The sequence below is a fragment of the Barbus barbus genome, assembly GCF_936440315.1.
Source record: "Barbus barbus genome assembly, chromosome: 29".
Classification (NCBI taxonomy): Eukaryota; Metazoa; Chordata; class Actinopteri; order Cypriniformes; family Cyprinidae; genus Barbus; species Barbus barbus.
In genome coordinates this window covers 23,426,709-23,498,797 of record NC_136757.1, presented here as the reverse complement: position 1 = coordinate 23,498,797, position 72,089 = coordinate 23,426,709, and the positions used below count along the sequence as shown (strand labels likewise).

Below are 72,089 nucleotides of genomic sequence, written 5' to 3'. Positions count from 1 at the left end.
ATGAAAAGAGCAGGGAAATTAGCAGGGAGAAGAGGAAGAAACAGAGTTTGATAATTAGGCTGAAATCTAGAATGCAAAATGTGTCACATTATGAATGTTCTTCCATTAAATGATGTGCCCACATGCAAACATTCCAGTTCGGTCCAGTCAGACATGCAAACTTATTCAGCCACAGGAAGTAAAATAAAAAAGAAAGGGTCGAAAAGAACAACAATTGAGACATTGTCCTAAAACTCCATAAGCATATGAATATGGTTATTACAATACTACCTCAAAGTCAAGAAACTGTGCTGCAGAATTTTTTAGATGGTGATCTGATGCATACAGACAAAATGTAATGGACAGCAATGAAATGCAGTTAGACATTATGAAGTAATAAGCATACTGTTAAAAATAATTTTTAAATAAATGTTAGTTTGAGATTAAGATTTTTGTTGATTTTAATTTTGTAGAAAAATGTTTTTAATATACATAAATTTATATTTGCATTTGTATATACATATAAATACATATATATATATATATATACACACATATAAATATATCTATCTATCTATATATACATATACACACACACACAATAAAAAATAATTACATATTTCAATTCTGAAATTATGAATTTATTATTTGAATTTATATTGTCAAAAAACCCCTGAAAGTCAAGCTTATGTCAAACTCTGAGCTTATGTTAATCACAGACTTCAATTTAATTGTAAATCATAAACTATAATTTGCTATTTTAAAAACCCATTATATTTTTCTGCAGCTGGCCTACAGATTGAGGTCATGACTAAACAGCTTTATTGTAGCAAGAACAGTGCAAAATATGCAGAAGCACACCCCAAACACCACCTTTGTCAACAGTGTGACGGCATACATTGAAACTCGTAGCAGAAAACATTCATTATATCGTGTCAGACTGGAGACGGTGTAACGTGGAAACAGATGAACTGATAAAGACACAGAATGGGTGGACACACGGTTTGTGCTCCATGGTAATGACAGATGTGCTAGCAGTGATGCATTAGCATTAACCTAATTTCAGTGCCTCAATTCAGAAAGCTAACACCAGAAACTCTCTAGATACACATAGCTGGGCTTTCATTTATAGGAAAGCTCAAACAAAACCCGGAAAGGAAAGGGGAGATGGCAAGGAGAGTTAACTGTAGAACGAGGAATTTTGTTAGATCTTACAACAATTTCTTGAGAAAAATGCTTGTCAATGATACTCACATGCAGAATATAAACATAACGTGATGGCTTTTCATGTCTTATTCAAAAATACTGTAAATGTCTTCTCCAAAGTTATCCAAGCAACCTAAACCAACCCCAACCAGCCATTTGCTTCAAACTCTCCCCCTCCCATCGAAAAAAGAAAAGCAAGTGTGAAAAACTCAAGTGTGCAAGCTTTATGGAAAACAAAAGGTGGACACTTTGTACTCCTTCACATGTGCTTGTACTGTTCCAGAGATGAACTCTCAATTTTGGGAGGGCCAAAATTGGTCTGTTTGTTTCTGTACCCAGACCTCCATAGTTCCCTGCACTCCAGATGCAACTGTTACCTTCTCCACAACACAGGCCGATTTGCTGAGTTTATGAAGCATTTCATGTGCAGATATTTATAGAATTTTATGATTGTATGCATTAAGGGAATGTTTATGTGGTCTCGTAAAAGTGAAGGCCAAATACATTATAAATGAATTGTTGTGCTCAGCAAAGCTTTCACTTTAACTGCGTGCCAAACAGAGGCAGGACTGGCGATTCACATCAGAGAACCTATAACATGGCCAGAAAATGTTACTGCACTTAAAGGATTAGTTCATCTAAAAATTTAAATTCTCTTCATCATTTAATCAGTCTCATGTCGTTCCAAACCTGCATGACTTTCTTTCTTCTGTGGAACACAAAAAAATTTGTATAATGCACTGGTCACTCTTTTTCATGTGAACATGATGCATAAGCTACTACTGTATTCATTCATTCATATGATTTCAATGATGAATTAATGAATTAATTTAGATTTTGAACTGAGATACAATAAACATAATACAAGTATTTGGTAACACTATTTTAGTGTCACTTAACTAGTTGCTTATTAGCATGCATATTACTAGAATATTAGCCATTTATTAGTAGCCACTTATTCTACATCCCTAATCTTACCCAATACCTAAACTTTACAACTACCTTACTAAATATTAATAAGCAGGAAATTAGGAATTTATTGAGGGAAAAGTCGTAGTTAATAGTGAATAAGTGTTCACTATTCTAAAGTGTTACCAAGTATTTTGATTCATTATTGTAGATTTTAAAAAATGTAATATTAATAATTAATTTAGATAAAATGAAGATTTTAACTTGAATTGAAATACATGAATCAGTCCTGAGTTTTGTTTATGAAGATAATAATATTATACAGTATTATTATTGAATAATCAATTATTTTTTTAATGTAAATAATTTATATTAACTTGAACTGAGGTACAAAAATAATTTATTTGAGGATTTTTGTCCAGTTAATTTTGTTTGTCAACATAAATGTAGCTAGTGTGATATTTAATGATTTATATTAATTTGAACTTCCATCAACTCAATTCAATCTAATTAAAATGAACAATTCACAAATTAAACACCAGTATTATTTCTCATAAACTTTCACGTTCTTAAAAACAAACTGTTAAATTAAAGATGTCTTATGCATTTGGAACAACACGATGTTGAGTAAATGACAGAATAGATTTTTTCTTCCTTTGGTGATTTATCCCTTTAAAAGTGAACCAACCAAGGGAAAGGAAACGAGTACTAAATGCTAAAGTTTGTGTCTAAACTTATGCAGTCTAATAACATTCACATTTGGTATTTCTCTGAAAGTATCTCCATAAGAATGATTTGCAATAGATTTGTGTTTGCAAGAAAACACTGCAGACCAGCAGATTGTACATGGTGGTACGACTAAAAGAATCTAAAAGACTAAAAGTGCAGTGCGAGGTTCTGTGGAAATCTGGTACAGGCTAGATGAATGAATTTCTGACACTGTGGCATCTGATAAATTTGAAGCTGAGAAGATGTGAAGAAACTTTCCCTCCAAGTACCATTACAGGTTGGTAAACCATGTAAATGTGATTCATCCAAACACCATTAATGGATATCAATGCTAAATAAAAATGGTGCCCAGCTTCAAATGTTTTCAATGTTCATCATGTTGGTTGATATTGCTGAATAAGACTTATAAAAATGAAAAAGGGTTCCAATGGTAAGGAAAAAGAGAAGACATGACTTACTTCTGAGCTCTGCAGTGATTTAAGGCAAAACAAATGGAACACAAAATACATTTTTTTAAAAACCTCAAGTTGCACACCACACCAAAAGACTTTTATGACTGACTTGGAAAAAAAAAAAAACCTTGTAATTCGATTTGCATCGCCAGGCCATTTAGCAACATTATGTCACTTCAATTGTTCATAATATTGAACACTATATATGAAAAACATCTCTCTCATGCATCCAGGGATGTCACAATAACAAAGACATTTCATTATGCTCCATAAAAGTTTCAAAGCATAAACTAATATGCTATGAAGCAAACACTTATTTAAAAAGTGAAATATTAATATAAATATAAACAAATTAAATGAAAGCAGTAGCCTTCGAGTATATCTCAATTAAGTAAACAAATAGACAGTCAGCAATAAAGAACAAAGAAATAATTAACAGCAGTGAGTGGTTCTCTCTTCTTCTCTGCCAATATTACCGTTGGATCATTATTAACATGATAATAGGCAGTGGCATGCTTCATTTACACTTTAAGTTCCAATGCACTGGACTGATATTGTGAGATTTTTATTTTTTTAACATTTACTTAAGACGGTTCTACTGAGTTTACATTAACATCTCGTCAAGACAGTCATTTTTAACCAAAAAGTGCATTTGGTCATTTATGCACACAATTATGTCTGATATACTATTTGTGTACTATCCCTAACTTCTTTTATTTTCAGCAACATCAGCATCAAGATTTCATCCCATGATCTGACAGGTAAAACTCCCAAGATCTTAAAATGCTGTGGCAGTAAATTAGGAAGGAAATATGAGGTTGAGTCTATTCAGTCTAAAAGGATCAATTCCGTTTCCAAAACTCCATATAAAAAAAACTTTATGCGAGTGGATTCCCTAAATTGGAAAGCGAGAACTTGAACTAAATCCAGTTTTAAGCACCCTAAAATGTAGATTTATATCTCATCTCATATAAAATACAAATGCAAACAGCACACATAGCAAAAGGAAGATTACAAAGATTAAATGTTGCAAAAATACATACTGGTGAATGGCCTGCAGAAACTTGCGCTGATGTTTCCGGACCTTGGCATGGTCAATCTTCTTCACAAGCTTTGTGTGTTTGTAAATTAGCCATGTTTCCCTGAGTACATTAGCAGCCGTGTTTTTGACCTGTGAGCAGATGAAGTCCAGATAAGAAACTAATATTAAATATTTTAAAGGAATAGTTCACCCAAAAATGAAAATTCTGTCATTAATTACATAAATTTTTGGGTGATCTATTACTCCACCCCAAAATGAATTTTTTTTACCCCCATGTTGTCCAAACCCGTAAAAGCTTTGTTCGTCTTCGGAAAATATCTTAAATTGTGTTCCGAAGACAAACAGAGCTTTTAAGGGTTTGGAACGACATGAAAATACATTACTCTTGAAATACAGCATTAAGTGCTACTAGTTGTAGACTCTGGAAGGTTCTGGTTAATATGGGTGAGATATGCTTGCCAGGTTTTGTCTAGAAAATGATCTCATCAAGGGAATGTTGGCTAGTTTCCACAGCTTATGCAGCATCAACATTTAGCCCAAAGTGCTCTTTGCAACGAGTTTGACTGCTTTGTTTAACATTTATTTTATACTTGGTTTTCACTTAGCTACAATTCTGTATATTAAAAAAGCTCACTCTTTTGCAGAGTTGAGTGTCCATCATAAAGTTATGGACATGCTTTTCAGCCTTGGTGAGCTCTAGCTTCCTGGCTACGACAGCCACCACTAGAGCAGTGCAACCGGCCCCCTGAAAGCACAAACAAACACACGACACAAATCATAGCAAAATCACTTTTTAAATGCAGTTCCTCTATAAAATGGCTTCACAGCTTGATGGCGTTATGGCTGAGTAGGTACTAATTACAGTAAAAATTATGCGGATAAACTCACAAGGGTGTAAATGTCTCAAAAATAGAATTTTTATATACAGTTTCTCTACAAAACGGCTTTATGGCCTGCTGATGTTATGGCTGAGTGGACACTAATAACTTTAAAAGTATATGCAGATAAACTCGCAAGAACATGAATGTCTTAAATGTAAGATTTGTGCATCATTTGTACATAATTAGTGGGGTAAAAGAGAGACGCACCATGATTCCTGTAAGGAGACACACTCCCTTCCCACAGTATGTGTTAGGCACCATGTCTCCATAACCAATAGACAGGAAGGTTATGGAGATCAGCCACATGGCTCCCAAGAAGTTACTGGTGACTTCCACTTTATCATGGTATCTGATGAGATAAAATGACAAGAAAACGCTGGGATTAATTTGATAGAGTGACTAATCAATACCTTATAGGATAAAAAAATAAATAAAAATACAAGTCTAAAAAAAAAAAAAAAAAATTTACTTAATTTAATAAATATAAATTATGAGAAAAAGATTTTAGATTCAGGTTAAATTTAGATTTAAATAATTTAAATCAGTTAAGAAATATAATAGTAGCAACAAACAAAATGAATTAAAGAAAAATACTTGAATTGATTCTTGTATCTTAGTTGAGGTTAAAAACTAAATTAATGTATCATTTTGATTATTTAAATAAATGATTATAAATGAATATCTATAATACTGGCTACATTTATTTTGAGGAACAAAATAAACCTGAAGAAGATACTTAAAAGTGATTATTTTACCTCAGTTCAGGTTAAAATGCAAATTAATTAATGATTTAGATTATATAATTTCAACAATTTTAAATAAATTAATAAATATAGCAAAATAAAACTTACATTTACATTAACAAGCAAACTGAAAAAAAAAAAACAATTTTTTTTTATCTTGTATATCAGTTTAGGTTAAAATCTAAATTAATTCATTAGATTTTTTAATCATTTAAACACATTTAAATAAATTAATAAACACAACAGTAGCTTTTCTTTACAAACAAAATTAACCTAGGAAAAAAATACTTAAGAGTTACTCTCGTACCTGAGTCCAGGTTTTCTAACCCCTACTTAATACATTGTGCTGCTGCAATCATATTTTCATAGATTTGTCTCATACTAAATGATATACAAACAGTTCCTTTGAAATTTGTGCAGCACTGCACATCGACACTGTTGCACGGCTCAAATATACAGGTACACTTTGCATTAGGGGTTTTTGAGAAGCCCAATTACATTTGAAGGGTAATCTTAAAGGTGACCTAAAGTGCAATATCAATAAGTATTGAATGCAGCAGCATATATCAATATTCAGGCCTGACCTCACTGGATAAAAAGGCGGACAGCCCAAAATATAAATCAAGGTGCCTTTGTGTATGTAATTTCAAAGGAGTGCTGTCCATATTCTGCTCGTATGAACGAGAGGGCAGCCAGGGCCCATTAGACGGCTTGCTCTTGTTCCCCAGTGTTCTAGCTCGGTCTGGTGTGGAGAATGTGTCTGTGCAAAACTATATTGGAAGTCACAGTCCATTACACGAGTATAAAAAGGGTATATAGAAAAACATGCTGGCAGTGTAACCAAATCCAAAGCTGCCCTGAACTCAGATAATGCACTGCTCTGACAGTATGGGGCACATAAGAGCGTTCAGGCAGTCGATTTCAACCAAGGCACTTTAGTATTATCTCAAATCAGAGAACTTCAGAGAGCTTCACTTGTACATATCACAGAATCTTAAACATAGATTCGACCCATACAGAAATTTACCACGGTAACTGCCAGTTACTACAGTAACTGCTACTAGAATAAATCCGTGGTTACTTGGTATTTGCTGGTAAAAAAATTTTTTAAATAAAATGGCAAAAACTTTCTGAAAGCTTCACACAGTAGCAACAATAATCGCAGTAACTATATTTTTGGTGACACTTTTGGAGGTTACCATGGCAAATTTCTGTAAAGGGAACAGCATACCATCTATGTCGATTCTTCCAGCGTTCCTAACAAAACAGTCCACTCAGTTCCAGAAACATTCACCACAAACACCAAATGTAAAGAATAAAACAACTAAAAAATGATGAAGATGTCAAGTTTCAGAACAAGGTCTTCTCTTGGCCTCAAATCCATGTTCCATCAGCATGAACAATATATCCATGTGCTGACTACGGAGTAACTCTACATTTATGTTCGAATTAATCAATCAGTGAGTGTCCAGCTTCTATGCCCATGAATTTAACTGAGGACTCATTAGCTTGAGTGCTATTAAACGAGGCCTGTCGACTAGCCTGCCGACAAATGATTTAAAGTGAAGAAGTAGCTGTGGCCATTTAGGGGTGAAGCGAAGGGAAATACAGAGTCTCTAAAGGTGCTGATAAAGCACCTCTCCCTTCCTCCGACAGATTCATCCACTGTAACTCTTACACAAGACATGAGAATACAGAAAAATAACAAGCTAGCATGACACCCGACTAGCACATTAGCTTAGTTGGTGTCCTCAGCACTTTTTCTCAACCACACTGCAAAAAAATCAATTTTCTAAATCTGTCTTTCCAAGTAACAGTTTCCGGGCATGCTTAAAACAAGATAAATTTCTGAAAAACATCTATATAGTTTTAAGTATATATAAACATACACACACATATATATATATATATAAACCATTTATTCTCAAAACAAGAAAAACGGGGGAGGGAAAAATAAACTTCATTGTAGATTTGGGTGTTTCAACAACTGCGGCCACTTATTTTTTGTAAAAAAAAAAAAACAAACAAAAAAAAATGTATCACACAAATGTCTTAATTGTTTTATCCATGTTCAAGATCCAGATTTCAGTGATGGAATATAAAACAAAACATCACAAAAACTTAAATTTTTATAGTTTTATTTAATTTATGTAAAAATATGCCAGTCTGCAGTTGAGCCATTATTTGCATCTTATACTACGGCTGTTGAATGCTTGAATCTGATTGGCTGACGAACGTTCTAAGGTGTGGAATTATTTTCAGGGAAACGCACAGCGAACGTAGTTCCAGGCACCGCATTACATGTCCATATCACTTCGCCAAATGATTTGTGTTATTTCAAAGGTCCTTACAGCCTAAAACAGCAAAAGAACCAAAACAACGACACTGGCCAAACAAATAAATATAGTAAACATAAGGATACAAACGACAGATTATATTCATGTTTTTGCCACAAAATTACGTTTTATTATGTACAGAAAGCACATACTCTATCTCTCCCGCTCTCTCTCCCTCACAGACAGTTTGCACACGTGTTAACACATACGCTAATGTTGTTAGCACTACTCTGACGATTTTATCAGTAACAATGTTTAACAACTTAAAAACTACATGACTTCTCACAAGCGAGGTAACAACAACGGCACTATTCGTGAAGAAAATGAACTTTAAGTTTAACTATAACTAACGTTAGAGATATTGCTGCCGAACACTTTTGAGAGACGCACAGACTCACAGAGGTAATCTCTCTCTCCTCTCATAACTTAGTTATTAACTGTATTAACTGCAGTAGTCTACTATCAACGGCTCAAGCCTCCGTTACGGTTTAAAATTACGTTTTGGAATTAGCAAGGGAGGCGTTGGATGAGATGCGGAAGAAATAATCCACAAAAGCGATTTAAGTAGAAAAACCTACGAGTGCCTTGAAATATATCATCTGATCAATGTTTTGAGATGTGGCAACCGTAGTATAAGCGGAATAATTGACTTTGGTTCGTTGAATTATTAGAAAAATAAATGCACACCCGAGGTGTAACGGCCATCGGGTGTGCATTATTTTTCTAATAATTTTAACGGCCCATCGTCAATTATTCCTTACATGACCAACTGAAAGTTTTACCTTAATGAAGCTATTACCATGTAAAACAAAAACAAAAAATTCTCCTGTGATGCATTTAAGTCAGCTGTTAAACTTTCTTAGTAAACAAATTAAATAAACTTATAGGGATGTGAAAAGTATGTCTATATTCTATAAGTCAGGGTTAAATGTGGCCATAGTTGAAGAAAACCCACATATACACTATGAACAATTGTTGTGGTGCAGTGCAGTGAAGAAATAGCGGGTGGATGACGTAGCACATATAGTCTAATGGGTAAGAACGGGGTGCATGAACCTGGCTAAAGGGCTCAGGATGACCTGATTAGCATAGCTGTGCTGCTCTCTCTATGTTTATGGGTCATGATAACACACTGGATCTTTACTCTCCCCCAAGGTCTAGGACAAGATGGTGTCTTGATAAGAATAGCACTTCAGAGCACCAGAAAAGTTCAAATATTTGACAGCGCTTTAGGAAAAGAACAGGCTGCCATGAACATGATGACCACCATGTTGACACATGGTGTCAGCTGCGTGAAAATCCCAAAATCCAAAGAATGACTCAAAAATTTAATTACCCAACGCTAAGAACACTCTTTATCAGAGGCTATAAGATGACAGACCATTTACAGGACAAAACACATGGATCTGAATTTGGAAATAAACAGAATTTGGGATTTCCAGGATGCCAGCAATTTGCCGTTTTGCCAGTATAGCTCATCAAGAGAGATGAGCAGAAGCTAAGAGCCAAGTGACAGGTTTTCCTTGCAGATCACAGACTCACTTTGGACCCCTATCCAGCAGCAGCCATGTGGGAGAAACATAGAACAAAACCGTGAACAATGAAACACGCACACATCCGCTTGCCAATGATATCACATTTAAAAGCAACAATATTGGGTCTTGACCACCTGCGTTGGAAAGAAAGAACTACATAAAGGAATTATTCACTCAAAAATGAAAAATCTGTCATTATTAACTCAATTTTTTTTTATTTTGAACCCATTAGACTTTCTCTTTTCTGTGGAAGCATATCCTGAGTTCTCGTTATAATATCATAAAAGTGAATGGGGACTTGGTCTGTCAAGGTTTAAAATGACTAAAAAGGCAACATAGAAGTATCGAACAGTCCATATAGGTGCCATATTCAAATACTTCTGAAGCCATATAATAGCTTTGAGTGAGGAACAGACTGAAATTTAAGACATAGTTCCTCTACTTCTAATACACTTTGAAATGGACTAGAAAAGCCGTACAGACAACAAAAACAGCCTGTCAGCTTTTTGGCTCTAGGTTATAATTTTGATCAGTTCATCACACAAATTATTGAATGACTTCACAAGACACAAAAATAGTGCACGAGTGAAGTGTGGCACTTTTATGGTGCTTGTTTTGTCATTTTGGAGCTTGACGACCTCATTCACTTACATTATATGAAAAAGAGCTATTTTCAAAGATTTTTAATTTAGATTTTAAAGTTCATATTCTATGTTCCACATACTGATTTTTTTTTTACTTAGTTATTTATTTTATTTTGTTACAAATGAATTGTGAAATTTACTAGCAATTTCTAAGAAATCCCAAGTAACAAATTAAACATGAAAGACTGATAATTTCTTGTAATAGCTACTCCAACAATCTTTGCGACTTTAAAAAAAAAATGCTCGCACTTTATAAGTAAAGTATACTTATATAGTTTATAAAGTATACTTAACTATATTTAATGCTTTAACTAACATAACAATGAGCAAAATATTGTTACAGTATATATTTATCTTTGTTAACGTTAGTTAATAAAATTACAACTGTTTGGTGTTAGCTCAGGTCTATTAAATATTAATAGATATAACTTTTGATTTCAATAATGTATTAGCAAATGTTGGAATCAACATTAACTAAGATTAATAAATGCTTTAAAAGTATTTTTCATTGTTATATAATGCTAAATAATGTAGTTAACTACTGTTTACAAATGGAAGCTTATTGAGAAGTGTTTCCAAAAATCTTTTTTACAGTGTAGAATGAGGAAAGTTAGAGCAACATGAGGGGTGAGTTCATTTTTAGGTGGAATATTCCTTTACTACTGCAGGTACAAACAGTGTTTCTTCAGAAATCAAAGGTTTATCTCACCTCTCACAGACATGAACAGTCCAGGCAGCAATGATCCATGATGATATGCTGAAAACCAGCAGGACTGTGCCTGGGCAGATAGTCATCAAAGTCTTCATGACAAAGCGTGTGTTAAAGTTGATCTTATTGAGGGCTCCGATACTGCGTGACGAGGCGTCCGTAAAGAGCTTACTGTGCAGGAGCATGACCCGGCCAATCAGATACAGCCGCAGGAACATGGGGATGGAGAGGATGATGTCCACATCTGCATCCGCCACAGACGGGGTGTAGGTGAAGGCCAGGCGGGCGGTCCAAGTGAAGACGTACTGACCTGGAATGGGGTGGATGGCACACACCAGCAGCTCCAAAACGATAAACAGGATACGCTCGTATGTCATGGCTATCCGCCAGTCATCTGCTCCATTGTCAACCATAAAGAGCTAAACGTTAGGCAGAAACAACAAATTTGAAGGCATTGAACGGTCCTACAGGATAACTATGATCTTCATTGCAAAAAATACAATTTGTCATTAAAAATGCAAACATCTTTAATTTACCTGAAAGAATTGTATGAGAATAGATATGAGATATATTACATACAATATATTATATAAAATTCTATAACTAGAATATAAATGATACATCAAAATAATTTCTTAACATAAAAAAACAAGATTAAATGTACCTGATTGAACTATATATGTACATATATGTACACAATCACATATATTACACACACACACACACACACACTATACAGTTCTATCAGGTACATTTACCTTGTTTTAAACATGTTTAGATGTTATTTAATAGACTAAAATTGTTATATAATAAGTACTAGAATGTTTCATAATATAATAATTACAAAAAAACGCAAATTTTAAATGACACAAATATATATGTCTATGTATATGCACGCACACACATACATATGATATATAAACGGACATAAATTTTAAACAATATAAATAATATATAATATGAAAGCATTCTCTGTGGTTTTAGTTTTATGACTATAATATGGATTTCTTCTCTTTTGTTTCAATGATTGTAATGTATACAACCTGCAATCAGGAATAAAGGTTTTTTAATTGTTCATCCATTCAGTAATTTGACCATCATCTGATGTTCCAAGTCATTAAATAATGCTCACAAAGCAACTGATTGACAGGCCTGTATTAAATTACATCTCCTATTAGCCATAAGCCCCACTTGTAATACCATCATTAATCAAAATCAGTGTCTTCTCTATAAAGACCTCTTAATGGATAGGTAAAAAAAACACAGACGCTGAATGCAGATATCAGGAATTACAAAAGCCAGGGCAAGTTTTCATTCTGCTGCTACTGTAAGTCATTAGGAATTGGCATAAGTGCTTCCTCTGTAATCTTTTAGGCTCCTGTCTCAATCTATGCTCTTGTTTCTGGCTTCCAAAGCAGAGTCGGCTACTTACCTGAATCTCTCGTGCGTGGTACATAATGATCAGACAGAGCAGAATTACAGTGGAGAGGCTAATAAGGCATTTCAGTGCAAATGAATATGAGGATTCCTGCAGAGACAATGAAAAAACAACAACAACATTAGTTTACATTTATGTTCTTGCAACTTGTTTTTGTGAATTTGCTTCCCAGAGAACATACTGCATTGTATGTCGCTTTGGATAAAAGTGTCGACAACAAGAGTAAACAGATTTATAAGTCACAGACAAACACCATTTCTTGACGGCTACTGTATGTAAGAGTCTTGCACACGTGCTAGATGAAGCATACAGCAGTTTGAGGAGTTTGAACTATGCAGGATTCGTTTTTTGTTTTTTGATGCAAGAAAGCTACCTATATAGAGTATCTCAGTTTTTAGCAATTAGCATTAGCATTTTCAAGTTATGGAGTCTTTAAAGAATGGAAGTTTTGGAATACAAGTACTTGATTTAAGAGTGAAAAAAGGCTTGTGGTTAATATTACTAGTTGTTCTATAAGTAAAACCCCACAGTCCCACTTTCAAACTGGATTTAAGCATTTTTTAAATGTTGCTAAGTTGATGCTAAGAAGTAGCCACAAGACTGCAACAGTTTAACTGATCCCTAACAAAAATTAACCATGGTTTTATTATAGTAAATGTGTAGTAACCATGTTTTTGGCGTATTAATTAACCATAGTTTTACTACGCTCTAAAAAATGCTGGGTTCAGCTTGTTGGGTCATTTTAAATTTTACCCATGTGCTGGGTAGTTTTTCTGTAACTAAGCTGCTGGGTCATTTTTGAAAGCATGTTATTTTGTTTATAAAGTCTTTACTGTACTGTTAATTAAAGTAAATTATTTTACGCAACGCAACATACAAGGATGAGATGTCAGTCAGCTAAATGCATCAGCAGCGGTTGTTTCACATAATGGAAACGCCTTTTGCCTGGGATAACAAACTGATTTTATTCGATATAATACTGAATATTATTTAATTTACATTTAGTTATTTAGCAGACACTTTTATCCAAAGTGACTTACAAATGAGGAAAATATGAGCAATCAAATCCAAGTGACAAGTCTCGGTTAGCCTAACGCAGTACACGTAGCAAGAATTTTTTTTCTGTTTTTTTTAAGAACACAAGTAGATAGAATTAAAAAAAATAATAATAATAGTGTTAGAGGGTCAGATAGATACAAAGAAGATTAATAAATACAAAGACGGCAGATAGCTAAAACAGAATTAGAATAGAGAGTGCTAGAGTTAGAGGGTCAAATAAAGATGGAAGAGATGTGTTTTTAGCCATTTCTTGAAGATGTCAAAGGACTCAGCTGGTCGGATTGAGTTGGGCAGGTCATTCCACCAGGAGGGAACAGCTAATGAAAAAGTCTGTGAAAGTGATTTTGTGCCTCTTTGGGATGGTAATAATTTAATATTAAAATGTGTTCTCTAATCTCTCAGTACTGTTTTTTTTTTTTTTCTAGAATACTTGTTAAATGAGTTTAAATGCATGTAATATTGTAAATTATGCTGTATTCACCCAAATAAATTCAGTGTGTCTTATATTTTTGTCCACAGGTGTTCTTGATTATTAATAAATGTTCCTCTTTTGATTATTGCTGTTGCCTCAAGTAATTCTGTATGTGATTTTTAATTTCATTTTAAGCCAGTAATATAGTAATTTTTAAACCATAGTTGACTTCAATAAAACAACCCAGCATGCTGGGTAAAAACATTTAACCCAACCAGCTGGGTCAAAATAACCCAGCATGTGTTCTGTGCAAAATTTACCCAGCGGTGGGTTGCCAAATAACCCAAGTTGGGTTGTTTTTAACCCAGCATTTTTTAGTGTGCAAATACCATAGTTAAACTAGTGTAGCAAAACCATTGTTAAAATGTGGTTACCATGGGTTAACTGTATTAACTATGTTTTTTGGTTTTATATGTAGTAAAACCATGGTTAATTTCCGTAACAGATTAGCCAAGCATGTAAACTCACAGTCTTGTGGAAGCTGTAGTTTTTATGTTACAACTTAGGCTTTTAAAGTACTTTTACTCATATAATATAAAAATAAAAAATAAGACAAAAATAAATACCAGCCTCAAACAGCAGGTTTAGTTGGCCTGGAGCTCCAGCTGCAAAGTGCCCAAAATCCCTCTATAACCAGACAACAGACCAGGCCAGGTTTAGATCTTAACCTGGTCTGTTTGGTTATAGATGGATTTTGGCACTTTTCAGTGGGTCAATCTAGGAGCTCTAAGCCAATTAGACCAAGGGTACACAATCCTGTTCCTGGAGATCTACATTCCTGAAAAGTTCAGTTCCAACCCTGATCAAACACAACTGAACCAGCCAATTAAGATCTTCAGCAGCACTTCATATTTACAGACCGTTGTTTTTGAGCAGGGCTGAAACTGAACTCTGCAGGTAATTAGATCTCCAGGAACGGGATTGAGCATCCCTGAGCCAGACTTTAACCAGCTGGTTGAAGCTGTGATTTTTTTCAGATGGGAAACATAGCTTGTGCTCTTAACTAATTCCAACAGATGTAGCGAATAATGATTTAACACAAAGTATACCCATAAGTCCAGTCCAGTTCCTTCAATCTTAGCTGTGGTTCTTTCTCTCTGGATGACAATCCTCATTATGAGATCAGTGCAATTGGAGCTCATTAAACCTGTCTGACTCTGCTGATACACTGGAACACGATGTGCTGGCTAAGGCATCGAACTATGCTTTTAGGGGAAGTTAAAAAAAGAAAGCTCTACTCCAGGGATCGTCTAACTTCAGGGCCAGCGATTCACTTAGGCCAAAAGAATCAACAAACTGTAGAATCATATGAGAATGACAACTTGTAGGCAATGATTTTAAAGGTCAAACCAGCAACTGTAAGACCAGCAAATCTGGCTGGTTTAAGCATTTTTTTTTTCAGAACCATATTTTGCACTGACAGATGGCCTACTGATGCCAATATGTCGTTAGTGATAATATACTATCACCATCTTTACTTTAAGGCAAAAATGGCCATTTTTGAAGGTCTGGTAAGTACAACTCTAAGTGGAGATCACTTGCTCTTTCCACAGCTGAGCCATTTGAGGTCCCTAAAATAATTAAGGAAACAAATAAGGGTAAGGCCTATTAGCTTGTTCACGTCCTTTCTGTATAGAAGCTATACCTTCGGATAAAAGATTGCAAATACTTATATAAAAAATTACACATGTAATTATCAAGAGCATGCTATGAAAATTTAATTGATTGATGCTATCTGATGCCTCTATCCATTAAGCAAGTGCGCACAAAGTAGCCTATGTCAATGATGAATTTACCCTTTAGTGTCTTTAAACGGTCATAAATAGATCACTCTTGGACTTCAATATGCTGCAGCATTTAATTACATGGTATGAATCAAAGTAATAAGGATGAAGTAAGATGTATAAAGCTAATCTAGCAGAGGTTAACATGTGAATTCTTGTGACACATCATTGCCCTGTTGAAAAAGACCATCTTACACAAGCATGAATTTTAATAGTGGTTCAGGTGCTGGTCTAACGTGTGGATAGCATAGCCATCTTTTTACAATACAATGGGTTTTCTTGGTGAAGCAGGTTGAACTTCTTAACTACAAGTCTGAGTTTTCAACCAGCACCCAACAAATACTAATACACATACACACACAGCTTCAAAAAGTATTGGACACTTGGACCAAACTTAAAAAAAAAAAATCTAGGAATGTCTTAATCCTAATTATATAACCAAACAATGTTATTTTACAACCAATGTTATTTACAAAAAAATTAATAAATAAATAAAAAATACAAAAGAGAATACAGAATGACACTTTAAGCTAACACTTCAAGCAAAAATATAAGCTTCAAAGAGTGATGTTTTAGTATTATTTACATATGATTATAGTATTAATACTTTGAGTTCACTTTCATATTTATATTTTTAGTTTGCATCTTTTAGTTTAAGCAGTTTGTTCTGTGCTTTTGCAGTTTCTATTATTTCATGCTGAAAAGTGTAACCCACTGATTTTTAAGTTAATACGTTTTTCAATTGATTTTATATGGTTAGATATTTTCATATATACTTCAATTAAATTAAGACATTTTTGTGTGATAGTCCACCAAAAAATGTAGAATTCGGTCATAATTTACTCACCCACGTCGTTCCAAACCTACAGTATATGACTTAATTTCTTATGTGGAACACAATAAAATATTTTGAAAAATTTTGGTAACTAAACAGTTTCGTTCCTAAGTTCCCACTGATTCCCACTGTATGGACAAAAATACAATGGAAGTCAAAGGGAACCAAAACGGTTTTCAAAATATCAACTAAATATCATCATCTTCAGCAGGAGGAAATGAATGCAGGTTTGGAATAACATGAGGGTGAGTAAAAGATGACCCAATGTTTGTTTTTGGGTGGATCCCTACGTATCCCTTAAAGTGTCCAGAAAACTCTTTGAGGCTATTCAAAACTTCAAAACGTTTACCTTTGTATAAACTCCCCAGGAGAGTTCGGTCTCCGTCACCATGACAACAATCCCAAACATTCCAAAAATCAGGGCGTAGTCGCTAAGGCGCTTGCGTTTCTCGAACAGCGCCCTCCGGTGCCCGAGCTTATAGCCAATGTCCTTGTTCTTCTTATGCGGAGCGCTGCATGGTCTTTGCCTCACAAGGTTCTCACTGGACTGCTTACTAGGGTCTTCCCCATTCCCTTTGGAGACCACCACCTCCAGGCCGGAAGTGTGCAGGGTCTGCAAAGGCTGTGTCTCAGAGTCCAGCTCTGCTAGGTTCCTCCGGGACGCCCCCAGACTGCCGAGTGGTCTGACTATGCCCCCATTGTACTTGCAGCTGTTCATGGCTATCTGAGGATACTGTGGGCCGCCGTGGGACAGGGAAGGCCGCGATCCAGCATGGCTCAGCCTGTTGGCATCCGCATTCACCTGCCAGAAATGAGAAGATATTTTATAGATTTTTATCATTTTCTTTTGTGTCCAGGTGCTTGTGTGCTGGCTGAGGGGCAGAGCACTGCCGACTCGCAACAATGCTGATTTTATGGACATTTCTTTCGAAAATTACATTATAAATGCCAGCATCTACAGCAGGGGTGCCCTACCCTGTTCCTGGCGATCAACTGTCCTGCAAAGTTCAGCTCCAACTCTAATCAAACACACCTGAAGCAACTAATTAAGGTCTTCAGGATCACGTGAAAATTAAAGGCAGGTGTGTTTGATTAGAGTTGGAGCTAAACTTTGCAGGACAGTATATCGCCAGGAACAGGGTTGGGCACCCCTGATCTACAAGGTTCAAAATGCATGTGGGAGGAGCATCGTCTACTGACTGTAACTACTGAAAAAGCTTTCGGTCAATGTGAAACCAACTATTTACAGTTTGATTTATATAAAAAGCATCACAGGGCTATAATAAAGAAAAACTGAAATAAACCAATGATTTAAAAAAAATTGAAATAAATTAAGTAAACACTGAAATTTTCAATAAAAAAAACAGCTGATGGCCAAAATATACTCTCATTCAAAAGATTTTTTTTGAAAGAAACTAATACTGTCATTCAGCAAGGATTGCGTTAAACTAATCAAAAGTTATAATGTTACAAAAGATTTCTATTTCAAATAAATGCTTTTCTTTTGAGCTTTCTTATACTTTCTATGAGCAACTGCTCCCTGGGCGCCGCAGCAAAAAATGGCTGCACACTGCTCCGGGAGTGTGTTTGTTCACTACTCACTGCTGTGTGTGTGTGTATTTGGATGGGTGAAATGCAGAGTACAAATTCCAAGTATAGGACACCATACTTGGCTACACGTCACATCACTCACTCACTTTAAAAATATAAAGTGACAGCTAGTTAAAAGTGTAATATTTCACAATATTACTGTTTTTACTGTATTTTTGATCAACTAAATGCAGCCTTGGTGAGCATTAAAAAAAAAACTCAACAACCCCAACTTTCTTAAATGAAAATGTATTTTGAATAACATTGTCAAAATGATTTCTGACAACAGAAACTGTTTACTTTAACTAAACAAAGCTGCAAACAGGAATATAATCCAATAGCCTATCACAATCCCTATAGCCTAGTTTGTCACTAGTATCACTTTTCAAAACTAGTCAACTGTTCAGATGGAAGAAACATTAATCAATTGACCCCCAGATACACATAGTGAAATGATTTGAAAGAATTTGTATAAATATAAAAAACTGTAACCGTGAAAGCATGGGAACATGCAAAGTTTCTTTACAGTGTTCGGAAATTAGTGAATATTTTACCTAATTGTATTACAGATCAGTAAATGCGATAATGCTTGTGAAGATGATACAAAAAGCTTGCTCACAATAATCTCACATTATTCAATTATTTCTGAATTGAATTTTTATTCTGAATTTATACTGTTCTAATTAATTTTGGCAATAAGGATCAGTTTCTGTTATCTAGCTGCTGGCCTGACACAATGCCAACTCATTTGCAGAGACCTACTTCTGTAATGTCATTTTCTGATAGGCAGCGCAAAACGTAGACCCACATTCTAACCGAGACACCAATGGATTAGAAATGAGAGTAAAGACAGCTGTTTGAAAATACATATGCAAACATATCCAACATACACTGCTGATAGGCATAGTTAACCAAAGCTAGTTGTGGAACCACCTGGAAACTGTTCCTTTCACATACCTGGTTTAGCTGAACCTCGGTAGAGATCATGTTAAATCCAAAATCACTGCTTGAACCTCCAGCCTCCTCAGCATAACTGACAGTTTCACTGTTTTTACTTGAAAAATTATGTTTATCCATGTTACTGCACTGGGCTGTACTGACTATATCTATGCAGAAACTGCTACTAGATACTGACGCTTAAACTGAGGTTACAGATAATACCATTCAGGACTAGAAAAACAAGTACTCAGGTCCCCCGAAAGTAAATTTCTATCAAGGTCCCTCGTGTGAGACTTTCACATGGCTTTCTGCTGACATGGCAACAGATAATTTATATTCTGTACAGCTTTTTGTTTGTCCCACTTTTTATGTTTGTTTTCCACAAACAGACTGTGGGAACTTGTCCAAAAGTAGAGTCTTTTACACTCTGAATATAATTTAATATACTATAATAAATACTACAAAAAAATATTTCTAATAGGGCTAAGAATTTGTTTAAAGAATGTCTAATCTATAAAATATGTTTTATATCATCTATATTTTGTTACAATGTATATATTGTGGCCCATTCACACCAAAAACGATAATTATATTAGCGTCCACACCAAAGCATGATAACATTCTGCTAATAATAGGCATGTGCTGCAGTTATGACGTCTGCCAATTTAAAAGCTCAAGCTCTTTAAAGCAGGATGGATTCTGATGTTTTTATCATTCATCAGCAAGAAATATTGTTCTGATAATGAATCCAACGATATTGTTCCTTTGTGCCGTTATTGTTATAGTTGTGGTGTGGACTCTCAGGCCTTTACTGTAGGAAAACACACACTTTGGAGTATATTTGGAGACCTTCTACTTCAACATATGTCTCTGAAATACTGTAGGCTATTTCAGCTAGAGAGAAAAATATATCTATTGTCCTTGTATCACTTATGTGTACCTATATTTACTTTAAAATACAATGGAGTAATAGACATAATAAAACAGACCCAGAGGTTCAGAACTGATTTCCAACAAGCAGCGACTGTCTCTCTGATGAAAGAGCTCCAGGGATCAATTGCAATACATAGCAAAGCTCCTGTCAAAACTTCCACTCTTTCCAAGGCCAGCATGGTCTGCCAGTTGCCAAATGAGCTCTTTTTTCTATCAATGTCCGGAGAGAGCCAGTAGTCAATTGTGTTATTAGTCTTTCTTCCTGGAAATGTTAAAAGGTACAATATACTAACATCTGTTCCCCCCCAAAAACCCAATATTGACATTACCCTGAGGTTTAATCTACTTTAATATGCAATATATTCATTTGAAGCTAAAGCAGAATTTCAATAGTATTTATTCAATACTATTATTATAATAGTACATATTATAATTCTAATATGCTGACTTGCTGCTCAATAATATATATAGAAATATAATATATTAAATATGATTTTTTTTTAACAATGTAAAAGTCTGTCACTTTTGATCAGTTTCAAAAAGTAGAAAAAATAATGTTAATATAACTGACCCCTATCTAGATGATAGCTAGATAGATGTTCTAGTCACATTAAAAAATATATATACAAATACTGTACATGGGGAAGTCCCAGACTTTTGATTGCAGACTTCCGTATCTTGCCAAATCTCAGCACAGATAGTGACACTGATCTATTCTGAAACTCCAGAGGAGGCACATTGATTACTGCATTTAAGCAAAAGTCTCCATTTGCTCTCTATTTAATCACATTGCTGTCAAGAGAAAGAATTGGGATATTACAGAGATCTCATTTGTGATTTTTCTTTCCAATGGGATGCACCACAGTGTAACTTCCAACATAAATGACAGCACAGCTGCTGTAACAACAAAGACGCACAAAGTCAGAAATTCTTTGCATGACCTTGAAGAGTCAGTTAAAAACACACAGCTGCATGCTCCGAGTGCAATTTTATGCTGTTTTGGGACACGTCTACAAAACTGATCATATATCAGTCACAAAAACAACATCTGCTCATCTCCATTTTGATGCAACAGGCTAGGATTGCACCATGTTGGAATAGCGTCTTCATTGTCTCAGCCTCACAATTTCACATTTCGCTAATTTTCCGTATTAACCAATATTCTCTTCTGTGCATGTCAAAGCTGAAGGGCCCTTAGACTTCACCCTCCCCTGCTCCTTCATTCCCCTCTCTGCAAGCTTTGGTCCGTACAAATCCAATTTAGCAAATCTATTTTGACATTGAATTTGCACTCATTCAGATGTGGCATCTGACTCTCTGTTCCTCAGGTCTCTTTCTGTAATGAAATGTCTGCAGCAGACCTGAGAACTGATTACAGATCCCGCTATTCAAGAATATCTTTTCTAACTGCTCTTCACTATCAAAACGTGATCTTCCCTCGTCTTGTGTTGCATAAATTTGCACCTCAGGGCCCGTACCATGTAAGAGCCAAAATAAGAAAAACATTTGTGTGTGATTTGTTTCAGCCGTTGTGATTTTTATGTAGATTGAACCATGATAACTGGAGAAAACGGTCTTTTAGCATCTCAATGCCAGTTGCCTGGATGATGCAGGACCATGAGGGCTTTGCGATAAGAAATTTACAATCTTTGCTAATGAGAACCACAGAACTTTTTCAGCCAATCAAAGGAACTGTAAATGTCACGTGACTAATCATTCTGAACTCAAAAAAATATTTAAGCATAAATATGTACCAGTTTTTGAATTGCATATAAAATATCAGATTGAAACAAATTGGATTAATTGATGATAAATATATAAACCTGTATTTAAAAACATTTTGTTTATTAGTACTTTATTAGTACTAATATTAATACTGGAAATTCTATATGCCGTTCAAATAAATATTAAATTTAGGCCTAAATTTTTTAACAACGAATGTAGAGCTGCAATGGCATCACACAAACACCCAGTCCCAAGCCCTTCACTAACAACTTCCCTGAGATATAATAAGAATAAAGTACATTTCACTATTATTATTATTGCTCCCATCCCAAAACTGGTGTGCAACTCATCCTGCAACAGTAATACAGACAAAAATTATAAATCAAATCATACCTAATGGACATGTTTTTTGCATGGCGGATGATAGAAAAAGAACGTGTCTTCTGTGAAAAGATTATTTTCTCATCTTTATCTGTGGAAAAAAATAAAACATTTAGCATCTAGGCACTAGTAAGCAATAGCCTAGGAACAACTTAGTGACCAATTAGCGATAACCTAACAAATGCCGTTGAGACTGGGAATACTGGCAAAATTGTCCGTACAACTCCAGCATCATGAAAAGTAGCTTGATTTTTACAATGTTTCACATCCAGAACAGTTCCCCGCATTATAGGTTAAAAAGACTGCATTCACATCCTCAAGCAATTGACTTCATAACATCATTTGTATCATTTCCCCAGTGAAACTTTGTGCGCTATCTCATAAATAACTGCAGGGGCTCTCATGGGCTAAAAGACAACAAGAACAAAAGCAGTGGAGTCAAGATAATTGTTTCTGAATCAAAGTTTTTGGTAACACTATTTTATAGAGTGTCCTTGTTGTTAGGTACTTAATGTAGTCACAACGGTAAATTCTGTATAATTACATGCAACTAACTATAAACTAACCGTATTCCTAACACTAACCCTTTGTTAATTAATATTACTCGGTACCTAAATATATAATTGCACTGCAACAAGGGCACTTAAAATAAAGTGTAACCAAGTTTTTTGTTGTTGTTGTTTTCATCACACTATAGACAACAAGAGAATGATCAGGTATTTAAAAATAGATGGATGAATTATACCTGAAATAGCAAAAGGTGTTTTAACTGGTAGCATCAATAATTCAAAATAATGTTAGTATGTTAGTTTCAGAGCATATTCTTTTATCAAAGGAAGTTCACCCAAAAATGAAAAATTGCTGAACATTTACTCACTCAAAGATTATGTCGAGTTTGCTTTTTAGCATCACATGTGAGCTGTCAGAATGAGAGTCCAAACAGCTGATTAAAAACCATAATAATAATGCAACTCCAGTCCATCAGTTAACATCTTGCAAAGTGAAAAGCTGTGCGTTTATAATAAATGAATCCATCATTATGCCATTTTAACTTTAAACCATTGTTTCTGGCCAAAATGCATGTCCATAATAACTCTTTCTCTGGTGGAAAAAGTCCATTCCCTGTCGTCCTCTCATCAAAATCCACCGACATATTTGTTTAGAACTGTTTCCGTTTGTAAACTCTGCTTGATCTATGCATATTTCTCTCTTGATTCAAAAAAGAAAACTTTTTCACTGAAGGAAGCTTTATTTGGATTATAGACTTGTATTTTAGACTTTGAAGTTAAAAACATCTTGTTAGATTTGTTTATTAGAATTAACACAGCTTTTCGCTTCACAAGACATTAATTGATCGACTATAGTCCTGTGGATTATTGTGGTTTTATCAGCTGTTTGAACTCATTCTGACTGCACCCATTCACTGCAGAGAATCCATGGGTGAGCAAATGATGTAAAGCTTAATATCTCCAAATCTGTTTACCGATGAAAAAACAAACTCGGCTACATCTTGTGTGGCCTGAGGGTGAGGACATTTTCAGCCTTTGATACTTTGATTTATACTATAGCAATAGGGTTTAACGTAGTCTGACATAGTTCCAGAAGTCACAAACACACACACCGTAGGCATTGCAGAGCTCTCGGACAGTTTCAGTTCGAATACAGAGAGACGAGAGAGCTCAGCCAATTATACTCTCCACAAATTACCCTTGATTAAGCAGCAGAACGCCAGCTGCAGAGCAACAACACCCGAAGATTCTCCCCTCTGCCTGCTCGCTCATACTGAACCAGTCATTCCCTCAACATCCACGGCACATCCCAGTGCTTTCACTCCCTCTCATGCACAATCAAGAAGAAGCCAAACTGTAAACTCTGCGTAAATATTTACATAATTACAACCCCCTCCCTTGGAGAGAATTCTGCATAAATGTGGTTTTCCTAAAAGAAGCGATTTGTACAAACAGCTAAATGTGTTTGAGCTCCCAGGGTAATATTACTTCCTACCAATGCTGTGCATCAAACACTGAATTAAATTACAAATTAATCCAAGGACCACAGGTAGAACAATCACTTTTTCTTTTAGAACAAGCACAATGCAGACAAACACAAGAACCAGTCAAGACGCAAACAACGGGAAAGACTTATGGGAGACTTCATGGGAAGAGATGGCTGATGGGTTTTACCTCCATCTGCTGTGCATTGTGAACTAAACTGATACTAATGTCTCTCCATTCTGGCAGTGATGTCTAACCCGTCATGAATAATACAGGCCTGAAGTACATGTTAGTGACACTCAGGGGGGCTTTCCCTTGGCTTGCACAGGCAGAAAATGGAACAGCGAGGCAGAAACAGGGTCGACTCTCCCACAAGGAATGAATGACACTGATTTGCCTTTCTGCCTTGCTTTTCTGGCCCCTGCTCCTTTCAGGCGACGAATGCGCTGGCATACAGTTAGATAGATAGATAGATAGATAGATAGATAGATAGATAGATAGATAGACTAATTTTAAACTGTGACTCACATAATGAGGCAGGCTAGAAATATTCAGGGTTAGACTACATATGAATGATGCAGGTGTAGGAATGAATGAATGCTTCATAATGCTTACTATTAAACGCCATCATGGGAATCATGGACAGCCTGTTGCAAGCAACCCCGCTTGTTCTTTCTTTCCATGCTTTCGAGGTTAACACGAATACCAACACCTAGCAACTACAAATCAGCTCTCTGCATCCACGCGGCCGTAATTTGGTGTTAAAAATGGCAAGCGATTTCAAACACGACCTCCCAGTATTGCGCTGCCTGCGTAATCGGGCGCATTGCTAAAACTGGCCACCTGTTAAGCATAAACTTCACAGAGTGCATGTATAAACGATGCGTATTTCAACGAGTCGGTGTATGCAGGCTTACCTTACAGCCTTCGTGTCTGTGTTTATTCTCCTCGAACCACAGGCGACTGTCAGAAGACAGCGGGCTGCTTTTACTCCGCGGCGAAACGGAGTTCCTGGCTCCCTGGCATCTATCAGGCGTCCACGCTAGATTCCGCTGCTCGCCTGATCTCAGGCTGTCTTTGTCACGGTGCTGCTGCAGCAAAGACGGCTGCTGGCTTCTCAGCTCCGCGGATCCTCTCACGCAGCAGTTGGGCAGGCTGCTCCTCAGCAGCCGCTGCTGCTGAACCTGTAGCTGGAGGGAAGGTGGAGGGTTGCGATGCTGCTGCTGCAACAGCTGTTGATGCTCTTGCAATCCGCAGCTGCACGAACAGTGATCTTGTTGGCAATTCGCAGTTTTGGCAGCCCCTCCAACACTCTGCTGCCGACTTAGGGAGGGTTTGGAACAGTCTGCGAGACTTGGGTTGCTCCCTTGGCTTTTGAGTGGTGCTTCATGACTGAAAGGGCTGGGCAGGTTCTCTTGGCTCTGTTTTGGCAAGGGGTGTGCGGTCTGTCTAGGGCCACCCCTGTGCTCCGCGTGGTGGTGGTGGTGCTGATGAACGGCTCCCGAGTAGCGATGCTGCATCCCCGCCTCACCTGCGGCGGAGTGCCGCTTTGCGTTGAAATGATCCGGCACCCTTTCGCTGCGCGCAGCCCCGGTGGAGTCAAGAAGGCCCGTTTCATTGGTAGGTTTGACCAAGACAAGCCGCATCACGTCACTATGGAGTTACAGGGAGCCCCGCCTTCATGTGACAGTCCAAGTGTTTATATGAATGAGTATATTAAGAAAAGTGCTCAGTACGCGGTTGCGATTTGAGGTGGGTGTGGGGAACGCAGACGCGCCGAATTAAAGCTTGAACCCCCCTAAAGGAAATCGAAACAAAAGGTTGGGGCGTCTTAGTTCAAATACATCGCCATGTAACTGCAGGTTTAACGAACAAACGCTAAGAAATAAAAGTTGTGTTCTCCTGAGAGAGTAACCATAGCAACAGCAAGCAGCTCGAGCGATTCCATTGCGGTCAGATTTGACGTGTGCGTAAAGGGTGAGAAGAGGCCTATTTATCACTTTAAGATTTAGATATCACTGAAAACAGTGTTTGTTAATTTTTTTTTTTAGATCATTGACATTTAGTTAAATATAGGTAGATTACAGGTTGGGCTGCGCAAGAGGAACCTCGGACGATTACGTCGAGATCTATTTCTTAATTAACTCAAAATAGTCGTCCATGGTGCCCGTTTAAAAACTCATTCTGCTTGGGTGGTGGTAATGACTTAATGCTGAAGGATCTAGGTTGCTAACACAAACCCAGCCAGTAATGGGGACTATGGAAATGGAGAAATACTGAAATCACAGTCCTGATCTGGCAACATTTTACGCATGGCTTTTATATGAAGTTGGTCAAGGTTAATTGTCAGTGCATTAAGTGTTTTGCATGAGATGTGTCTGCAACTAAAGTTTGGCCATTTTAATAACATAAAATTAAAACACTGTGTAGAAATGACAAATCAGTTAAAAAGATTGAAATAAAAATGATGATATTTTTACAAGAATGAAAAAAGGCTTTTAAAAAAACAAAAACAAATTTGTTACAACTTTCTGAGAGTTGATCACATATCTAATATTAATAGGTCAATTTGATGGTCAGGCTGTCATGCGTGTCCAAGTGGCCTGCAAAAAGATCAGAGAATAAAGCACATCAGTTGAAATTAAATCAGTCTTCGTGTTCTCAAACTATAAACTTGTATTGCATTTTATTCGTTCTGTCAGCACATGCAACTAAACCAATATTTAAAAAGCCTTGAAACTCAAGAGTAAAGTTGTTTAGATTTCAGGATAGTAGTGTCGGTTTTCACAGGATTGAGTGCTGATGTCAGTGAGGGTGATGCCAAAATTTGGAGCTGAACTTCGGAGTGGATCTGGGGCACAGATGAAGAAAGCTGGTAATTTGATCTTTTTCATTAAGTAATTAGTCCTGGAGACCTGTATGGGTTCCTGGGCAGAATGAAGTATCATTTGCTTGCTGATTTTGGAGGCAATGTTGCTTACAACCACATGAATTATTAATTTCCCTTTCCCACTCCATGTTCAGAGACATAAGTGTGTGGGATTGCTTTTGGAAACAACATTTAAATTAAGCTAAAAAAAAAATCATCTCGTTTCAATTAGGATTTTGTGAGATTACAGGCTGAATATTTCTGAATGAACACCAGAAAGGTATTTGTTAATGTTTGACCATTAATCAAATTCTACATCTACTCATATTCAAGTGATAAATAAATAACACTTAAGGTTTAATTTGTTAGTAGGTATCATAAACTGTGAATAAAAAAATACTGTTAACACTTTACAATAAGGTCCCATTTATTAATATTAGTTAACATTTACGAACAATGAGCAATATTTTTTACAGCATTGATTAATCTTTAAGTAAAAGTTAAGTTAGTTCACAGTGCATTAACTAGATACACCTTTGAAAATGTATTTAAATGCAATTAACATGAACTAATATTAACAAATGCTGTAAAAGCTGTTTTTCACTAATTAATGTTTATATTTGCACATACAAATACATTTGCACCCCTTCAAGTTATACATGTTAACATTAGTCAATGCAAACAGTATATTATAGTTTATTATTAAATCAACATTAATACATGCTGTTAAAAATGTGGTTTGTTGTTAGTGCATGATACTTAATGCATTATCTAATGTCAACACACTGAACCTGACTGTAAGGTGAGAACTGTCCACAATCATTTCTGTTAAATTAAATGAAACAATCTCAACACATTTCTGTAGTCTGACATCAGAATCAAACCTCCCCGGAGGGACCAGATTGTAATTTGTAAAACCACTCCGGACCTGGAAACAGCACACCATACAAACTGAGCAATTTTATGGGCTATCAGGTATTTAATATCCTGTTATCACTTTTACAACAGAAGGGCCATCTGTTTTCTATTTTAACCTGTACAAGAGGGTGAACATAAGTAATTCTTTTAGCAATCAAGCTGACAGCTCTTATATAAAAGCCTCTCGGTGTGCATTATTTATATATCTCCTCCTGCCGTTCCACCTGTTCATTAAACTGCATTCGAACTTCTCGCCCAAAGCTACAAGGTTACAGACACTCTAAATATAGATTTTTACCTTTAATTGCCTTTCTGCTGATGGATCATTTTCTTAGAAAATAAATAAATAATAAAAATCCAGGCCTGAAGAAAAGCAACACTGCTTTAAGATCAGTGGCACCAATCAATAGTTGTAAATACACTAGCTGTTTGTGTTAATACAGATTCATTTGCATAAAGCATAAATATCTGTAAATGAAAATTTACTGTTATATTCGATATCAGGAACAGAAAAAAAAATCAGTTTACAGTTTGATATAGAGTCAGTTTGAACACTTAAACATGTTAATCTCAAGTCAGCCTATCAAACTGATTAATACACTTCTGAGAACGGCTCAGGAAAGTACATTTTCCGTTTGCGCTAGGCTAACTGTGTTGCTATTGCAGATGCTCTTTTGTATGAAGAAACGCATGTTCCTGTCTAACAGCGAGAGAGAGATGGAGAGGCCCTGTCACAAGCAGATGAGTGTTCATTACTTTACCCTTGACGGGGGGTTTGGGGAAAGAGATTTCACGCTAATTTGTGGGATGACACCTTAGCCATTTACAATATATATCAAACAAACAGACCATTACATCCTTGATAACATTTTGGCCCTTTTTAAAAACAATTTTGTGATTTAATATCTTCCTGTATGCCATAAAACAGATCAAAATTGATATATCTTTAAAGAAAATAAAAGATTGAATGGCTTGCGTGTCATAAAAAAGGATATTTTTCCCTCACATCATGTATAATAAAACACAGCTGTTAGTTAATACAGTTATTGTGACCTGCTTTGAGCAAACAGTTAGTTGAAATACTGAAATAAGAGTAAAATCTACCATCTAAAGACGAGCTCTAAAATACATGACTCAGAAATGTAATGCAATTGAATTTTTTTCTAGCATTTCCTCAGGAATGACACCTGTTGATTAGAACTGTAATTGCTGAATGAACTTTCCAAAAAGCTCAATCTGTGCAAACAAGATTTTAAAAAGCATAAGTAATTGAAAACAGAGGCATCCTTACCTTAAAGCGGCGTCCTCGTACATACGTGAGCTTTGAGTGATGGGCGCTTTTTCGAGAAAACGGGATTTAGTCATCAGACATGCAGCTTTTTCCTCAGACGCTTGTCAGATGTAGGGGGCCGGCCGGTCTCTCTTCGAGACGCATAATTAAGATGCAGGCTGAAGAAAGGACAGCCCAGCTTGATAAGGGTCGGCATGCAAATGGATAAGGAGACAAAGAAACAAGCAGCACAGAGAGAGAGAGAGGGAGAGCAAAACACTATATGTTGCACAGACCACAACACTTTCTGCTTTAAGTGTCGGGTATCATTATTACGTCCACTGCTCGGGTTGGCTGAGGTAGTCGAATACATTGAGGTCCGCAGATGAGGAAATAGAGGGGAGAGAAATCTGCGATTGATGCTCAGCAGTTCAAAGGCCTTCCCAAACCCTCTTATCTTTCCCGCCACAGAGGCAGCTCAGATAAAAGAGCAACACACATCGCACCAAGTGTTGGACGGAAACATGGATCCATGAGATGTACATGTACACAACCAGCAGGGTTCAGTGTGTTGAAAAGTGTGTACGGTCCTCCATTCATGCTTAAATTTAAGACTGCAGTGAAGAGGGTTATTTTTGGTTAATGTGTGTCATTTAAGAATTTAGCAATGCTAGGAGGACACAGTACAAAATGTGGGGAACATACAGTGGGGCTCAAAAGTCTACTATAAAAGGGTGACTAATTAAAATGCTTATGTTTTGCATAATGTTTGTCACTAAATAATTATATTTAAAAAATCTAAATAATATCCGTTTCACATTTTTCAAATATATTTTAATATTTTTCACCACTAAATAACTTAGCAATGCCAATAGAACATGGTACAAAATTTGGAAAAAATACAGTGGGGCCCAAAAGTCTATTAAAAAAAGGGTGACTAATTAAAATGCTTATGTTTTGCACTTTTCATTTTTTTTCTTCTAAATTTTAAATGTAAAAAATAATTTGTAATTTTTGGTTAATGTTTGTCACTAAATAATGATAGACAAAAAATACAAATAATATCCGTTTCGCATTTTATCTACTATATTTTATTATATCTCATTTTTAAATGTAAAACAGTAGTTGATATTTCTGGTTAATTTTTGCCACTAAATAACTTAGCAATGCCAATAGGACATATAGGAAAAAATAAAGTGGGGCCCAAAAAAAAGCAATTTATTTTTATACATAAATACATAAAATAATAAAATTGTATTTGTTTAATAAAAATAATGTTTAGCATTTTTCCTAAAAAAGTTTTTTTATTTTAAGTGTAAAAAGTATTTATTAGTTTTGGTGCATGTTTATCATTAAATAATTTTGCAATGTTAAAGGGTTATGACAATAAATGTGGAGACCAAATGTGTAAAAAAAAAAGCCACGAATGTTGTTTTTTTTGCATTTGAAAAAACAAATAAACAATATCTGCATAGCTTTGCATTTTAATGTATTTTTTTCCTAAAAAAAAAAAAAATACAAATGATTCAAAACTATTTAAGTTAAATTGAAAAATGTAAATGAATTTCCTAGTTTTTGTGTCACTTGAACTTGATAATGTTCTCCAGCATTTTGTGCTGCGAAGGTAGCAAAATCATCTGAGGTAACATTTTCAATGCCACAGATTTGATCAATGACAAAAACTGTGCAAAAATCGCTTCTGATTGTTACTACCTCAGTCTAGAAAGAATAATGGCAGACTTTGCATTTTGTGGTAGGCAGATGCGGACCGTCATCAATCAGTGATGCTCTGAGACTCTGCAGATAAGGGAACTCCGTGCTATTTTAGGCCTGATGCTCTCTAAGACAGCAGGGTCTCTCCCTCTTAGATTCATCATGCTGAGCTGAGTATCAGCTATTTTATCCAGTTTGATCTTACGCGAAGACCACTCATTCAAAGAATTTTGCACTTAAGAAGTTCATTCTCTAAAACGATCTTGATAAAACGATCACGATGAACCAGTGCTGCTAATAAAGATTAGCCAAATATAGTCACTGCAGGAAGGGGATGTTTTTTAATTAACACTCTCAGTGGGTCACAACTAATAATGTGCAAATAGGTTTAAAAATAAAACGCCATTCTTACGTGAGTAATATCTTCGCTTTGAAACCCCCTCGCTCTGAGATATTTAGGTTGATTAAACTGCTGTTGTTTCACAATTGTATTTGAAGTCTTCAGAAATTGCCATTAGTATTGTTTTACAGGCAGTTATGAAAAGGACACATTCATTAAAACATTCTGCGTGGGAGAGATGTTTTAATGGAAGGTAAGTAAACGGGAGAGGTTATCGTGTAGCACAATCTCCAGATGACCTACAGTTCTTTTACTCTGACGCTGCTTGATGACACATTATGGCCATAAATTACCTTAAGTGCTAAAGAGTGTTCCTGCCGAGGATAAAGGTGGCCACTGGGAATTATCCAGCCTGCAGGCTAATTTCCTTTCCTTCAGGAACGTCCCCCAGGGGTCAGTGACCGTTTATGTCTGTCGTTTGTGTACCTGCAGAGACGTTATTAAACGCAAATCTACCTTCATTGTGTCTGAAATATCACGTAAGCTAAGCTGCAAGGACCTTTTTAATATGGTTGAACAAGGGAAAATAGGTCTTCATGGGTTATGAACATGGTACAAAATCAGACCTGCAACCCTAAAAGTCATGAGATATTTCCTTTTTAATCCATTTTCTATGCGTGTTGCCATTTTTGCAATCATGTTAACAAAATTGTTATTTTATGTACAGATTTATAATTTAAGAAAGTCAATAAAAAGTAATTTATTTAGTAAAATCAAATATTCTAATTAACTATATATATTAGAAAATTAAATATGTTTATTTAAATTAAATATATTTTATACAATGAAATAATATTCATATAATATCCGATTTCTAAAAATATATAATATAGGTAAATGTATTATGTAAAATGCTTAAATATATCAAGGGTTGCGAGTAAGCAGTGTAAAGTGTTGGTTTATGGTTTAATAGGAAAAATATTTGTTTCATCGTTGTTTTTTGTTTCTTACCATAACTTGGGTATAACAGGGTTGAGTTCAGCTTGACAAATGCAGTCAACACTACAATATTTGTAAAAGAGGACCGAACTTGGGTTAAAATACACACCAGCTTTTAAAAAAATAAATGAAATAAGAGACCAAAAACAAAGTAAACTTCAGCTACAACTGCTTTCCATCCTATGAGGCCATTTCTTTTTAAGGAAAACATCAGCAGAAGTAATGATAGCTTTTTCTTCCTTCCTTTTTATTAGATTTTTTTTTCCAAGAGCCACTGAGAGTGTTTGTTCTCCTCCACAGATGCAAAGCACAGTCCAGTGTGTGTTCGCACTGCTGGACACGTGTGTATGGGAATCCAACATTAGTCCACTCGCCTTTGGGATGTGGAGACATTGTTCCATACGAGGTCCAAAGTGCATTTTCAAAACAAAGAGCCATTACCTAAGATCAATTAAGCAAATGAATGTCTATTCATATCATCCTAATTTAGAGCAATTATCAGATCTCAATCCAGAAGCTGAACCCTAATGATCATCAAACAGACACTAAATAAAAAAATAAAAACTTGCCTCAGGTTAACCACACTCCTGCTCGTGTTCCACATATTAGATGGAGACATTAATAAATTAACTCAACACAGCAGTAAAACATGTTATGTGGAGGAAGCATGTGCAAGTCGAGAATCCATCTGCGTTCACTCAAAACCAAACCTAGAAACTTCCCAGCAGCTCTTGATGGGCCATTGTCTAGCAGATAAGCGAATTAGACATTTATTGAATAATTAGTTAAATAACCCAAGTTTGTCTGTGAGTTCACATGAGGTGAGGGGTGTGAATAGATCAGCAGTTCATGTGTAAATTATGTGTGTCCAAATGTAATCGTGGTGCCTTTTTGTATTTGATAGGATCTACGTCGAAGGTCAGTCTTTAAGTGCCATTGTGTTGGTTTACTTAGAGTTGTAAGTGGCCACACGTTGGTTGAGGGGGTTTTCTGGACACTTTGTCCACTCCTTCTTGAGCTGTTGTTTTAGCTGGGAAAGTCGCATATTGGGGTTCTCCATTTTAAGGCGCGCCATGTTTGCTTCTTCAAATGCGGCGTAGGCGGCTTTCATACGGCGCTCAGGGTGTCGATCCAGGTCTTCCTTAGTGCTGAAAAACAAAGGCATGAACCAAATGTAAAATGACATCCAGCAAAGAAAGGCAATAAACAGATCATTGTGCCAATATTAGTAAAATCTATATACTGAATGTGTTAAATGACGCTCTTAACCTTTCCATAAATAAATGCTAGTTTGTGTAATCAATAACCAGAAAAAAAAAGCACAACGTGGGACTTTTAATCATAAACCCAAAATACAATGGGACCCTTATTTTGAAATGTCTATTCTCTATACTTCCAGCTGTTCAATCAAAAAGTTGAGGGAGAAAAAGTATGCAGTCTTGCCTACAACACATCTACAACATATTACAACATAAAAACATTGCCATAATTCATACATGTGCAGCACTTACATTTATTAATTAAATCACAGCCTTTTGAAGTTTTATAAATCACATTAGGCAAACTGTGATTCCTATTTTCCACCTAAAAATCCAAGGCATCTAAAATGATAATTAAGCTTTTTGTTGTACCATTTAACATATTTAAGGCTTTGTCACCTTCGAAAAATTGATTTGAAGACATTTAAGACTTTTTAAGAACAACACTTAAGAGCATGACCATCTGAGAATTGTGTTTATTAGAAATGTAGACTTTTTTATGTTTATGTCTGTAAAACAACAGTCTCCTAATCACTCAGGATACAGAATGGGATACCTGAGCACTGCGATGGCATCCTCAATGGTTCGGGCCTCCACCGTGCCTTCTTCTGGAACTATCCGGTTGACATTCTCCTCAAGCGGCATATCCAAGTGGCTTTTCTCTGTGAATTCAAAAGGATACACAAGACTAATTTAGGAAACTGAAAAGGCCAACAAAAAACAATAAAGACACTTAATGCTTAGTGTGAAAATAAGTGCATCTTGTTTTATTCATGCACACTGCATACAAGAAAATGTGCATTTCAATCAGTGTGCACTGTATTAGTATGAATTTTGACCAAGCAATACAATACAATTTATATTGTGTGACTCCTGATGTAAGTTGAGTTTAATGCCAGCATGAAATGAAAATGCACTTATTAATAAAATCACAGCATTTATTTTCTAACTGTAAATGTTACTATGTGAACAATTCTCCAATGCATGCATTTCATTTTTTTATTTCTTTTTTTGACTGTCGTTTTAAATCCAAATATCGTAGCTTCTTTGATGTTCTGAAGAAAAATGACAGATTTCTCTCTGGATTTAACGCATGCAGTCACATCCACCTCCATCCAATGAACAACCAATGGATTTTACCAAGTCCCTGCTCATCATTTTTTTCTTTTTTCGATAATCTGTTTTATTTAAAGCTGCAATCCGTACCTTTTTTTGTTTAAAAATTATCCGAAATCAATATTTGAGCAAGTACATAACCAGCCAGTGTTCAAAACTATCGCCTTACTTTAGCCCGATTCACAACAGTAAACTAAACAGTAAACTTAAGTTTTACGCTTAAGTGTTAGGGCTTTAGTTTATCAACATGCAAATGTATATTTATATAAAGGGCTTTTCGTGTGACACACAGGGTCACTGCCTAAAGCATTCAAATTAGTCACTTATGAGGTTTTGTGATTGTTAGCATGTTGTGTAGGCAGCGCTCCATGTCTGAGTCACTGGATTGGATTTGGCCTTACCTTTTTCCTTGATTTCCTTAACATTTTGCCCACTTTGTATGTTCTCCTCAATCTGGGCTCGAGTCACTTTACTGGGGGCTTCTTTTGTCTGTTTACCCTTTATCTTGGCTTCTTCTTCCTCAAAGAGCCTTTGCTTTTCTCTCTTCCTCTCCAGAGCCTCCAAACGCTTTCTCTCCTTATCATCCTGTACACACACACTCTTTTAAATTACAACTGGACTAATGTTATCGAGGCAGCCTGACGGCAAATGTAAGTGTAAACTGCAGAGCAGAGTAAAGAAATTAGAGATGCCTCCTGCGCGCTCAGAGTCACCCTGTGTCAGCGCAGTGGGTAAGTAATGGTTACTAGGATCAGACGTGGTCTTAACTGTCCACATCCTAACCACCCAGCCACCTTCCTGTTGATAACATTCGCAGAAATGGTGACACAACAGTAAGGAGATACGCATAATGAGATGACATCTTCAGATGTCGAGCAGAGGCTGAAATGTCATTCGCGTGACAGATAAGCCGCACGGCAGGCCGCGCTCAAGAGCAAACCAAGATACGCTCATCTCTCTTGACATTCTCACATATCTACTGGTGATAAATTATATTCGCCGAGCCCAATCTTCACCGAATCCCAGGCGGTGGCTGCTCTTTAGGAGATGTAAAGGATAAATCAGTGTGTTTCCAGTGTAGGTGAGCTTGCTTGAACACACACAGCAGCCCCAGTGACATGAGGTATAATTAGCAGAATGGCTGTAGAAGGATAACAGCAGCGTGGGTCTGATATGCCGGCGGGGATCAGATGGCAGCGATGGGAGGAAACAGGAGGAAAGGAACAGGGTGTGAGGAGCTCTTTACCAGAGCGCCTTACCGAGTAGGCTGGCACATCATGCCAGCGTTGCGGACACTCACTACATATGCCAACACCGGCTCAATAATGTATGAAACCGAGGCAGGAGAGGGCCAGGGAGGGAGACAAAAGGCACCGGTGGCCACCAGAGACCTTTCAAATATTTAGACTACCAAAATATACTCTAATAATTAAAATGTCAAAATAAATAAGTTTTGATACAGGAAATATATTTATATGGCACTTTAAGCTTTTTCTCAATTAATATCTAAAGAAAATTGTCTTCATTTACTCACCCTCATGTTGTTTACAACCTGTATTAATTTCTTTCTTCTGTAGAACACAAAAGACAACATTTTAAGAATTCTGGTAACCAAATAGTTTTGGTTTCCACCGACTTCCATTGTATTTTTTCACCCATATAATGGAAGTCAATGGAAACCGAAACTATGGTGACAAACATTCTTCAAAATATATTTTTACATTCCAAGGAAGATAGAATGTTAAACAGGTTTAGAATAACATGAAGATGAATAAATGACGACGATTTGCATTTTTGGGGAGACTGTTATTTTAACAAACATTAATGCGAGAACTGAGTCAGTATGATGCAGTGCAGCTTGCAAATATTTATTTCATTCAGTTATTTTTATCCAGACAATAAATCAACAGGGTCCAACACAACATCAAACCCAGCTGACTACTGCATGGACAAAAAATTTGTCAGAATATCTTCCTTTGTGTTCCACAGAAGAAAACGTCATACAGGTTTGGAATGAGATGAAGGTAAGAAAATGATGCCCAAATGTTCTTATTTGTGGGTGAACTATTCCTGCAAGCTGAATTGCATCGTACTGATTCAGTTCTCAAATTTGTTAAATATTATTCTAATTAAGATTATGCATGTATTACAACAGGGCAGTCAATATATTAAACAACATTTTATTTCACTTGAAACCATGTAGACCAGTTGCAATCTGGTCTGTTGACATTGAACATGGCATAAAATAGCTTAGTAGACATAATAAACAGCCAATCACTGCATATCAGTCAATACATTCTCCCACGGACCTCATCCAGGCCTAATTTCAAAATCAAGCTCCATTACGGACAACGAACACTCATCGATATGCGGCATAATTGATAGAGGATATCAGAACTTGTGTGACGGTGTTACTTTAACCCAGTCGGCTTCGGCTTTCGTTTTGTTTGTGGGGACCTCATTTCCTGAGCAACCCTAAACCTGACTTGCAATGTATCAATCTATTGTGTGCTACTCAGACTCACATGTCTGCAGCTTTAGCGAGGAAGACAGCTGTGTCATTTAGATACAAGATTAGCAGCCAACGGCGGGAATGTTAGACAACATATCATGGAAAACATGGGCGTGGAGGGAATCAATTTTCTGTTTGTTTACTACAGAACTCAAAAACATTTCCATATTATATCATGCCAATTACAACATGGGTAGTAGCATCTTTACACGTTGATGGTTTGCATTTATAATGCTACAAAAGTTTTCTATTTTAAATGAATGCTGTACTTTTGAGCTTTCTGTTCATCAAAGAATCCTAAACAAGAAAGTATTAAAGTTTTCACAAAAATAATAAGCAGCATAGCTGTTTTTAACATTGATAATAAGAAATGTTTCTTGAGCACAAAATCAACATATTAGAATGATTTCTAGAATGGTTGCAGAAAATTCAGCTTTGTCATCACAGGAATAATTTTTATTTAAAAATATATTAAAATAGACAACAGTTATGTTGTATAATTATTTCACATATATTATTGATATTATTAATATTTCACAATATTACTGTATTTTTGATCAAATAAATGCAGTCCCTGTGTGCACAGAAGCCTTAGAAAACATTTTAAAATGTTACCAAGCCTAATTGCTTTTAGACTTTAGTGTATAAATGTAAAATTTTGAAGAACTCAGTTACTTTGAGTTGTTTTCATTTTCCTGTGGCTTCAAGCGGTTAGCAATCTGTCACCAGGTACCACTGACGACTTCAATTAAGGCAATTTCACTGTCAAACTTTTTTTTTTAAATGGAATGGAGGAGTAGTCTGTAGAGAGAAAGATCTTTACTGCCACCTTGTGTTTACTACACTCCATACACAAGGCACTGTTGTACTGTTTTTCACTTCTGATTTAATAGAAGGTACTGCCAATTAGCTGTGGACACTAGAGACAAAAATCTAATCACAGTAACAATACATTTCATGACATATTGAAGGCCTGCTGGAACTCTTTTATCATTTGACCCTGACAACATATCAGTTTCAATGCTCTTAAGGACATAAGTTTTTAAACCAAGAATTTAGGCCTACCCTCCTCTGCTCTTTCTTCACGACATGTTTGTCGTTATCTTGCCAGAGAGCGTCCTCCAGCTCCTTCTGTTTTTGTGCATCAGCGACTGCTTTGGCCTCGGCCTTCCGGGCCTTCGCCGTGGCCGCTTTGGAATTCTCTCCCTGGAATTTCTTCGGCATTCCTGGGACTTCCCTGCAGAGGTAAGGTTGAGTTGATGACCATAATGAAAGTATCAGAATACGTGCTGAGATCACATAGGATATTAATGTGTAGTGTATAAACAGATTCTAATGAGAGAAAGACGAAAACTAAACACGTGGTAATGATGACCTGAGACTGAATCATAATATTTATTTAGGACTAGATATTATTGGGGTTTGAGCATCTTCTGATATACACGGTGTTCAAGAAATTGATGTTCATGAGTAATACATTTCACAGTAAAACACAAACCTCAAACAACAGAAATATTTAAGGGATTTAGAAGCCCCTTGTTCTCACAGAATTAACATAATCTGGTATTACTGGAGAGAATTAAACCACAAATATTTATTTTACAGTACTTCAAAAAAAGAAGGAAATTCTGGAAAACAGTTGCTGCTTTTCTTCCAGCCACAAGCAAAGAGAAAGAAACGTGTGATACCAATTAAAAACTGTCTATATGTTTATCTACCTATCCACACACACACACTATATATATCTTAGATAGATAAGATATAGATAGGTACAATTTTAATAATTATGACTATGCGTGTATGTATTTATATACAAATATAATACATAAATTCACACCTGATGTTTTTTTTAGTTCTGACAGCACGCTTATCATTTAACTCGTGGCAAGATGATTTAATCATCTAAATTTCCTAATATAAAGTGTTAAAAAGGGAAAATTCTGGAACTGTAGCAACATTTTAATTGTACTTTTTCTTTTAAGGAACATTCTCGTTAGCATTTTTGCTAATCACTCTGGTTTCAGAGAGTGACGGTTTTTACGTTCAAGCTTGTATCGGATACTCTCATTTGAACAATAAAAGCAGATATAGAAGAGCACATCTTAAACATCTCATTTTATTATTCGAAATCATTTTCAAACACCGAATCTGATATATAATGTAATAGCACCAACCTTCTCCTGTGCCAGCCTGCTGGGGTGTTGTTCGCGCTTCTTCTCAAGCCGCTGCGATACAGATGCAGTGGTTCATTTAGCGCCACCTGGAGGCTCGACGGTCACCGCGCTCTCATTCATTTCTTGGGGAAGTTCATGCAAGTTCATGCTTTTTTTTTTATCAATATCGTGCAATTTGTTCATATAAGCGCAAATACTGAACTCATGAGACATCATGACATTATTGCAAAAAACCAAACCAAACACACATTTTTATCAATATCGCACACCCCTAGTACTGACACAAAATTATTTGCAACAGTCTCTTTGTCACGTCCAGTGAAGAGAGCCTCAAGCTGTTGATTTATTTCCCTTTTGTTTTTTTTTGGCTAGTAGAAGTTATGAATGGCCAGTAACTTAAAAAATTAGAAGCCAAATTGGCTGGTGAGTGAAAAAGTTAATTTCAATCCCTGAATATAAAATATATATAGCTCAACCAAAGTGACCATCAGTGTCTTGATCACCTCTCTAACCAAGACCCTTCTCCTTCGATTGCTCAGTTTGGCCAGGGGGATAGATCTAGGAAGAGTCCTGATTGTTTCAAACTTCATCCATTAAGGACTATGGAGGCCAAATGCTCCTGTGAACCTTCAACACAGCAGGATTTTTTTTTTGTAGTCTTCCCCAGATCTGTCTCAACACAATCCTGTCTCTCAGCTCTGCAGGCCATTCCTTTGACCTCAAGGCTTAGTTTTTGCTCTGACATCCATTTGAGCTATTCAACTTTATATAGACAGGTGTGTGTGTGCCTTTCCAAATCATGTCCAATCCACTGAATTTGCCACAGGTTAACTCCAGTCAGAGTATGCAAACATCTCAAAGACAATCCAGTGAAACTCGAATGCTCCTGATCTAAATTTCAAGTGTCAAAGCAAAGGGTATGAAGACATGTGCAATGTCATTTTTTCAGTGTTTCCTTTTTAATAAGTTATGATAAATCCAGTTTTTGCTTTGTCATTACGGTGAGTGGGGTGTAGATTTATATGGGGGGGGGGGGGGGGGGGGGGGTAATTTAAAGCAGTTTTTATAGACAGGTATATAACAAAATGTGAAAAATGAAGGGGTATGAAAACTTTCTATAGGCACTGTAAAGCTGTATAATCTTTGTGGTGTTGAATGACTCCGCCTCTGCTATGTCAAACACAACATACCCCTCCTTTCATATAATGTATTACAATAATTCCCCTCCCCTCAGACTGCCTTCGATTATCCAAATTATGAGCTCAGAAAAATAAATCCAGCTCTACTTGAAAGAATGCTCACTCACTTTCCACCCTGATTAGTGATTGTGACCATAAACCATTACTGTTTTCTGTCCTGTATGAGTTGATTATGTGTTGGCCTATGGGATTTGGTCTTTTCAAACATCATAAACTCATTTGGCAGATTTTGTTTTGTTTTGTCAAAGGTAAGTTTTTTTTAACATTGAAATATTGTGTAAAGAGATATAAATTGATATATTTTATTTATTTCTGTTTCTATTTTGTCAGTTCATCTGCTCTTACCTTAAATGACACTGTGCACTGCATGAGCCCCAATATTTGATAGTCAAGAGAACATAACAGTTGGCTGATTGAGAATGCATTGTGATTTCTGGGTTTGTTGTTACAGCTGAAAGCCTCTTGAAGAGAAGGACTCCACTCATTTAAGCTCTGACTGAATCCAAACAGACAGCACTATGGCTTCAGACTCTGAGAGACTGGGCTTCTGTTTGGTGGACTATGTGGTATTTGCTGCTATGCTGGGGGTGTCGGTGGCCATCGGGCTATTCCAGTCTCTGAGGAAGACCTCGGGTCGCTATAACGTGGACAGCTTCTTCACAGGGGGAAGGGGTTTCTCTGCTGTGCCGGTTGGACTGTCGCTCTGTGCCAGCTTTATGTCAGCTGTCCAAGTGCTCGGTGTGCCATCAGAGGCATATTTATATGGCTTTAAGTTCCTCTATATGTGCCTGGGACAAGCGCTCAACTCCCTCATTACTGCAGTTCTGTTTGTTCCCGTGTTTTATCGGCTCAAAATCACCACCTCAAGTCAGGTTTGGATTTTGTCCATTTTGTTCTTCTAGTAGTTTAGCTGAATAATTTTATATAAATCCTTGCACACACACACACACACACACACACACACACACACACATGTTGGGTTTCCATGTTTTATGGGGACATCCCATAGGCGTAATGGTTTTTATACTGTACAATCTGTATGTGCTATTGCCCTACACCAACCCTACACCTAAACTTAGCCCTCACAGGAAACATGCTGCATTTTTAGATTTTCAAAAAACTTTATGCTGTATGATTTATAAGCTTGTTTCCTCATGGGGACCAAAAAATGTCCCCACAAGATTAAGATTTACTGGTATTACTATCCTTGTGGGGACATTTGGCCCCCAGGACGTGATGAATACCAGGTGCACACACACACACACATATATATACATACATACATACATTCATACACAATGTTGTTTATATAATACATTTATATATAAATATATTTCATTGTATTATACTTCAAAATGTGTCTATACAGTATTTTAGTTTTATTTGTTTTAGTTAGTTTAAGGGAAATGTTGCTTTGGCAGCAACTTTCAGGTAACTGATATTTTTATGATTTTAGTTTTATTTTACTATGTATAATAACTCTGATACAGTGGGGTCCAAAAGCAGAGATCACCAGTGAATACCATTCTATTTTCAATTTATTTATTATTTTCTGTATTTAGTATGTATAGCATGTGCTTTTGCATGTATGATGGACCCCACTCTGTGTATGTGTGTGTGTGTGTGTGTGTGTGTGTGTGAACACCAGGTTCAAATAAATGTACTTGTGTGTCAGTATTTAGGAATGAGGTTTGGCAGAGGGATGCAGCTCTTGGGAAGTTTACAATTCATTGTAGCCACAGTAAGAGAAACTCATCATCAAAATTTAAATGGAAATAAATATAATATTTTTAAAAAATATTAAATCAATACCATAAAATGTATATGTAGAATACTGATCAACAAAGCCATTAATACCACTTGTATACATTCAATTCCAATATTTAGTTTGCATAAAATATGCACCTATTAATTTTTTATTTTATTAGAAAGTTTTTAAGTTTGTGTAACACTAAGATTGTTTGGTTCTTTCTGTAGCTCCTCTACACTGGAATAGTGATCTTTGCTCCTGCAGTCATCATGAACCAGGGTTAGTGAAATAGTCTGATTTGCTCTTTTTTTAAAACTGTTTCATGGCTTCACGTGTCTATTGCATCTCAATTCATCAGTGAACAAGTTGGAACCCATATGAGTGGTTGCAAGTTGTGGTTTTGCACTTTTGTACTGTTCTCAACTAACTTTTCTTCTTTTCTGAAACAAGCCACAGGCCTAAATATGTGGGCATCTCTCTTCTCAACTGGACTCATCTGCACATTTTACACGACAGTGGTAGGCCAGTGTGTAATCTTTCCAGATCTGAATCTATATAGAAAAATCTTTGCCACTTTTGTTCAGTAATTTGAATTTATGATTATGATATGACCAATATATACGCAAATATTTTTAACATAATATTGCGCTTGTGTTTTCCTGCAGGGTGGTATGAAGGCTGTAATCTGGACAGATGTGTTTCAGATTGTAGTCATGCTCTCTGGGTTCATTGCAGTCTTCATTCAGGGCACTATTTTGGCAGGAGGGCCTGCCAGAGTTTTGGAGATCGCCAACAATGGATCCCGCATCAATTTTAATGAGTAAGAACAATATCAAATGTTTAGAAATCTGTTACTCAATATATGTAAAAACTCAAGTTAACTAAATGTTTATTTATTATTCTATTGCTCATTCTTTTTCTGTGTGTTAGTTTTGTTATAGACCCTCAGAGGCGCTACTCGTTCTGGAGTTTCACAGTGGGCGGCACTATGGTCTGGTTATCCATGTACGGAGCCAATCAAGCTCAAGTGCAGCGTTACATATCATGCCGGACTGAGAAACAAGCCCAACTGTGAGAGAATAAATCAGTAAAATCTTTTTTACCATCTAAAAATAACTTCATCTCTTTAAAATTTTTAATCTTCTTTAAATTGAGTTGTTTTTTTTTACCATTACATTTCTCCTAATAATGATAAGATATCATAGTCATGGTTTGGAAGAACTCTGACATATTTTCTGTTGTCACTCACTGAGATACAGATCCACTGAGTGTCACTCTTGTGCTGCAGGGCGCTGCTGGTTAATCAGGTGGGTCTGTGTCTGATTGTGAGCAGTGCAGCCACATGTGGCATTGTGATGTTTGCTTTATACTCCAGCTGTGACCCACTGAAGACCGGCAAAATATCTGCTCCTGACCAGGTAAATCAAAATCTACATAAACAGAATTACCTGCACCTACTACTACAAATAACTATTACATTTGTATCCTTTTTTTAATATTGATATTATAATTCTTACTGGTTTATTTGTGGCTGGAACAAACCTTTTCAGTTTTAAATGCTTTTGTTGAAACTAAAACTGAACTATTGAAATTTAAGAAAAAAAAGAAAATTTGCTGAATATTTAGTCACCCCCTCAGACCATCCAAGATGTACGTAAATGAGTTTTTTCAACAGATTTGGAGAAATGTAGCATTACCTCATTTGCTCACCAATGGATCCTCTGCAGTGAATGGGTGCCGTCAGAATGGCTGTCCATACGACTTCAGTTAACATCTTGTGAAGCGAAACAAATCTATAATTAGGTTTTTAACTGTAACCCATCAATTCTGGACAAAATACCAGTCATTGATCCATAATAACATTTGGTCCATCCCCTATTGTCCCCTCACATAAAAATCCATCAACATATTCGTTTACAACTGTTTTCCTTGTAGATTATGCTTGATCTATGCATATTTCTCTCCTGATTCAGATGAGAAAAATTTTTCACTAGAGAAATAAAGTTGAAATTGCCTTAATGTTGGATTTATTTACTGCAAACAGCAGCTTTTTACTTCACAAGAAATGAATTAATGGATTGGAGTTGTGTGGATCGTTTGTGGATTATTGTGATGTTTTTATCAGCTGTTTGGACTCTCATTCTGACGGCACCCATTCATTGCAGAGGATCCGCTGCTGAGCAAATGATGTAATGCTAAATTTGTCCAAATCTTTTCCGAATTAAGAAACAAACTCATCTATATCTTGGATGGCCTGAGGGTGAGTACAAATTCAACAAATGCCCATTTTTGGGTGAAATTATTGTTTTAAGCAACCCAGTTTATTTTCACAGTACATGCCGTACCTGGTTTTGGACATTTTCCGTAATCATCCAGGCTTCCCGGGTCTTTTTCTAGCCTGTGCCTACAGTGGAACTTTAAGGTACTTGAAACTATCATAACCTCCAGTGAGTTGTTGATTACTGGTACAAATGGAATAAACCACCTGCTTCTGTTTCCACAGTACTGTTTCCACCAGCATTAACGCCATGGCAGCTGTTACTATGGAGGATGTAATGAAGCCGTGGCTAATCACTGTTTCACAGAGAAAACAGCTCTTGCTCTCCAAGTTATTATGTACGGTCAAAAGCAACAACTTCTTTCCTGTGGTGCAAGTAAACATTAGTATCTTATATAGATAACAAGCCCCCAAAGTTCGAGCAATAGCTTATTGGATGTATTCAGATCAAATCTTGCATTTCACTTAATTATAGATAAAAATCCGAGATATATTTATTTGAAAGTAAGGTAAAAATAAGATATTTCATATTATTCACAGACACACACACACACACACACACACACACACAGTATTTAATAATATTTTGAATTTGGATTTATTTTTATAATTTCAGTTTACATTTTAGCTTAAGTTTGATTAGATTTTTTATGTGCTTTTGTCATTTTTATTTGTTTTTTAATATTAAGATTTAGCTTTGATTAATTTATTTTGCAATTTATATCATTCTAATTTAATTATGTAATATATTATATAATTATATTTTATATTAATATATAATTATGTAATGTCAGTATTTGCTGTGCTGCCTTCATTAGAAAAGGTCTCATTAAAAAGGTATCATTTCCTAATGCAAAATAATTCTATTTTGATTTAAATTCATCTTGAACTTGTAATGCATCAAAACTATTGGGGAGACTCTTGTTTTCCATACAAAGCTGTAGCTACTTATTAAAGTATAAGATGATTATGTTTTTCTGCTAGTATCTGCTGATATCGATTTGATAATGTTTATAAATATGACTACAATGACAACTAATTTCACCATTATTTGTTTGCATGTGTAAAACAGCACTGTTGTATGGGCTTGGCTGCATTACAATGGCTGCACTCTCCTCCTTGCTGGACTGGGGAGTCCTTCAGGTACTATATGAACTACTGGAATAACTGTGGCATTTTAGGCAGGGTGCATTTCAGTCTATGTGTCTGTGCTCTAACCAGCTTTTTCTCTAATAACCTCAGGGTTCGTTCACAGTCATGGGTGTAGTGAACGGTCCACTCCTGGGAGCATTTGTGCTGGGCATGTTTATTCCAGCCACAAATAAACCAGTAAGATTCCATAACCATAACAGTCCATATTGCTCTACACGATGAATAGCAGTGTAATATTTCTCACATCTCATAGGGGGTGTTCTCAGGTGTGGCTGTGGGATTCTGTCTGTCTCTATGGCTTGCTGTTGGAAGCACAATTTATCCTCCTACACCACAAATTATGGGTGTTTTACCCACTAGCGCTGGTCACTGTCTGGCAAGTAATGCAACGCTTAACAGCACCATAACAGTCACTGAATCTTCTATCTTGGCATCATCAGTCCCTCGGGATTATGGGTGAGAGTCAGAGTTGTATCACATTTTATAATGATCAAAATTTTGTGTGACTTTAATTACTTGCAGAATGTTTCTCATGTAAAATATAGCAGTTTTCTTTTTTTCAACTAAATTCATACAGCCTTCAAAATATCTATTCAATATCCTACCTGTACTTTGGAGCCCTGTCAACTAGTGCAGTCGTGCTGGTAGGTGTGGTGGTTAGTTACATTACAGGTGAGACAAACTCACTTACACTATTGCTAACACAATAATTAAAAGGAATGAAAATGTCAACAGATGTTACTACATTACCTTCAAATGACTATGTGCCGTGTTACTACAGGACCCACCAAGAAGGATTCTATCGGTCCTGGTTTGTTACGATGGAACTTGGAACAAAAGACATGCAATGCATCCTGTCATAACTTGGTAAGTTTCATAGTAGTAACAATTAATATACTTTTACTTACATCCCAATTCTTAATACCTGAAATCAAGTGTTATTTCAGCATTATTTAAATATAATTATAGTATTTATTTATTCATATTTTAAATAAGTTAATAATTTTTTTTTGTCATTTTTATTAGTTTTTAGATTTTTATATATATACATACATACACACACACACTATATATATGTGTGTGTGTGTGTGTGTGTGTGTGTGTATGTATATTTGTTTTTCTGTTAGTTGCCAAAGCAATATTTCTAATCTAAAGCTATTCTAAGTTTAATATATATATATATATATATATATATATATACATATAGCCAAGCCTGAATGTATATATATATAATTTTTATTTTCAGCTTTATTTCAGTCAACAAAACAATTTTTTTAGTTAACAATAATGACACTGCTGAAATCATATTCTTGTCTCTACAGAATGAAACTACGACAAACATCCCCACAGAAATCCTTCTCAGTCCGAGAGAACTTTTTGCCACTGCTGATAAACACAATGTTTTACTGAACAAAGGTGATGTTTAGACAGGTGCAGGATTGGCTTTGTAAAGTAAAACAAGTTACAAGTTAGGTTTCTATTTCCAAACTAAATTTTTTTAAGAAATACTGCATTAAATGATGAAATGTTGAATAACATGCAGACTACATTCTATACAGACTCTCTCATATGAAAAATATCAAAGCCATACTGATTTGGTTATCTCTGTTTTGATTGGCATTACTGAATACCTGACCATCATCACCTGATTTGAAAGATGATTCATTGACCTGTTAAACAATAGTGCTTTCTTTCGTAGTACAAAATCATGCACAGTAGGTTTCTGTTCATCATACACCTGCGTCGCACCTGTATGTCAGTTCACTTTCATTCCTACAGAAGAGAAGAAAGCATAAGCATGCACACTAAAGTGATCTGAAAGTTATTTAATTAACTGAATGCTTTTAATAGAGATATATCATTATGATTATTTTCTAAATTATTAACTGTGAAAGTATGTCTGATTATTAGTCTGAATTAATTAAGAGACTACGTAGCCTGAAATGATTTAACACACTACAAAGATCCATTTTATTGACTATGTTACAACAGATTTGAACTATACCACAATAATAAATAATGCATTTCATTTGTTTGTGGCAGACAGGGATATTATTTCTGTCTAAAGCTATAAAACAAGGCTTATTATTGGGATATTAATTCCTCAGCATTTCTAAGCTCTGAGTTATGACCTAGAAAAGTCACCGGAATGTGCCGGAAAGCCCTAAAAAAACAACAACTAAAAGTCATCGGAATCAAGATGAATTTTTGTCAGTGTTTATGTTTTGAACCAGCACAATTCATGCATATTTTGAATATTTTTTTAATCATTTTTACCTGTATCGCACAGATAAGCTGTTGAATGATGAATGCCCCTGTCACATTCACAATAAACTGAAATGTCAACACTAATATCAGGTGCACATAATACTTTCTGATGAAAATTATTTAAATTAAAGTTTCATATAGCACTTGGTTGTATCAGGCCAAACGGAAGAAAACCTACTCAGTTTTTCTATGCAGGCGGAAATAACAAACCCGCCGCTCACTAGCAGAGAAAGAGGAAACCACAGTTTCACTCTTCCCCCGTAAAGAACCCAGCAGCTCCAGCAAACACCCTCCCTCTTTTGCTCTCACACACTTATAAATACACTACGCTTGCACTTCATGATATGCAGAGGTGGGCCTGTGTTCAGTTTATGACCTGGTCACAGGTCTAGAAACCGAGATGGCAGATGAGGCCGACTGGTAAAGAAACATCAAGTGGTGTTGATCTTGCTTAAGCAGTCTGGAAATGAGATGCCTCTGTGGTTTGTCTCTTGCCGGAAACTCAGTTGATCCCACCCACCAGAGGTTCACAACAGCCAAGCCTGAGTGAAATTTACACAGCTCTTCGCATCAACATGGACAAATTATTAAAGTTTCTTCTTAAATAACTTCAGGTAACACCTCTCAGTTGTCTTTATTAGAATCGAAATATGAAAAATACCTCGTAACAGCCATTTCAGAGCATATGCCAGTGGAAGTCATGTGATTACGTATGTACATTTTGTGAGTGTGGCGTTGTATATTTCGTGTTTGTCTGTACTCATATTATTGTATTATTGGTATAGAAACAGATGTATTTCTGTGATGGGATGTTCCACTACAATATTTCACAGCCAGTGACATTATCGAAACTTCTGTAACCTAAGTTTAACTTCAAATTCTTAATGTTTATTACATTCTTTACTCTTAATGGCTTGATATTAGAAATCTCTGGGAAAGCACCCTTGATTTAGTTTGTTACGGAAAGTACAGATCGCCAACATGAGAAGGATGAGCTCACTTTGATCAACCATATGACCACCACGGTTCCAAGAACTGGTGTTAACAAGAATCCACTGCTTTATAGTACAATGCTACCACCTTCTGCTTTTTGCATTGCTAACAGTAGCCATCAAGTTCTGTTGAGATCAACGTCGTTGTATTTATGTTTGGGGTCCCCGGGACCCTAATGACTTATGTCCAAAAATAATAATAATAATAATTGCAAATAAACCTTTCAAATTCACTTTTGACTTAATTAAAGCTCATTTGACAATATTAAAATTGAACCCTCTGTTGAATCTCAAAGTGCATACACTTTTTCTAAATTGTGCTGATATCTGTTATCCAAAATAGAAACATTGCTTTTGTTTGGGGTCAGTTTTCTAGCTGGGGCCTTTGAAAACCACAGCAGAAGAAATTTACCTTTTTTTTTTAAAGTGGAAATTGTATTCATAATCAGTCATAAGCAAAAGTCAACCAAATACCTTAAAAATGTAAACGTTTTTGTAAAAAAAACAAAAAAATTAAGACTTGCTTCTATATGAAAATAATCAGTTTTTTATCAGAAATAACCATTTGTCTAATTTTAATTACATTCTATTTTGAGTAACATGCAGTATTTTGGAAAGAAAGAACGGTCAGTGAACACCTACATCTTTTGAGAAGAAATTATCTAGTTCTTTCTGTCCAATCAAGATTGCTTTGGTGATCATGAGTGAAGAGGAAGAGGTGCCCTTGATGAAGAGCGAAAGGGCTGGCAGTCAGAAGTCCAGCTGTGACTCTGCCCTGCAGGTGCACCTGTACTACAGCCCCAGTTTAAATTCAGAGACCACCTTCACCATCTCCACCGGACACATCACAGCGGAGAGCGTGGGTGTGCTTGCTGCTAAAGCCAGCGGTGAGACCCTGACACACTGTCACACACAACATAATTTAAACATTAATGGTGTCTGTTGCTCAAGGGTCAAATGCTTCATTTAAAAAAAAATATATACTCAAGTATATACTTTTTCACTTATAAGATATATAAGGCTTTTTTAATAAGATGCAGCAAGCATTGCAACGCATTGCTGATAACTTTTATAAGGTCAGAGTCTATCTTTTAGATGATTCAGTATGTCTAAAGCATAGAAATGACAGTTTAAACAATAATGCTCATATTTTTCTAATATTATAATTAAATACATTTAAAAGACCTGTGCACCAACCTTGCAACAACCTGAATGGAATATTTCTATTTTTAGGAATTCTTCCTGTGTTCCACAACCTGTTTGCTTTGGCATCAGAAGACCTTTCATACTGGTATCCACCAACTCATGTGTTTAAGAGTGAGGAGAATGTCAAAGTTCACTACAGAGTGAGGTAAAACAGCTGTAATAATCATATATTTTATTTACAAATAGCTTAATACTGAATATTTGGAATTCTTTAACTACTCATGCCATAAATATAATTTGCAAATGCCTGATATGTAAAGATTTTATTGTTTTCAACCTTTCCCCTGACCCAGACTTCAGTCTTAAAGTAAATTTATCTTAATATGTTTTACAAACAATGATGATTTAAAAGTGAAATAGTCTCTCAATTTTAAACTAAAGTGACTTAACACTAATCTGCAATTTCAATATTTATGGTTTGAAAATTATTTATATCAGTGTTTATTTTGGTGTAATTTCCATCACAAATATAAATGTTGGCCCTTATAATATTGTTTTCAAAAATGAGTATACTTTCTTACCAAGAAGACAACAGTCTCAGTGAAGATCATGTAAATACGATAAATATGATACATAACGTGATAAGACAAAAAACAAATCTTACAGTTCATGTGTAAAATATGACACACAATAACAGGATATTTTCATTGGACATTTTTTTTCCAATCATTTCATCAAATGATGCAAAAAAAGTTATTTTTTAATTGTTTGTATTTACACAAAATACTATATTTAATTAGACTTAGTAAGACAAAGGAGGCCGATGTCATTTCCTTTACTGTCATTTGAACTACAGAATGTCATCTTTATACGTAAAAATGACAGAATTCTTCTGTGATGCACTGATGTGCATTGTTGGCCATTGCATTGTTATTGATAATCAAAAATAACATTTTAAAGAGCCCCTATTATGGGTTATGAAAGGTTCATATTTCATATATGCTCAACGACTCCCAAACGATTCGCTCAACGATTAATTTTTCCAAACCCCTCCTTTGCGTGACTCTTTCTTTTGAAAGACAATAACTTTATACACGGTGCACTTTCAGATTTAAAACTTGACATGATGTTTTCATTCACTTAGAGCTGTGTTACACACTGCGTGAAAGGTACTTTTCAAAAATCCATAACAGGGGCACTTTAAAATTCAGTTTTAGTAACTGAAATAAAGCTGAAATAAGATCATTTCAAAAATTAAAATGAACACTGAAAATATAAGAATCAAGGCTAATTCAAAATATTAATAAACAATAATAGTATACAAATAATACTACAATAATTGCTAGTGGACAGATTAAATACTGATAAAGTAAAACGTTTTTTAAGATGTAAATAGATGTAAATAGAACATTTTCTATAACTGTAAAACTTTTTTCTGTTTGTTTAAGGTTTTTCTTCTCAAGCTGGTTTGGTCAAGGGTCCAAAGCATCATACCGCTTTAGCCTCAGCAGAGGACGAATCTGTGCTGTGCTGGACTACTGCGTCATTGACTATCTTTTTGCTCAGGTATATACAGTAGACAATAATCTGTTATTGCAGTTGCCTCTATCCTGCTAATGTATAGTAAACTATTGATATGATTCTAATAATTAAGGTGCTATATATATGCTGACTCTAGAATCATTTACCTTCCCATCTGACTGTACAGTCTACTCTTTCAGTCCCGCAGTGATTTTGTGTCTGGATGTGGCGGGATTTCTCCTGATTTGAGTTTGCAGCAGGAATGTTTGGGGATGGCAGTGCTGGATCTGTGGCGTATGGCCAAAGAGAGAAACCAGAGCCTTGGTGAGATCTGCAATACAACAAGGTATGAGAAATACAACATGAGAAACTGAGAGAGTCTCATATAAATGGTTGGATAGAGCTAAACAGAGATTTTCTGTAAATTCAACATACATTTTAGACATTCAAACTTCATTAACCATCTCAAAAATCCCATTCCAGCTACAAGTCCTGCCTCCCAGAGACCCACAAACAAGATATACAGCGTATGAGTCGCCTAGCGCGGTATCAGATCCGAAAAACGCTGAAGCGTTTCTTAAAGAAGCTGGGCAGATGCTCGGCGGGTGAACACAGCCTGAAGCTCAAGTACCTGATGGAGCTGAGTGTGCTGGAGCCTAATTATGGCTCAGAAAGCTTCACATTGCATCACTCTGGATGGTTAGAGCAGAGCGAGCAGCAGAGGGTCAAAGCCGTGCGAGTGTCTGGAGAGGGAGGGATTCAGATACAGACCAAAGAGAGCCAGGTAGAAATTTATATAAAAGTTCAGTAAGCAAGAAGTTAATTTTGCGTCACTTACATTTTTCAGTTAAAGTTGCCTTTGTTTATTTTTGCTCTGCCAAAAAAAAAAAAGAAAAAAAAAAGTTCCAAACAGAGCACCAGTAGGCCTTTGCTGAATGATTCAGGGGTTTTGAACGAATCGGTTGAATGAAATTAATTCACTGATTCACTCATAAAGAATGAATCAGTCAAAATATTTACTGAAGAATCATGTAACACTAAAGACTAGAGTAATGATGCCGAAAATTTAGTTTTGCCATCACAGAAATAAATTACACTTTTAAATATATTAAAACAGAAAACAGTCATTTTCAATTTTAGTAATATTTTACAATTTTACCGTTTTTACTGATTTTTATTTTTGATTAAATAAATGTAGCCTTGTTTATCATAAGAGACTTTCAAAAATGTTAAAAGCTCTTACAGATCCCAAGCTTTTAAACAGTACTGTATGTACAGTAGATTTGCTCTCTGTTATTTACTGGGCTCCCTCTGGTACGTTCACAGGAATGGCAGACGTTTTGTGATTTCCCCCAGATCACAGACATTAGTATTAAGCGTCTTTCTCAAGAGCCGATGCCCCTGGAAGGAAGGGTGGTCACTCTCACACGCCAGGACGACCAGTGCATGGTAGTGGCATTGCATAAATTTAATATTTTTTGGAGTATTAATACATGAACACATTAGAAAAGGAAGTAAACTTCCTCAACGATAGCATTAGTGGTAGTCACTCATTAGACAGTTTGATTAACCAAGGTTTGATATTATGAAAGTATGATAAATTCAAGCTTGTCCTTTTTGTTGAATTCTACATAATATAGCAGTTCATTTTTTATTCTCTTTCCACCAATAGGAGGCTGAGTTTCACACCCTAACTGAGGCTCTTTCGTTTGTCTCTCTGGTTGATGGATATTTTAGACTGACTACAGATTCGACTCACTATTTCTGCACAGAAGTGGCCCTGCCAAGCTTGCTGGAGGACATACAGAACTACTGCCACGGCCCGATTACGTACTACACAGTATTTCATATTTTACCATATGGTACAATTAGAAAGGAAATTTCTAAATAATGAGCACAGTTTTGTGTGTTTTCTAAAGGTCAGAATTTGCAGTGCACAAACTTAAGAAAGCCGGAGCCAAAAATGGGATGTTCCTGTTACGTCACAGTCCCAAGGACTTTGACAAGTACTTCCTCACTGTTTGCATACAGGTACCAGTCTTGCTGGACACCAGACACCAGCCTTTGGGTTTCAACTAACAGGAAATAACTAAAAAAAAAGCACATGACTCATAACAAGCTTTTAATCTGATTCATGAAGAGCTACTTCCTATATATTACTGCTTAGTATTATTACAATGTAAATTTGAAATAAACTCCAGCGTGATCTTTTTTAGTTTCAGTTTGGCTGAATTTTTAATGACTAGACTCCGTTGTTATATTTCTTAACTTCTGGATGTTCTAACAGACTCCTCTAGGGGTGGATTACAAGGACTGTCTGATAGAGAAAAACGAGAAGTTTAGTCTGGCTGGGATCCACAACTCATTCTGTAGTCTAAAACAGCTCACAGATTTCTATCAGCACAGTACGCTTCTCATGTCAGACATCCCCGTCACCCTGGACAAGTGCTGCCCACCCAGACCAAAAGGTAGAACATTTTTGTGCAGCATTTGCTTTTTGTATCTTTATGTTTATCATTTATTAAAAGCAGAGTTCACTTCATATCATTTTTTGAAACATTTTTACATATTTTTTATACATAACATATTTAATAAAAGAAGTGAAATAATAAATTATTTAAAATAATAATTATTTTTTTTATTAATAATAATTATTTTATTTTTATTGTGCTGTTTCTTGCTATTTTCATATTTTATACATATCATGTTTAATAAACTAAATTGCATAATCTAAAAAAACTTTATTAAATGTTATTTTTTCCTAATGATTATTTATTTAAAGGTGTTTTTTTTTATTGTGCTATTTGTTACATTTTGTTTTATAAATATGGTTAGTAAAATAAATTGCATGAATAAAAAAAAACTTAATTTGAAATTATTACTATATATTGAAATTATTATCTATTTTATGTTACTTTTACATATTTTTATACATATCAGATTTAATAAAATAAATTACATAAATAATCTAAAATAATCATTTGGACAAAATAAGTAAATAACATCACCAGAATATACATATTTTACATCTGTTATGATTTTTTGGGGATTTTTATTTTGCTATTCCTTGTCTTTGTTGCAGAACTTACCAACATGATCATCCTTCGTAACAGTAGCATGACTGAGATGCCCAGTTCCCCCATGTTACAGAGACACAAACCAAGCCACATGCAGTTCCACATGATTAAACACGAGGACCTCACCTGGGTACAGTTAAACATTTTTAAAAAGAGTTTAAATATATTATTATTAATGCTGAAGTCATCACCACTACATTATTATTTTACAATTTATTTGTATTTATTATTTTCAGACTGTAGACATTGACTGAAAGCAAACTTAATTTCTATCTCTTAACAGAAGGAAAGCTTAGGTCAAGGTTCCTTCACGCATATCTTTAGAGGAAATAAGACAGACCAGCGAGACGGAGTGACCCACACCACAGAGGTTCTTCTGAAGGTCCTGGATGCAAACCATAAAAACTGCTGGGAGGTGCATTTTCAATCATGAAACATATGCAGAATATGTTATTTGCAATAAAAAGACAATATCAAATATGGACTTAGATATCTTGGCATAGAGAATATTTCATTTCCCATTACATGACAATCCAAGACAATGTTCTGTTCGATTCAGAATACTGTAGTTTTAATAAATGAGAGATTTAACAAATGCAAACAAACATTTTCAATAATTACATGTAATAAATGAGCTAGTGTAACAACAGTTTTGCATTCTTTGACTGATAAGAATATTTTTTGGCCATGTGATTAATGATTTAATCTTACTGCTGTTTTCAAGTCTTTTTTTGAGGCGGCCAGTTTGATGAGTCAGATTTCCCACAAGCACCTTCTCCTGGTATATGGCATCAGTGTGCACAAATCCAAAAGTAAGTGTTTAACTCTTGTAAAAGCACTCTTAACAAAAAATCTTTTATCAAAGTCTAAACACAAGAGGACAAACCCTACGAAAATGATTAAAAGTCTGTCATGACCTCAGCTCTTTGAATCTTCTTGAACTCTGAGTGGGTCTAGACTAGAGGGTCGTTGGTGACGCTGGTTGCCTGTCAAAGTGCCTGTGAATAGAGTCATGTCAGTAAAGTGTGTCCTCCGCTGACCCCTGCAGACATCATGGTGCAGGAGTTTGTGAAGCACGGCGCACTGGACCTGCACCTGAAGAAGAGCACGTCTGTGTCAGTCAGCTGGAAATTAGACGTGGCCAAACAACTGGCCTGTGCTCTCAACTTCCTGGTGAGAAATTTTCATACATGATAAATTGGCTGCTAATTACGAAATGCACTAGATCAGGGCTGAATCTGTTTATGTTTTAATTTATGGAGTCAATATTGAACATGAGTCAATATCCTCCTACATGTTGATTTTAGATAATTTTTTTAATTATCTAGAACTAATTTAAAGTAGCATTACATTACAGCAAAGATTGAAAGATTTACATGGTCCTATCTCTATCATAATAAATACTTTTTTTTCTTTACCAAATATCAAAATGATTAGTCATCCAATCATTTTTAATTCAACGAAGCATCATAACATTGATTTAAAATTGACAGCAATATTGGTTTTAGTGCTTTAGTTTTATCTATATATTAATGTTATTATTTTAAATAATCTATTAATAGATTTTTGATAACAAACAGTTGTCAGTTATCAGTCTTTTTGGTTTCAGCTAGACATTTAATATTGGTGCAAATGAGAACAAGCCCCTACAATATAAGATACAATATAAACTACTATTCAAAGGTTTAGGGTCAGTAAGAGTTTATTTGTGTAATTTTAAGTTTTTGATTTTCTGATATTGTGAAATATTTTTACATTTATTATTACATTATTTATAATCTTCTATTATTTTTATTTTATTTTTGTTTTTTTATGGAAATTTTGATACTTTGTTTTCAGGATTCTTTGATAATAGAAAGTTCAAAAGAACGATTTGAAATAAATTTTAGATTTTACTAATCTAAAGTATTTAAAAATTATACAAAGTAAATAAAGAAGAAATTTAAATAAATAAAACGTACTAACACCAAACATTTGAACCAAAAAGTTGCAGAATCAAGAATATTTTAGTTAAAACTTATATTGATTGATTTCTGTTCTGAATATTTGAGGAGATGCATCCCATCCCTCATTTCTAAAGTTCAGTAGTAGTTAAAAATCAATTTTGTTTTATCTACCTTGTGCAGGAGGAGAAGAATATTGCACATGGGAATATTTGTGCAAAGAATCTGCTGTTGGCCAGAGAGGGAGACCCTTCCTCTGATAACTCGCCCTTCATTAAACTGAGTGACCCTGGCATCAGCATGGCCTTGCTGGGCAAAGACGGTAATTATATTGAACAGATTTTACAAGAGAATCTCATGACTTCTAGAATAATTTGTATTTTTAAAAGAACACTTGACAGAGAAATAATAGATTCTTTATTTAGCTCTTATTATGGATTACAATACACTACAACATGATTATGTGTAATACAATAAAATGCACATTTCTGTGACTCCAGTGGTGTTAGAAAGAATCCCATGGGTGGCCCCGGAGGTACTGGACACACTTGAGATTGAACTGGAGTGTGACAAGTGGAGTTTTGGGACAACGTTGTGGGAGATTTTCAATAATGGAGAAGCTCCATTGCAGGGCCTGGACCTCACACAAGTACAGACACCTCACCGTGAATATACAATCATAAATTAACTGTAAAAAATGTTTTTAGGATGTTATACATTCTAGAGAAAAAGCCAAACTGATATGTATATACTCAGCAAATGCGATTCCTCCATGGTACTGTGGTACAAAACAGCTGCTGTCCTTATTTGAATCTAGAAGCAGCATTTTTATGAGCATTTCTCAAACCTGCCTGCGTTGGAATGGACTGAGCTGGCCGACCTGATCGCTCAGTGCATGCAGTACCAGCCTGAGCTCAGACCGTCCTGCCGGAGCATCATCCGCCAACTTAACAGCCTCATCACTTCAGGTAACACACAGATGTACACCAGCTCCCTTCCTACAATGATACTGATGTTTGCAATCTGTTTCTAGCAATCAATTTTTTATTTTTTTCAAATTATATGTCTATTCTTTACACAAATATGGCATTGTTATTTGTCAGGTTTTTTTTTTTTTTTTTTACAATATTACACCGTTAAATATATAATTAATGTTATTAAATACGTTTCAAACGTATTATTATTTTCTACAAATTTTTTAATGTATTTGTTTGTTTCAAAATATATACATATCTTATATAATAAATATTATTTAAATTTTAAATAATAATTAATACAAGTATAAAATAAAATGTAAACTTGTAATAAAATATTCAATACACAATGTATTAGTAAATGTTTTTTTACTAATGTTTGACATTTTAAATTATTTAAAATTATTTATGCAATTAATTTACTTTATTTATTAAATAAATATATATTTTTTATTTTTGCATTATTATGTAATATACAAATTCATTTAATAATATTTATTTCCAAAAAAACTCATAGTTCTGATTTTTTTTGCGGGCCAAATGGCTTAATAGCATGTGCTCCTGTTTATATTTAAAAAATGATTCATACATCTTGGTTAGATTTGTCCTAAACCATATGGGAACCATATGATCAGCCATCATTGCAGTTTAAACTTCATTCTGTAGATTATGAGATTCTTCATGCGACTGGCACACTTCCCAAGAGTGATGGCTTCTGGAGAAGACCGAACATGTTCAAAAAGCAACAACAGGACATTTTTGAAGAGAGATACCTGCGATTCATCTCTATCCTGGGAAAGGTACAACAACAACAAAAGCACAGCGAATCTGAATACCATTACAAGTGCTTTTTTAACAATGGATTAGTTGCAGTTTTTTCAAATTTCATGCATTTTGCTATTTCATAATTCAACCTTGCTTTCATAACTAAACGTTGTGATTATTGGTGCAACTTTTGATTTACAATCAGAAATTAAGAGAGAAAAATTAAGGTTTTAACAGCATGCATGTGTGTGTGTTTAGGGTAATTTTGGCAGTGTTGAGCTTTGTCGTTATGATCCGTGGGGTGATAACACTGGAGATCTGGTTGCTGTCAAGGAACTTCAACCAAACAAACAGGATACCGTGGCAGACTTCCAGAGAGAAATCCAGACCATCAGCTCCCTGCACTGTGACTATATTGTCAAATACAAGGGCATCTGCTACAGCACAGGTCAGACTACTTTCGATGTTTACCAATCAATTTCCAATCAGCATGCATTCTATAAGAAAAATGTCTGTAGAAAAAATAGAAAAGGCACTAGTTATTTCCTGAAAGGAAGTTCACAGACATTTCCTTAAACCCTAAAACACAAAACAACATGTAAAACACCCGTGAAAAGTCAATAATTCTTGCTTTTGAACTCCTCACAGGACGACTCAGCACAAAACTGGTGATGGAATATCTTCCGTACGGCAGTCTGATCGGATATATGGAGAAGCACAGACTGAACGTGTGCACCAGAAGACTGTTGCTCTTTGCCTCGCAGATCTGTAAGGTACAAATAGACTAACCAACACTAGAGAGTTCACACAATCCTCTTTCTGATCAGTTTATTGATTTATGGAAATTTACACATCTAAACAGCACTGTAACATTCTTTTGTAGGGTATGGAGTACTTGCAAAGCATGCGTTATGTTCACCGTGATCTAGCTGCTCGCAATATCTTGGTCGCCAGCGACACTCTTGTGAAAATTGCTGATTTTGGGCTTACGAAGATCATCCCAGTGGATAAAGAGTACTACCGTGTCACGCAGCCAGGAGAAAGCCCTGTTTTCTGGTAACGATTACATCAAGCTCTTGGGAGTTCAGGCAGATAACACTATTAGTGTGCATTTCACCCAACAGTGAACAATTTACAAACCAACAACCCAGCTAACAAAATATGTTCCAAGAACGTTTGGCTAACGTTCCCTTAAAGTAATTAAAAGGTTATCTGTGAATGTTCTCTGAATGCACAATACTACATTTCTAGATTTAGAAAGTTTTAGAAACGTTTTTTCTTGGTTATGTAACTTTATGACATTGAAACTGAACTAATCTATCACCACACAACAGATAAACATAAGGTGTGTCTGGATGTTTTTTTATGTCCTGGATGTTTCTTAAAAGTAGCAATTTTTTTTAGTCACACAGGGTGTAAACTTACCAGCAAAATAAAAAAAAGAGAGAAAGAGTGTAAGGCATATATTTGAATATCAGTCAGAGTATAAATAACAAATATAATATGAAAACAAATGTATCGTATTTCAATAATTCACATTGACCAGCTTCTAATCCTAGTATTGTTTTATAGTCATTTGTTTTCAGCTGCGTATTGTGGGTTTGTGTAGAGTAGACCTATAGACAAGATCATGAAAATGGGCCGATTTCTTTTATTTTCAGTTATGCGAATGTTAAAGGAAACATTTAATTTTATAATTTTGCAAACATTATGGGAAAGTTAGTTTTGAACGTTCTCAGAACATTCTGAAATAAGTAGCGACATTCAAAAATGGAAGGAAATTATATTAAACATTTTGGAAAAAACTTTCCATAAAAGATGTATAAATAATGTTTTTGTGCTAACATTTCGAGAACATTATTGAAGATCAGATAACGTTGAACAAACTTGGGGAGAAACTTGCCAGAGTTAGCAAATGTTCTGAGAACATTACCTGTTAGCTGGGAGAGTATAAGAGTAATTAACAACCTTGTGATTACAGATTTAATGAAATGTCATTTTTCTGGTCTCTGAATGATTCAGTGTTGACAAATGCATTGTTTTTTTCATGTTGTGTTGTTTAGTTTTTTTTACTTGTTATTAATGTTTTGTTTCGTGTCCTGTCCTGTTCAGGTATGCACCTGAATCCATTTCAGAATTGAAATTCTCCCACAAGTCAGACGTATGGAGTTTCGGCATTGTTCTACATGAGCTCTTCTCTTACTGCGACATCAGTCGAAACCCCAAAAGAGTGAGTAAATGAAGCTCCGTAATAATAGTGCTACTACTGTATGAGTACAGTGGCAGTAAATGAATGACTGTCACCTTGAGAAACCACCAAAAAAACTCACTAAAAATAAAGATTCTGTCATTGTCAACTCAATTTATGCTGTTCCAAAACTTTTCATCTGTTAAACCTGCTTTATTGTGAATCCTTTGATGCAGTTGTGTATCCAGAAGATAGGAAGTTATGTCCAGAGTCCGTCCATGGCTATCCATCTTCTTAATCTTCTCAAGGATAACTGGAGGTTACCGGCTCCATCTCAGTGTCCACCAAAGGTGAAAATAAAAACATTTCAAATTGAATGGTATTGTATAAATCACATTAACCAATTGAATTGAGTTCCATTGTACACAGACAGCAAGTTCATGCACCAAGCACATACAAATATTAGATAAAGAAAAAAATGTACTGATAAAAGTTTTTTTTCAGGTGCACAGTATTATGATGCAGTGTTGGGAGTTCAACAGCGAGGACAGACCAAGCTTCTCCTCTCTACAGGACCTGATTGAGAATAGTCTGTTAGATGAGAGAGAGGGCTGTAAGGGGTAAAATCAGATTTACCCTAAACAGATCACTGTATTTTCAACATATGTATATTTGATATATATTTGAGTATTAGGACATATTCTTACAGTAGGCTATTTGACTTAAAAAATATATGGTCAAAATTAGTGCATCACTTTTGTTCTGTTTTTTTTTTTCTTGCCATTTAATGCAGTGATGATATAAAGCAGTTGAGTAAGAAGGTCAGTTGTTGTTTCTATATCTTTTAATGACATTTAAAGTCGTGACGTATTGTCAAGTATGGTGACCCATACTCGAAATTGGTGCTCTGCGTTTAACCCATCCAAGTGCACACACACAGCAGTGAGTAGTGAACAAATGCACACACACACACACACACACACACCGTGAACACACACCCGGAGCAGTGGGCAGCCATGCTGCGGCGCCCGGGGAGCAGTTGGGGGTTCGGTGCCTTGCTCAAGGGCACCTCAGTCGTGGTATTGAGGGTGGAGAGAGCGCTGTACATTCACTCCCCCCACCTACAATCCCAGCCGGCCGGGGATTCGAACCCGCAACCTTTCGATTACGAGTCCGACTCTCTAACCATTAGGCCACGACTTCGATTTGCTTTACCGAAACTAAGCTTATCTAATCACCAGCAAACGAACATCAGGTTTGTTTGGATTTTTATCTCTTATCTCTTACATTTTCCGTTATGGTTATACACAGTTCCTTAAAACAATACTTTTTTATCACACATGGCGAGACTTTATCAGCAAAATAAAAACCAAAGTGAAAGAGAGAGTCAAATAAATATTTGAATATCAGTCATACTATAGTACCTCACATAAACCCAATGTATCATATTTTCATTAGTTAACATTATTAACTTGAACAATGAAAAATACTTCAAAAGTTTTATTTTGAATGTTCATTTTTTAACATTTACTAATACATTAATATTATTTTAAAAGTTATATGTGCTAATCAGGGATAGGCAGTATTTCAGTATTTAAAATACATATTTGAAATACAAAATACTATTTTGTAATTTAAAGCCTTTGTATTCAATGTATTTTGTATTTAAACACATTTAACTTACTGTTTTTGTATTGCCAGTGTATTTTTTTGTACATTCCCAACCCCAACTATCATGTACAAATGCTGCTGATGTCAAAGAAAATGGCTCCATCTAGTATTGGGGAGCAAATTTTCTGTGTTGGAGAATAATATGGATTAGGGCTGGGGCTCTATTCGGAGAGAGTCATTTCCAAAGGTTGGATTCGACTAAACTCTGGTTAAACCAGCCAGACATAAAAACGTTTGGTGTAAGCCCTACGCTTGGCTTTGCTTTTTACCATTTGATACACCATCTAAAATTACAAGGTGCAGCTACATCCTTGATGCTGTGATAACAAACTTTACTGGCTCCAACATAAAAGATTAAAAATGACTGCTGAAAAAGAAGGAAAAGAAAATGACACTGCACAGACTGTGAAACAATCACACAAATGATAATTCATCAGTTAATTTGGCAACAATTTGGCCCTGCTGAAACAAAATCTTCTTGGTCTCCATTTATATATATTACTCTCATTACTCTTTCCTGTATTTTACACGTGCCATTTTATGAACATTTTTATTTTAACCATGGATGCAAGTCAAATATTTTCACTTTTCAGTTTGATTAGACATTTCATGGCCAGCCTGCTCTTATAGCCGGGTGAATCCATTTGGTGAAGCCAGCCCCAGGGAATCAAGTCCTCGGAAGAGCCTCATTCATTTCAACAGCAGTGCTAATATTAAACTAAAAGCCCTGATGTACTTCAAGCAAAGTCCTTTTTCACTCTCTGCTTAGGGGTAAAAACAAAAATACCCAAGCAGCAGTTTTCTTTTAGTGCACATCCTGACGCTGATGATTGTGTTCGAAATGATGTCACACCAGTTCATTCACTTGACCTATATTGGGGCCAGATATGGGCCCAAATACATGAGAATGTATTTAAAATAAAAATACTACCTCAGCTATCATTCAATTAATATCAATAAGTATATGTTTAAATTTCAAGGCCACTGCTTAGTCCTGTCATGAATCCTGTCCGTGGCCTTCCATTCACTTCCCACCAGAGGTCGCCCTCCCATTATATTGACTCTCACATTACACAGACTGTTACATGTCACCACGGACTACATTTCCCATTTTCCATTTCACCGATTATGTTTTCACCTGCAGCCAATTACACACACTATGAAAATCAGTCTCAAACTACAATTCAAGGCCGAGTATTGTTTGCGTTTATCTCTCTCCTAGCGATAGAACTTTACAGAGCCTGTTCCCTCTGCTAGTTTTATTTAGATCCTAGTTCCTAGCTCTAGTCCAGTCTAGTCACGTCAAGTTTTGCCTGATTGTCTGTTTCCTGATCAGCTGCCTGTCTTGGATTTCTCTCTCATCTTATCGTTTGGACTCTGTTTGTACCTCGCCTGGATTATTGTCTGTCTGTGGATTACTCGTTTGCTTCGTCCTTTGGATTACGTTCACCATCGATCGCCCCACGCCTGTTTACCAAAGTACTCTTCTGTCTTGCCCTCAATATACCTGTTTGCCATTGTCCGACCCTTGCCTGTGTTACTATGTTCAATAATAAAGCTTTGCAGATGGATCTGCACGCCTCTCGTTTCAGTCGGCCCGTAACAAGTCCTATATGAAGTTATCCTAACAGGAGTAAAAGCATTTTTAAGCATATTTCAGGAGTTACATATGTTCTGAAGCACAGTATAAAAAATCAAATGAGATATTTGAAAAATAATTTGAGAATTAAAAAATTAGAGAACACTTTCAAATACCTCAGTTAATCTGGTACCTGGTCCTAATTTCCTTAATTATCTGACGCAGCCTGTTTAACTGGCAGCCTAACTTTCCAGTTTTCACTTAATTTGCAAGATGATGAGCCCTTCTAAAGTGACTGAAACACTCCGACAGCAGGTTGTCCAAAAAATTACCAAACAATAGCAGCCATAGCAAGAGAAGTTGGTCATTCCAAATCTGTGATTTCTAGAATATTGCATCTTTAAAATGTCACTAACTAGACCAGATAGCTGGTCTTCCATGAAAAACAAATGCTTGAGAGGACAGGATAATGCAGAGAATGGGCAATCGGTTCAACACTGCAGCTGGAATTGAGGGGGAGGAGGAGGGGGGAAATAGAAGTGGTGTGTGGCCAAGTATGGTGACCCATACTCGGAATTTGTGCTCTGCATTGCTTGCCGGTTCAACGCTGAACAGGTTATGGATCTGTCTTGGCATACAGTGTCTCATAGTTTAAGAGAAGTCGGATTGAAAGTGCACTCTGCAGTGACCAAGCCTCTCATCAGCATGAAAGAAACAAAAGGCTAGACTAAAAGGCTAGGGGCACTGCTCCGAGTGTGCTACTGGATGGGTTAAATGCAGAGCACAAATTCCAGGTTTGGGTCACCACACGTGTAGGGCCGCTGCTGGCCAAATGGGTGCAGAATTGTATTGTTGTGCCCCCTGAGGAGATATTTTAATTGACCAGGGTACTCCGTAAGCTTTCAGTGCAGATCTTAATCTTAAGTACAAAAAAAGGAAAATCCTGGGACAGAGAACTCATCCTTTAGGATCTGAAAGGACTTGAGCCCATAATCGTTGTACAGGACTTTTATAGTGTAAATACCACATTCAATCCAGCATTTGGAAACGAACGGTTTGTTAACAGTACAAAGATTATTATTATGCCAAGTGGGGGTAGAGTCACTGTAAGAATCTAACCCTAACCTGACTCTTGCACCACACTACTGTTGCACTTCACCTCAAACTACAATTCCCATAATCCATTGCACTGACAACACACAGCTGATTGCACTGATGACACAGAAACCTGCCTAATAATTCTGCACACCTGAAATAAAGATTTTTTGACTTTCAGCCTTCATTGACAATTATATATCACTTATAAATGATTAAATACAAAATCAATAGTAGTTATTAAGATTGATGTGGTTTGGAATTGGTAAAATGTTCTTGGAAAAAAATATGGCCAGAATATCAACTTGCCTAATAATTCTGCACATACTGTATTTTTGCAGAACTGAGAGATGAATGTCTAGGGGAGGAAAATAAAATCTTTTGTCAGAAGACTAAGAATTAAACCGCTATAACAAATAAGAATACTACCAATACTGTAATGCAATTTGGCTGAGGATGCTGAATGAATGAATGAAGGAATGAATTTATTTACAGTAACTGACAGTATATTCCAGTGTGTGTTACGTAACTGTATATTCAGTAGTTTGGTCTTTGAACTGGAAGGTGTCTCAATGCATGAACCCATTAAATACAGTGATGGTAGATTTTCAACATCTACAGTACATAGTTGCACATTAAAGACTTGTAGCATGTTGTTTAGGCCCTTAGAAATATTTAACAAGTTGTTTTGTTTCATGGTGACCCTCCTTTGTAAAGTTATTGAACTGTAAGACGTGCCATTGAAGAACCCCATTGAATACAGTGGTGGTCCAAATTTAACATCTATAGCAAGTAATTGTAGATTAAAGGCTTGTAGTGTGTTGTTTAGGCCCTAATAAATATTTAGCAAGTTGTTTTGTTTCAGGGTGACCCTCCTTTGGAAAGTTATTGAACTGGAAGGCGTGTCAATGAAGAAACGCATTAAATACAATGTTGGTAGAAATTAAACATACAGAGCATACTATTGTAGAATACATAGTTGTAATATGTTCTATAGGGTAAAAAAAACAAATGATAAAACTTGCACTATAGCACTGGGTCCCTCCTTTCAAAACTGATTGAACTGAATTATGTGTCATAGAAAATATTTATACTACACAATGATACCAATTGCATACATACGAAGCACAATTTATTTATAAACCATCTTGAAGAAAGTTTTGCCATTACGTTTTGAAGCCATCACCCTAAATACCCAAAATAAGCATCCTGTTTGCTGTCATGCTTTCTGAGTACTTGTCAATCATCTGATGGATTCAGTACCATGAACAGTGATATTTCTGCAGGACTGTAAACATCAATCAGTCTTTATCACACTTAAAACCAGAAAAACAGAGGTGAATAAAACAGCAAGACATGGGCTGTAGTATGCTCTGTAGAGTCTAGACAAGATGTTCTAACTTGCTTTGAAGCAGTCAGCCCATGCATTCAAAACCTATTGAAGTAAATCATATGTCATTGTTAAAAGCAAGCCACCAACACATGTCTTGTTCATTTTGAGGCAAATAAATACATACAAACAGTTGTAAAATTATGTGCTTAACTATGTTCAGGAGATTACATATGATTTTCCAGTTGTCTGTATTGTTACCAAATTACAGTTCATGAACATGTTCATTATTTGTCATTTCCTAAACATCTTTTCAAACGCCAGCATTACATTGCAACTTTTGAGCATTAGAAGGCAAAATGTGAGTGATATTTGCGGTTACATCTGTAGTTGGCCAAAATGTAGTTGCACACAATCGTAAATATTTAGACTTTTTAGACGGTCCCTATCTTGCTTACTGCACTATGTTGGACATTCAGTGGACATTCCCAAGTAAATATGACATTAAAACAATACTTGCCCATTTTGATAGATTGTGAAAAAATATGTAGTAGGTTGACGATGTCGCTGATTAGAATTTGCCAAAAATAACTTTATTGAACATATAATTAGAAAGTTTTTGAACGCGGAAATGTGTGAATGTTGTGAATGTGCAAATATAAAACTATCTTTACCCCGGTCCTCCAATAATGAAACTTGGTGTATTAAACTTCACAAAGCAGAGGTGAGACACAGGTATACCTCACATTTGGTGCATTTCATCTTAACAATGCCCTTACTGTCATCTTAACAATGCCCATACTTGCATCTGCCTTTTTGAGACACCATGGTTGGCCAGTGGCTCACTGATGTAATGTTACCTGTATTCATATCTAATCAAAAGTAAAATTGCCATTTAAATTTCATTTTACCTATTATACACATGCAATTAACATACAACTTATCAACATTATATCACTAGCATTAATGTTGTTATTGTTACAGCTTAACAGATTGCAGCTGACTTTGCTAGCTAGCTAAACTATTGCAATAATATCATTCCACTATTGCACAGTGTTGCTGCTTGGCAACACATCCATTTAATTGATTTATTAAATTAGTTTTTGGTAAATCAATCAAATGTATGTGTTGCCAAGCGGCAACACTTTGCAAAAACAAAAAAAATAGTAAAGATCACCTCAGATAAGTTATAATGACATATTCATTACTATTTTTTTGTGCATGTGACACGGGCTGGTCCTTGTTTGTTACTGACGTTTTAGTTTGCTTTCAGCAACTACTGACAAGAGACGGCAGTCTATCAGAAATCGCACCACAGAAAAAAACTGCATGTCATGTGACTTAACCAAAGCACATCATTGGCTAAACTAAGGTCTTCTCTTTCCAACAAAAAAAAATAAAAAAATCGAGAATGTTCTCCTAAAGAGAACTGCAGGCCAAAAGGTATCACGTTGGACGCAGCTGCCATCAGACCCAGCAGTTTTTGAAACTGCTTGACAGTGAGTGACTGACCTTCTTTCACTCTCTTGACTGATGTGAGAATTGACTCGATCCGAGCAGGGGACATGCGTGCCTGCATCGTGGTCGAATCAACGCCGAGATAAGTGGTTCTCTGTACTGAAGAAAGCACACTTTTCTTGGCGTTCAGTCTCAACCCCAGCTCTTTCATGTGCGTGAGAACTACTTCTCGATGTCGAATCGCCAGTTACTCTGATTGAGCTAGAATCAACCAATCGTCGATGTAGTTGAGTATGCGGATGCCCTGGAGTCGCAGAGGAGCCAGAGCAGCATCCACAAACTTCGTAAAAGTGCGGGGTGAAAGTGCAAGGCCGAAGGGAAGAACCCGATATTGGTATGCTTTGCCCCCAAAAGCAAACCTCAGGAACTTCCTGTGAGTGGGAAGGATGGAGACGTGGAAGTATGCGTCTTTTAGATCGATCGTGACAAACCAGTCCTCGGACCTGATCTGAGACACGACCTGTTTTAGTGTGAGCATCTTGAACTTCTTCTTGACTGAGAGGTTCAACTGACGCAGATCTAAAATGGGACGCAACCCTCCATCCTTCTTTGGAACTATGGTACTCCTGGTACCTGTTGAACAGGCCAGAAGGCGCAAGCGGGGCGTTCATGAGGAAGACCCTATCTTTCTCCATGTCGGATAGGGTCAGCCACAGATGTCTCTCCACAGCCACCAGCGCTGCCATAGTCCTGCCGATGGCACGGGCGGTCTCTTTGGTAGCGCGGAGAGACAAATCAGCGGTTCTACGGAGCTCAGAGATGTCAGATTTGAGCTCCTCCCCCTCGACTAGCTCTTTAAGCAGGTCGGCTTGGTACGCCTGTATCACCGCCATGGTGTGCAGACACGCACCAGCCGCTTTCCCCCCTTACCCACCAGCGCTGAAGTTGTACGCAGCGGCTTGGTGGGCAAGGTCAGAGCCTTCAGAGACAACGCCGCACCAGGGGACAGATAGCTCGCGAGCGTCTGTTCCACCTTGGGCATCGCTCTGTAACTGCACTCATTCGACCCCGCCACATTTCCGTAATTGTCAGAAGCGGGCATGAAGAAGCGGGCCGAGAATGGTTTCGCCCACGATCTCAACACCTCGGAGTGGAGATCGGGGAAAAACGGCAGGCTCCGACGTGGAGATGACGGCTCAGTACGCGGAAATCTCTCATCTAATTTACTCTTCTGCAGTTCAGCCTGTTTCTCAGTGGGCCAGCTGATATTTAACTTGGCCACAGCGCGAGTAACCACCTCCACGAGCTCCTCATATTGGGGCGACTGAGGGTGTGACTCCTCATCGACGCTCTCCACATCAACCTCCTCAGAGAAAGATAGGAGAAGCGTTGAGCCGCCTCCCCGGGGGGAAGAAACTGCAGAGCGGGCTTCCGATCCCAGAGAGCGGCCGCTGGATCTGGCAGGTGAGGAAAGGGGGACTTTCTGGCAGAAGAGATAGGGACTCGCCCGTCTCCATTCCCTCTGCCAGATCCGCCTGCAAGCCCCATGAGTGCAGCCTCCGCTCCGCCTCGGAAGCAGCGGGACCAGCACCGCGGGGAACGCTGGCAAAGGCTCCCTCGTGAAAGAGAGCCTTCTGGGAGCGAAGTGCACGCAGTGACGCGGTGCACACGGTGCTCCCTCGAGAGCCGACTCTGTGTGACTCGCTCCCAAGCAGACCACACACAGACTGTGAATATCCCCCACAGTGATGTAGCATTTGCAAGAGTTAAAGGGTTAAAGTTTGTTATAGTATATAGTATAGTATAATTTTTTTTAACATATACACCCCCCCCCCCCTCTGGCTACGCCATGGTTGCATGAATAATAAACAAGTGATATAATTATCCACCCCTAACTTATAGTAAAGTGTTAACAAATATTGTTGCAATAAATATAGTAAGCTATGATTTAACAGTGATCACTCCTTTCTCAAACATCTATGTCAGTCTCTTTTAACCCTCTGGGGTTCTTCGGTCATTTATGACCCAAATTTTATTTTTTTTAAATCATAGCTTCATCGGAATTGTCCGAAACTTGGTGACTTTATTGGTACTTGGTATATGAACACCCAAAAAAATTAGGGACAGGATTTGAAAAGTCTAAGTGGTCGTAAAAAAAATAGTCACACTCAGGGTCTTCGGGTCAAAAATGACCCGCCATAGGAAATGAATGGGAAATTGGCAAAAATAGGAAAATACTGAGTTTTTTTGTGTGTACAATCTACAAATCAGCCACGATGCAGACAAAAAGCACACAACAGTGAAGGGGTGAATCTCTAAAACATCAAGAGTGCAAAACAGACAAAAAAAATTCACACACACACTTATACACACAAAAACACACGCACACACAAATGAACGCGTGTCATTGCAAAAGCTAATTTTGGGAAATGTGTGAAATAAAAGCAATTATTCATCAATGTAAGAAATAAAGTGCAATGAATGAAAGCATGAGACTGTAAGCCATCAAGGTTGCAAAATAGACACACTCACACACACACACACATAGGGAAATATGAGACTGGTGAAACTGTAACAGAGAAATGTGAGAATATGTGAAATAAAATCAATGAATCAAATAAAGGGGAGACATTGGATCCAAAATGCAAAAGTCACACACCATGTCTGTCTCTTGAACACACGCGCGCACACACACAAGCACACACACACACACACACACACACAGAGAGAGAGTAAGGTCAAAGGATGGAATTCTTCCCTAGTAACCTCCAGGCCTATTGCAGAGCTTGTTTATGAAAACAAAAAGCCAATCACAGCATTAGTTGACACACACACACACATACACATTATGAGACTGGTGAGACTGTAACAGAAATGTGAGAACATGTGAAATAAAATCAATGAATCAAATAAAGGGGAGACATTGGATCCAAATGCAAAAGTCACACACTATGTCTCTCTCTTGAACACACACACACACAGAGAGTAAGATCAAAGGATGGAATTCCTCCCTAGTAACCTCCAGGCCTATTGCAGCACTTGTTTATGAAAACAAAAAGCCAATCACATTTAAAAGACTGAGATTTGAAAACAGGCATCCTTTGCTCAAAGTGCCACATTCCAATTTGTAAGGGACACTCTATTGTGATGTGTGACAACTGTGATCGGTAATTAGTTTGTAAATAATATGTAAATGTAGTTAGAATAATTTTTTTTATTTCTCTAATTTACTGTTTGATAATTTACTGTTTTGATATTATATTTAGTATAATTAATTTAGTTTGATAACTGTTAGTTTAGTTTTGTTCATAATTGCCGTTGCCAATTTTGAATAAGAGTTACTGCTCATTAAGTCTTTTTGAATAAGACTTAATACTTTAATGTCTTTAAAGCATTAATAGATTTTTTTCTTTTGTTTAGTAGCCTACATTTCGAAATGTAAAAATCTAACTTGACCTGAGACACGAGCTGCTTGAGTGTGAGCATCCTGAACTTCAGTCGCATGACTGAGCGGTTCAACTGATGCAGATCTAAGATGGGACGCAACCCTCCATCCTTCTTTGGAACTATGAAGTACCGGCTGTAGAACCCGGACTCTTTTTCGTGAGGAAGGACCACCTCGATGGCCTCCTTCCTCGGTAGAGTATCTACTTCTTGTTCCATGACCAGAGCCTGCTCGGGGCCCACCAGAGTGGGAATCACCCCGTTGAAAGGCGGCGGTGGAGAGCCGAACTGAATACGATAGCCTTTTTCTACAGTACGCAGGACCCATGGAGACACGTTTGGCAGACGTTTCCACGCTGCCAGATAGTCTACTAAGGGAACCAGTCTCTCGAGAATGGCCTCTGGTGTAATCAGAGCGGCTAGCTCGGCATCCTGGAACGGCACACCGGCAGGAGAAAGCCGAACTAGCTACTCTAGAGACCCCCGAAGGGGTGGCGAGCTTCTCAGCTCCACTACGTTTCCGGGGCGGAAGTAACAGAGCAGCGCTCGCTGGAGACCGCTGCGCCCTGGAACTCTGGCAGGGTTGGCAGACTGATCTCCTGAGGGCACTGGGGGGAGACGACACCGTGTAATGCGGTGTGACCCGCTCTTCCCCAGAGGGGTCTGCCCTCATAAGCTCTGGGGCGTGCCAGTCAGGGCTTTTTAGTTGAGGACCTCTCAGGGGGCGCGAGTAGCAACGCTCTCTTTTTGAGCCTCTCTACATGAGGAGCTTGT

General features: G+C 36.4%; 4 protein-coding genes across 5 annotated transcripts in view; 2 read left to right on the top strand and 2 right to left on the bottom strand.

Annotated features, from left to right (window-relative positions):
- The window catches only part of LOC306849338 (small conductance calcium-activated potassium channel protein 1-like), a gene marked incomplete at both ends in the record, with an annotated part of 27,494 nt that extends 1,533 nt beyond the window's left edge, over nucleotides 1–25,961 (bottom strand). Inside the window, 7 exons of the mRNA XM_079384288.1 lie at nucleotides 4,319–4,446; nucleotides 4,952–5,062; nucleotides 5,406–5,547; nucleotides 11,166–11,584; nucleotides 12,598–12,693; nucleotides 17,103–17,555; nucleotides 25,233–25,961. Of these exons, the coding sequence (XP_079240414.1) occupies nucleotides 4,319–4,446; nucleotides 4,952–5,062; nucleotides 5,406–5,547; nucleotides 11,166–11,584; nucleotides 12,598–12,693; nucleotides 17,103–17,555; nucleotides 25,233–25,961 (2,078 nt within the window). The remainder of the gene's footprint in view (nucleotides 1–4,318; nucleotides 4,447–4,951; nucleotides 5,063–5,405; nucleotides 5,548–11,165; nucleotides 11,585–12,597; nucleotides 12,694–17,102; nucleotides 17,556–25,232) is intronic.
- Nucleotides 25,962–32,367: 6,406 nt separating this feature from the next.
- Nucleotides 32,368–39,548, bottom strand: LOC306849277 (coiled-coil domain-containing protein 124). The gene is made up of 5 exons (XM_079384200.1): nucleotides 39,486–39,548; nucleotides 38,377–38,548; nucleotides 35,201–35,384; nucleotides 34,240–34,345; nucleotides 32,368–33,572 (listed from the first exon to the last, which is right to left on the bottom strand). Exons 2-5 carry the CDS (start codon nucleotides 38,533–38,535, stop codon nucleotides 33,371–33,373), a joined length of 651 nt encoding a protein of 216 aa, XP_079240326.1. The 5' UTR covers nucleotides 38,536–38,548; nucleotides 39,486–39,548; the 3' UTR covers nucleotides 32,368–33,370.
- Nucleotides 39,549–41,202: 1,654 nt separating this feature from the next.
- On the top strand, nucleotides 41,203–47,291 carry LOC306849123 (sodium/iodide cotransporter-like; the record flags this gene model as incomplete). The annotated part of the gene is made up of 15 exons (XM_079383965.1): nucleotides 41,203–41,556; nucleotides 42,360–42,425; nucleotides 42,662–42,713; nucleotides 42,885–42,952; nucleotides 43,100–43,254; nucleotides 43,365–43,505; nucleotides 43,723–43,852; nucleotides 44,768–44,856; nucleotides 44,938–45,050; nucleotides 45,785–45,855; nucleotides 45,955–46,041; nucleotides 46,118–46,320; nucleotides 46,442–46,536; nucleotides 46,646–46,731; nucleotides 47,187–47,291. 15 exons carry the CDS (start codon nucleotides 41,203–41,205, stop codon nucleotides 47,289–47,291), a joined length of 1,815 nt encoding a protein of 604 aa, XP_079240091.1.
- A 1,148-nt stretch (nucleotides 47,292–48,439) lies between these two features.
- On the top strand, nucleotides 48,440–61,704 carry LOC306849790 (tyrosine-protein kinase JAK2-like). Of its 2 annotated transcripts, none has more exons than XM_079385104.1 (24): nucleotides 48,440–48,746; nucleotides 49,810–50,011; nucleotides 50,358–50,475; nucleotides 51,719–51,836; nucleotides 51,992–52,137; nucleotides 52,275–52,575; nucleotides 53,118–53,240; nucleotides 53,464–53,621; nucleotides 53,711–53,822; nucleotides 54,079–54,259; nucleotides 54,874–54,998; nucleotides 55,152–55,283; nucleotides 55,593–55,680; nucleotides 55,917–56,041; nucleotides 56,995–57,133; nucleotides 57,312–57,460; nucleotides 57,629–57,779; nucleotides 58,452–58,585; nucleotides 58,809–58,998; nucleotides 59,199–59,323; nucleotides 59,434–59,606; nucleotides 60,663–60,780; nucleotides 60,975–61,088; nucleotides 61,243–61,704. In XM_079385104.1, exons 2-24 carry the CDS (start codon nucleotides 49,825–49,827, stop codon nucleotides 61,360–61,362), a joined length of 3,327 nt encoding a protein of 1,108 aa, XP_079241230.1. In that variant the 5' UTR covers nucleotides 48,440–48,746; nucleotides 49,810–49,824; the 3' UTR covers nucleotides 61,363–61,704. The 2 variants fall into 2 exon arrangements, with proteins under 2 accessions (XP_079241230.1, XP_079241231.1); XM_079385105.1 differs by having other exon boundaries at nucleotides 48,477–48,746; nucleotides 52,052–52,137.
- The last annotated feature ends 10,385 nt before the right edge of the window (nucleotides 61,705–72,089 follow it).

Bases quoted from the DNA above. Each gene is read 5' to 3' on its own strand.
- LOC306849277 (XM_079384200.1), bottom strand. From the start codon at position 38,535: ATGCCGAAGAAATTCCAGGGAGAGAATTCCAAAGCGGCCACGGCGAAG. The intron at 35,385-38,376 runs GTAGGCCTAAAT...GTGTGTGTACAG, and splicing joins TGAAGAAAGAGCAGAGGAGG to GATGATAAGGAGAGAAAGCG. The intron at 33,573-34,239 runs GTATCCCATTCT...TTTGTTTTTCAG, and splicing joins GATGCCATCGCAGTGCTCAG to CACTAAGGAAGACCTGGATC.
- LOC306849790 (XM_079385104.1), top strand. From the start codon at position 49,825: ATGAGTGAAGAGGAAGAGGTGCCCTTGATGAAGAGCGAAAGGGCTGGC. The intron at 55,284-55,592 runs GTGCATTTTCAA...GCTGTTTTCAAG, and splicing joins ACCATAAAAACTGCTGGGAG to TCTTTTTTTGAGGCGGCCAG. The intron at 58,999-59,198 runs GTCAGACTACTT...AACTCCTCACAG, and splicing joins GGGCATCTGCTACAGCACAG to GACGACTCAGCACAAAACTG.